The sequence below is a fragment of the Scardinius erythrophthalmus genome, assembly GCF_964197995.2.
Source record: "Scardinius erythrophthalmus genome assembly, chromosome: 25".
NCBI lineage: Eukaryota > Metazoa > Chordata > Actinopteri > Cypriniformes > Leuciscidae > Scardinius > Scardinius erythrophthalmus.
The window spans coordinates 23,675,437-23,746,447 of record NC_138245.1 but is presented as its reverse complement, the minus strand read 5'-3'; the positions used below and the strand labels follow the sequence as shown (position 1 = coordinate 23,746,447).

The 71,011-nt window shown below is 36.3% G+C and overlaps 8 protein-coding genes across 11 annotated transcripts in view; 3 read left to right on the top strand and 5 right to left on the bottom strand.

Moving 5' to 3' along the window:
* grpr (gastrin-releasing peptide receptor) overlaps positions 1-4,668 on the bottom strand; it is a gene marked incomplete at both ends in the record, with an annotated part of 5,684 nt that extends 1,016 nt beyond the window's left edge. Inside the window, 2 exons of the mRNA XM_081357206.1 lie at positions 858-1,209; positions 4,268-4,668. Coding sequence (XP_081213332.1) covers positions 858-1,209; positions 4,268-4,668 — 753 coding nt within the window. The remainder of the gene's footprint in view (positions 1-857; positions 1,210-4,267) is intronic.
* Positions 4,669-18,637: 13,969 nt separating this feature from the next.
* xk (X-linked Kx blood group (McLeod syndrome)) lies at positions 18,638-27,905 on the top strand. Of its 3 annotated transcripts, none has more exons than XM_081358095.1 (4): positions 18,641-19,030; positions 21,858-22,120; positions 25,532-26,027; positions 26,137-27,900. In XM_081358095.1, exons 1-4 carry the CDS (start codon positions 18,786-18,788, stop codon positions 26,246-26,248), a joined length of 1,116 nt encoding a protein of 371 aa, XP_081214221.1. In that variant the 5' UTR covers positions 18,641-18,785; the 3' UTR covers positions 26,249-27,900. The 3 variants fall into 3 exon arrangements, with proteins under 3 accessions (XP_081214219.1, XP_081214221.1, XP_081214220.1); XM_081358094.1 differs by having other exon boundaries at positions 26,154-27,894; XM_081358093.1 differs by having other exon boundaries at positions 18,638-19,030; positions 25,532-27,905.
* On the top strand, positions 27,900-38,644 carry cybb (cytochrome b-245, beta polypeptide (chronic granulomatous disease)). Its single transcript, XM_081358092.1, has 13 exons — positions 27,900-28,304; positions 28,535-28,627; positions 29,000-29,110; positions 29,206-29,290; positions 30,307-30,455; positions 31,093-31,274; positions 34,658-34,790; positions 35,441-35,533; positions 35,607-35,860; positions 36,482-36,644; positions 37,138-37,284; positions 37,391-37,515; positions 37,764-38,644. Exons 1-13 carry the CDS (start codon positions 28,260-28,262, stop codon positions 37,879-37,881), a joined length of 1,698 nt encoding a protein of 565 aa, XP_081214218.1. The 5' UTR covers positions 27,900-28,259; the 3' UTR covers positions 37,882-38,644.
* A 384-nt stretch (positions 38,645-39,028) lies between these two features.
* Positions 39,029-41,634, bottom strand: dynlt3 (dynein light chain Tctex-type 3). The gene is made up of 5 exons (XM_081358096.1): positions 41,457-41,634; positions 40,946-40,987; positions 40,565-40,688; positions 40,329-40,406; positions 39,029-39,415 (listed from the first exon to the last, which is right to left on the bottom strand). Exons 1-5 carry the CDS (start codon positions 41,481-41,483, stop codon positions 39,339-39,341), a joined length of 348 nt encoding a protein of 115 aa, XP_081214222.1. The 5' UTR covers positions 41,484-41,634; the 3' UTR covers positions 39,029-39,338.
* A 640-nt stretch (positions 41,635-42,274) lies between these two features.
* Positions 42,275-55,647, bottom strand: rpgrb (retinitis pigmentosa GTPase regulator b). 2 transcript variants are annotated; one of them, XM_081357602.1, is made up of 17 exons: positions 55,541-55,647; positions 54,875-55,000; positions 54,681-54,773; positions 54,047-54,109; positions 53,164-53,322; positions 52,881-53,030; positions 51,827-51,985; positions 51,578-51,733; positions 51,349-51,473; positions 50,382-50,558; positions 50,065-50,212; positions 49,295-49,392; positions 48,987-49,046; positions 44,551-44,760; positions 44,387-44,435; positions 43,162-43,259; positions 42,275-43,002 (listed from the first exon to the last, which is right to left on the bottom strand). In XM_081357602.1, the coding sequence occupies exons 1-17, from the start codon at positions 55,569-55,571 to the stop codon at positions 42,811-42,813; spliced, it is 2,094 nt and encodes a 697-aa protein (XP_081213728.1). In that variant the 5' UTR covers positions 55,572-55,647; the 3' UTR covers positions 42,275-42,810. The 2 variants fall into 2 exon arrangements, with proteins under 2 accessions (XP_081213728.1, XP_081213729.1); XM_081357603.1 differs by lacking the exon at positions 52,881-53,030 and having other exon boundaries at positions 55,541-55,620.
* Positions 45,835-48,942, bottom strand: LOC308685323 (uncharacterized protein; the record flags this gene model as incomplete). Its single annotated transcript, XM_081357023.1, has 3 exons — positions 45,835-48,720; positions 48,776-48,815; positions 48,929-48,942. The coding sequence occupies 3 exons, from the start codon at positions 48,940-48,942 to the stop codon at positions 45,871-45,873; spliced, it is 2,904 nt and encodes a 967-aa protein (XP_081213149.1). The 3' UTR covers positions 45,835-45,870.
* A 393-nt stretch (positions 55,648-56,040) lies between the features above and the next one.
* On the top strand, positions 56,041-61,994 carry plekha3 (pleckstrin homology domain containing, family A (phosphoinositide binding specific) member 3). Its single transcript, XM_081358649.1, has 8 exons — positions 56,041-56,417; positions 56,812-56,928; positions 57,035-57,190; positions 57,940-58,076; positions 58,196-58,366; positions 59,778-59,821; positions 59,926-60,035; positions 60,202-61,994. The coding sequence occupies exons 1-8, from the start codon at positions 56,378-56,380 to the stop codon at positions 60,321-60,323; spliced, it is 897 nt and encodes a 298-aa protein (XP_081214775.1). The 5' UTR covers positions 56,041-56,377; the 3' UTR covers positions 60,324-61,994.
* On the bottom strand, positions 61,346-70,505 carry gucy1b2 (guanylate cyclase 1, soluble, beta 2). Its single transcript, XM_081358648.1, is given in 13 exon segments — positions 61,346-62,073; positions 62,976-63,166; positions 64,714-64,868; positions 64,959-65,099; positions 65,641-65,792; positions 65,878-66,198; positions 66,388-66,604; positions 66,938-67,041; positions 67,717-67,828; positions 68,175-68,362; positions 69,176-69,275; positions 69,712-69,872; positions 70,411-70,505. Coding segments are annotated over 13 exon segments (2,166 nt in total). The 5' UTR covers positions 70,502-70,505; the 3' UTR covers positions 61,346-61,840.
* Between the last annotated feature and the right edge of the window lie 506 nt (positions 70,506-71,011).

Below are 71,011 nucleotides of genomic sequence, written 5' to 3'. Positions count from 1 at the left end.
ATGGAGGTTCAGTGTAACATTACCTCATATCTGCATTTTCAAACTCAGCAATGGAAAAATATTACAACTACTCAATAGAAGTAAAAAATTCTAAATATATAATATAATATAATATAATATAATATAATATAATATAATATAATATAATATAATATAATATAATATAATATAATATAATATAATATAATATAATATAATGTTTTGTGTTGAGCAAAAACATTCTAACACCTAGAAAAAATAATAAGAGCCTACTTATCATGGAAAAGCCTTACATTAAATTACATGGTGCTTGTTATGAATACATCTTTTGAAACTGGAATATCAAAAATGATAACTAGGCTGTGAGTGATATGTATGTGATATGTGACATATCACTAAAATGATATGATTTATCTGACCTTGGTGACGAGAGGCCGCTGGCAGACAGTCGGTTTAGCCAGTCTGTCTGCTTCCTGACCTGAGCCCCAGATTGTCATGTTTGAGCGCTATATAAAGCGCTATATAAATGAAGATGACTTGACTTGACTTGACTAAAATGATACAGTATGTACTGTATGTTGTGTGTCATTATGCATGATTTGGGTATATTAGATTAAATTAAGTTAAAACTATAGGATATTTTGTATAAATCAGAAAAAGTGACAAAATTAGTTGCTGTTAAAACTACATCGCTTTTAAAAAAGGGAAAAAAATATATTAAAAACAGGTTTGAAGCATAACCCGTGGACACAGCGTTATGTCATTTTAATGTCAACTAGGAAAGTTTAGAAAAATGTATTATATAAGTTACTCAGCTATTCATTGCTAAACAATTAAAACTAACTTCAACAACTGAAGCACTTGATCTTTGTACTCACCTGCCTCCGAATGTGCGCATTTCCTTCCACAGGCATGTTAATCGCACTCTCAATCAGACTCCTGGCAATGAAGATGTAGTACACAGAAATAATGAAGAGAGGAATGATATAGAATAAGAGAAAGGAGGCCATGGAATGGATTTTAGGTTGCAGGTCTCCAGCATGAGGGTACGGGGCGCATGCTTTAAAGGTCTCATTGCTTTCTGGGATGTGGAAGGTGTGGAGATCGGAGAACACCGCCTCAGGAATGGCCAGGGCCATGGAAAGCAGCCAGATCGATGCAGCCCTCAGGCAGACCTTTAGCGAAGCTTTAGATGCCTTGATATCCATTGGCTTGACAATAGCCTTGTATCTAAGAGACAGAAAAAGACCCCAGGAGCAGAAGGAGATATTTTAATTAACCTTAAGGACAACGTTTTAATTAAGAACGAACACACATAAAAAATGTGACTAATTAACTCAGTGTTTGAGTTGCTGAGTTCAGTCAAAGACAAAGTCCCTTTCAAGGAAAGTCTGTTCACTAGCAGTTGGTGGCCATTTGCAACGCCTCTGGGCAACTATTTCGCCCATCCAAGACCAAAGTCCAAAGTACTTGAATTGGGGAATCCTGAAATCTCAAAAAATGCTTGCCGAACTCCTAATTAAATAACATTCTGAGACAGTCCTAAGTGCGAGTCTCAGATTTCTATGGGAACCGGAGCTTCTAACAGCTGCAGTGACGCGATGACTTTACCAATCAGCGATTGGCTCTTTTATTTAGAAGGCGGGATGTATTCCTCCATATCGTGCGTAGCTGTTTTTTTGCCAACTGAAATCTCTTGGATAGATATTTTTGCAGTGTTTTGTCAGCAGAACAATCCAAAAACACATTAAATAACAGTACAACCCACTGAAGAGATGTGCCTATCCCTCACAGCCTCGCTTTCATTCGTGTTCAAAAATCAAAGATGGCGCTTCTGTTAATAAGGTCAATTCACAAGTAATTTACATTTACATTTATTCATTTAGCAGACGCTTTTATCCAAAGTGACTTACAAATGAGAACAATAGAAGCAGTTAAACTAACAGTAGGAGAACAATATGCAAGTGCTATGACCCTTCCCAGTTTAATCTAACGCAGTACATTTACTTTTTTTTTTATAAAGATAATAGATATAGAATAGAAGAGTGATATGAGTAATAGGAGTGAACCAACCTTGAATATCAATATTCTTTGGTTCAGTTCAGTTATATGTAACCTAATGTGACAATTTTTTTAATAGATCAGCTAAGAACAGAATAATTGTCCATTAGGCCTTTAACAAAACATCTGCCCAGCAACAAGTTAATCGATTGTATATGCTTTTGTTGAAGTACATTAGCCCACATTATTTCAACTTGTTTTTTAAATAATAATGTTTAATTGCAGGCATGTTGAGAATCTACATTACCCATGATTCTGCAAAAAAAACTCCACCAATCAGAGAATTGCAACAAGCAAATCGTGACAAACAAACACTTTACTGTCTGCCTACTCCCAAGAAGCACTTCAAATGATATAGAGTTTCCCTACACTCTCAAAATACGCTGTATGCATAATATACATATTTTGCAATGAATGGAAAATATATTGTATTAATATATAATATTATAATAATATGTATCTTTTAGAACATTACAAACTTCAAATCAGTATTTATAATGTTGTGATTCACTTCGTAGCTGATGGATTTTTCCTGATGGAAAAAAAATACTTGCAGAACCAAGGTAAAATCTGAAAAAGTGGTCGGGCACTGTTGCACTCTATTTGAAATTATAAGATCACTGGATGCTGGATTGGCCAATCAGAACAGAATTGTAGAATTATTCCAGAAAACCCATCTTTTTTTTTTTTTTTTTTTACCAGAAGTGAGAAGAGCCTATCCTATGACTGATTTAAAGCCCATCAGATCCAGACCACAGGAAAAGATCCTCCCACCTACGAGTTCCATTTACCATCTGTTGTTTATTGCCATTCATCTAAACAGATTAGCCTCCAGTGCTAATCAGACTCCCACCACATAGATCATGTCACAGTCTTCCTGCTTATTCCTTTTTCCTTTCTTTATCAGAGGGAGATAACAAGTGTAAGTGGAATTTAATTTCAGTCACATGAATTTGGATAGTGCATATCACAATATCCGTGTTGTTCCGAAGCAGCTTTACAAAGAACATTGCCTCACAATCCCCTCAGTGAACAAGTCAAAAATGGCAAGGAAAAACTCATCAATAAATCTCTGACTCTTCATGAATTTCTAAGCACCTTCAAGTTCTGGCATTGTTGTTCTGGCAACACTATCAACTGTTTCTCATTTAACACGAGGGCAACTCAACCCTCAGTTGATCCATTGCTCTGGAGGTGAGTTCGCTAGAATCAACACTAACAGGCAGAGGAAGCCGTTTTCTCCATCATTAAGCATGTTCTTTTTCATTTCCGGTCACCTACTATCAGACACCAAGTCACACACTTCCTCAAGAGAACTGACAGACCAAGAAGGCATCAAATTGGAGCCTTGAGTATATGGGATATAAATACAGACGTTTTATAAATAAAATAGAATAGAATAGAATCAGTCCCTGGATTGCTAAAGTCTGGGTATATTATACACCTTTTCTCTTTTACATTGTGAATTACACAAAAACTTTTTTTTTTTTTTTTTTTTTTTTTTTTGTGAGGCTAAAGTGGCACTTTGAGTGGGATTTTGAGTTACCTGCATGTGGCATTACAGTTTTCTTCTATTGAAACGGACAGAATAATTAGTCTGTGCCCCTACTCGAAAAAGCATGTCATCTTTAGATTGTCGTGATGGATTTTCAGGTGGTTAGTTACTGGTCTATCAACCCTACCAACTTGTTCAAGGTCTGCCAGTCTCACTCACACTTACTAGTCACCTTGGACCGGACCATAAAGCCTACAAACCATCACAAATAAATAAACACATCTCTTGTAACAGTACAAATACATTTTATGTAATTGACCATTCAATAGCCATTTAAAAACCACAATAATGTTTTATAGCTGTCTTTTTATAGAGGTTATGTTTAAAAAGAACATCCCCATTCCCAAGCTTGATTAATTGACAAAGACTTTAGAGGTAATTATCAATGACTTTCACATTTTAATCACTTCCTGATATCTAAAAGGCAATCAAATCATGAAACTTAATGCATTTTCCACTTTAGCTGAACTCAGCATAATAATAATATTTAGTGACATTTTACATTAGTGTTTGTTTACGTTAATGATGACTATGAGTAATTTCGTTATCATTTCGAGGAGCTTGCTTCATTAATACATTGTGATGATTATAATTAATGACATTCAAAATATATTTCAACTTTAATGGTATTGTTTTGCTTTCTGAACTGATGCTATGGATATATCTCGTTACCTGTCCGCTGCCAGCGCTGTGAGCGTGAACACCGACACTCCGACTGAAGTCAGTTGAAAGAACGGAATGAGTTTACAACCCATCCGCCCAAACAGCCACTCATCCGCCAGAAACTTGCTGGCATCCACGGGCGCACAGGTGATCAGCAGCAGCACGTCTCCGAGGGCGAGACTCGACATGAACAGATTGGGGACACTGCGCATGGATTTCACGATGCAAAACGTCCTAATAAGAGTCACATTACCAATGAGTCCAGCAGTAATGAGGAGCGCGTAAACGGTTGCGATGATGATGCCTGAATGCAAGTGGGGATGCTCCGGAGCGGTGCTGGTGTTGTTGCGCTCCAGAGAGTCACTCAGAAACTTTACATCTAGTGTCGGGGTTAATGTTGCGTCAGACATGTTTTCAAATCAGTTCTTGCGCATTTCGAAACTCAAGTGTCCAATATAGACGCATATTTCCATGAATACGGTTTGTACTGTTAGTCCGGTGATATTCCTTTCCAGCTCATCCTGTGCGCAAATGGCGAGTCCATGCGAGGATTGGCTCCTATATGTCAAATCGATGCGCCTGCGCTCTCATGTGTTGGAAACCTACATTTTATTTAGCCATAAAGCCTGTCTAAATCTAGTGAGCTGCATGCCTACAGACAGTACACACACATAATTTATGATATATAATTTATATATATATTTTTAAATGGTTACAATATCATTCATATTATTGTGAAATGTAATGTGAACATTTCATTCACTTTATGTTTTATTATTTGAGGGACTATTTTTACAAGTAGTGAATATAGTCAAAACATTTTTGATGACTTGGTGGTTTTGAAATAAGAGTTTTGAAAAGTTACTTGTGAACTTTTCAATCTTGACCTTATTATTACTAATTAATTATTACTGATTACTTGCAGTATAGCTATATCTCCTATCAATTCTGCTAATTACAAATAATATTATTTAGATTTATTTTTTCCCCCACAATCTCAGAAAAAAAGGTACAAAAGCTGTCACTGAAACAGTACCCTTTAAAAGGGTTCTAATGCACTATTTAGGTACTAATATGTAGGCTACACTTTGCAGTCTTTAGGTACAAAGGTGTACCTTTTGAAAAGGTACCACCACAGTGACAGCTTTTGTACCTTTTTTTCTGAGAGTGGCATGCTTGTACAGCTGGCCATAAAAGGTCAACTAGATCCTCATGGCAACGGTGAATCATTCTTATAAATACATTTTAAAATTCAGCGGCCAAGAGATAATTGTCTTGATAACGCTTTCATAATCCTTTTATAAAAGTATAATCCCGAATAACAAACCCGCACTCTGAAATCTGATGTAAACATGAATAGCTCTCGGTTTGTGCAGTTCTTTGTAGCCATCTACCCTTATAGGGTGAAGGTATGGTCTGAATGTATGATCTGAATAAATGGTCTGAAAGAACAGAACACATAATACCACAGAGTGACGGTCTCCAACAGACTTTAAAATGAGTGCAAATGAATGGAGTGCAGATATAAGTGTTTCACCCAGAACAGGTTGATGACTAAAAAGAAAAGTTGACACTCAGTTGTTGTGCATAAATGATCCATGTTAACGTTTTCCAATGATCCAATTTGCACTGCGTTGATTATCCGAACCAAAACTACATCAGAATTGATTTGCTGAACTGATTAACAATTAAGCTGAATAAGTATCATGAATGCCGGCGTGCATTTATTAACCAACCACTCCATAATACACAAGAGACACCAGCTATCAACACAAGACATAGCTGTTCACGTACTGTACAGCTGTATAATGAAAGATCTGGCTGTACAGTGGAGAAAAACATGTACATCTCCTTCCCATAAACTAATGCCATAGTCAAAGCCTTAAGCAGAACTTAATATGTACCTATAGCATATGTGTAGGTCATGCAGCTGGGAGAATGTATGAAGTATGTTTAGTGAATGAATAGGGTTCAGACTGAGGCCTCATTGTGTTGGTGAGATAATCTTGTATTACACAAAGAGAGGGAATGACACACAAAAGGCATTTTTAAAATCCATCTCCCAGGTTCCCCACTTCCCAGACCTCCCACACCTTGCCATTATTTTGCAGGTGAAATGGTCCACCTCATTTTCAGTCACAATATGCTTTAAAATCAAAATGCCACATGCGGTTCCCCACTACGCTTGCCCTCCTCTTCTGAGCACTTCACTAAAAAAAAAGAAGAAAAAAAAGAGAAGAGGTTCTTGTGTCTTTTTAAGACTTTTTTGTGTGTGGCTTTGCTGGTTCAAGGTCACTGGTAACATGCAGAAATCTGTGTTATTGATGGCGATACTTACACAGCAACAGCTTTATGAGTGCCAATGAATTCAGAAGTGCCTATTTGTCAGCGTTTATCACAATCCTGCAGACTGCTTTCAGTGTCCCAGAGCCTATTATTAAAACAATTATGAAAAGTGTGATATCAATGTGAAGCTGTAAGCAAAGCAAAAATCATGTCTGAACAATGTCAGCAATAGGTCAATTGATTTGGCTAGTCAGGTTTTTACAACCATGACCAGTATATGTTGTGTTGACACCCACAAAAAAATTCATTTTGAGACATGCAAGATATGTTTCTTAATGTTTAATACGCCACTAAGTGACCACTAAGAGCAAAAAATGGGTTGCAGATTTGTTCTGGTATAGCAGGCAGCAAGAAAAGATGCAAATGATACAACACCACTGACCATATCTTCATGTGTAGTTAGGATCAAATAAACAGGCTTATATCTTTTGGTGCTTATGTCAAAAGCAGTGCACCGAAATCAAACTCCGTATATATTTTCATGCAAACTCATCAGTCACTTTTTAGTAGAAACTAGCCAAATTTGTCAGAAGCCAACATGGACAGACTGTGTGACATGACCTCATCCTCAAAAAGCATAAACAAAATTATTTAAATTAAATTAAATTAAATTAGTTGCCAATATCATGTCATACTTTTGACACATCATGTCAAACAGATATATGTCCCCGTTTAGAGAGCAATTAACACTTCATAGGGACCATGTGAATATGAGCACATCCTTATTGATTACACTGATTAATACTGACAAAACTTAACTTTCCAAATGATCTGTAATGAATGAGATATAGGTTTGAATTAGAAATCCATAATTAAAATGAATGAAGAAAAATAAAGACATGAAGGGAGAAAATACGCCATGGCAGAAAAATGAATTATAATATTTAATTTGACCCACCGTGTGCAGGGACACATTTTTTATTTCTAATTATAAAAGTAAATCTTAAGCAACTTTTAGAGGAATCAAAATGAAAGTTTGTAAGTTAAAGTTAGACTTATAAAGTTATAAAGTGCTGGTATTGTGTGTAAAATACAACTCTTACCATGATGAAAAGAAAAGCTATGATAAGACTTTTTATATAATATTGATTTTTTTCCCAGTCTGCTCTGAACTGCTTCTCAATTGCCTGTTATTCAAAATAATGTCTTTGTTTCTCTTTGAAATGCAATTCCACTTCAGTGAGGCAATTTTCCTAAATGTCACAGCAGCTGAATGACATCTATAGGACATTATCTTTGCGACACCACTCCTTCCAGAAAGGATTTGGGAAAAAATGCTGCAATTATTGAGTCGTATAGCCAAAACCCGGATATGTTGATTAAATGTCATTCTTTATTATGTTCCATAAGCAAATAGACAAAGAGCCCAGCTCTGATTACCTGTCTATGAATCCAATCCATAATAGCATTTCTCAAAGAATGACAAGAAAATGGTTTCACGAACAATGGATAAATAAGAGGACAGATATTTTCAAGTACATATTTATATCATGCAATACAGGACACCTTCCTCATGTGTTACGAATTAAACAACAACTTGATACCGAGTAGTAATAAATTCTGGAAGGAAGAAAAGACTAATCATGAAAAACAAGCAAAGAAAATTCATGTCAAAGGTTATCAGGCTGGCAGAAAATTGCTGTAACCTTTTCAGTAAAACTGACGATGAAAAGGTTCAGTTGAGACCTTTGTTTCTTATCAACTATAGAGATAACCACAGAATTATAGTGCTGTGTTATTATCTCAGCAATAAACAGAGCACATTCTTGATGATGGCTGCATGATCGAAAGGGTTCTGCTTCAGAAAATTTCAGTGTGCAGAATTTATCATCTCCCTTTACAATATTTCTGATATTTCCCAAACGTTCAGTAGCATGCAAGGTTGTTGTTGTTTTTTTTACAGTATTATTCTGTACTGAATTATCAAACTCTATTCATCAAAGAATCCAATAAATGTATTACAGTTTCCAGCATCAGTGTTATCAGCATCAACAATAATAATAAATGTTTGAGCACTATTTCTGAAGAATCATGTGACAATGAAGACTGGAGTAATGATGCTTTGCCATCAATAAATTACATTTTAAAATGTTTTTAGTTTTATACAATTAGAAATAGGTCTAGATAATTTGATGATAATTCTTTGTTTGTTGCTACAAAATAATAAAAATCAGGGTTTAAAACTGTAGACATGCCCCAAAGATTGATGGGGTTGCAAGATTTGAAGAAAAAAAAGGTCATAACAATTTCAGATAATCAATCTTTCTGAAGGTTAAGCACCTTTGACATACCTCCTAAACACCTCCTCTGTTTAAAATCATGCAAGATTATTATTTATTTTTTTTTAAACAACAAGGAGATGGATTTTATTTCCTTAATTAAACAGCCTGATCAATAGTGGACTGCATGTAAACCTATAACATGTACTCTTAGTCATGTGTCGAATGGCAGAAGATACGTCTGCTTGATCGCTGGAAATCATTAGTGGATCTGAGGGGGTTCTGCTATTGCTGCTCGTGTAACTCTATGAGATTTTCACGATGCACGTAAATGCCATCTTTGCACTGATGGTTGAGCACGGATCACATATGTCCTTATAAATTGATCTCACTTATTCACACATATGAACACTTACATAGGAAGGAAACCATAGCAACCTCACAACCATTTGCCCATGGCAGTTGCCTTGTCTAGTTCGCACGAAAACAGGACTTTTTTTTTTTTTTTCTACTCAGAGTACCTCGTTTTGGTCTGACTCACGTTCAAAGATTAAGGAGAAACTAAATTTGTGAATTATATGAGGGCAAGATAAAAAATGGCACTAATATTAGGGAAATTAACATTCTCTCCTATGATTGATGGCTCAGTGAGGTGGGTGATGGATGATGGCAGAGCAGAACAGTGAACAAAACCTTATGAGCAAAAATGGTGAGTAAATTTCAAAGAATTTTTTTTTTTGAAAAGCTGTCTTTTAATTTTTCAAATTCAAATGATAACCATATTTTTTCCATAGATCAATCCTGTTCATTATGTTAGCTCATTGCAGCCTTCTAAATGAACTATGCATATACTTTATATTAGACTTTAAAGGAACACTCCGACTTTTTGGGACTTTAGCTTATTCACAGTATCCCCCAGAGTTAGATAAGTCCATACATACCTTTTTCATTTCTGTGCGTTCTGTAAGTGTTATTTGACGCACCCACCGCTAGCCTAGCTTAGCACAAAGACTGGATGTAAATGGATAGTGTTAGCATAGTAATCCCAATAAGTGACAAAATAATGCAAACATTTTCCTATTTACATGTTGTGATCTGTATAGTCACAGCGTGTACAAATAACAAGGCTATATGAGACAGAGACCATTTTTAATCGTATAAATACTGGGAACTATATTCTCACTAGGCGTAGGAGCACAGCTACTTGGGCGGAGTGATTAGCGCAGCACACGAGACGCCCTGACTGTTGATGGTTCCGTAAACAAAACAAACGTGACAGACTAGCTAGTAGCGAACACGACTCGTGATCATGGCTGACTTTGAGGAATTGTCAGAGGAATTTTACTGTGTATCAGACCAAGATCCAGAACCACATAGTTTTGAGCCAGAATACACAGACGAGGAGTTACAAACTTTGGAAGCTGCAAGACAAGATGCCGAACAGATTGATGTCGAAGGGAGAATCAGAACGAACACGGACTGGTGGTGTAAATGTGGAACATGCCAACCTATGCCGACAGAAACCGAGTGCCTTTGTTGTAATGAATGGGACCGGGTATTGCCATCAATGTCAAGGCTTGATGAGTGATGATCAAGCACACAATCAAAATATTTGCGTCACTACCACGGAAGATCAACTGGAAGAAACGCCCCATGCCGAGTGAACCTAATGGTCAGCTGTCCACCAAGTAAGTGATTTTGTTATAATGATCATTCATAGTACAGTGATAATAACAATAAAGGGGATACACGGAGCCTCTATTCACGTAATAGTGTCACTACTAAGGTTACATTACATTAGCATGGCACTGTTACAGTATGGCTAATGTTAGTCTCAAAACATAACGGAACACTTACCGCAGCAACAGGTGATCCAATTTGTCCTGTCTTTATTATCGATGGGATGGCTGTATCCTTTAGCACACGTTTCATGGTCCGTGTGGCAACTTGCATTTTTTCAAAATAGTCGTCTATAGTAAAATGTTCAGAGCAAACGAAATACTTATTGATGCTGTTTACAGGTGTGTTTGGATAAGTAGCCATCGATTCATCAGGTCAGCGTTTTTGGTTGGAATTCTATGAAACATCATAGTATTACCTGGTCTCCCTTGTTTATTGTCGCAGCTCTTTACAATACAGCGAACACCCATGATTGTAAACTATAAATTTACTATCTAGTAATTGCTGACTCTATTACTCCAACTCTGAGCGAACTCTCTGCTCCTCACCACAGGGTGTCTCGTGTGCTGCGCTAATCACTCCGCCCAAGTAGCTGTGCTCCTACGCCTAGTGAGAATATAGTTCCCAGTATTTATACGATTAAAAATGGTCTCTGTCTCATATAGCCTTGTTATTTGTACACGCTGTGACTATACAGATCACAACATGTAAATAGGAAAATGTTTGCATTATTTTGTCACTTATTGGGATTACTATGCTAACACTATCCATTTACATCCAGTCTTTGTGCTAAGCTAGGCTAGCGGTGGGTGCGTCAAATAACACTTACAGAACGCACAGAAATGAAAAAGGTATGTATGGACTTATCTAACTCTGGGGGATACTGTGAATAAGCTAAAGTCCCAAAAAGTCGGAGTGTTCCTTTAAGATGGATTAATGGATAGATAGATCCAAACAGACAGATTATTTATTATTTTTATTATTTTCCTCTTTATCAGGGCCAACTGAGAGTGATTCATGGCAGATTTTGCCTGGAAACCATGATAAATGTGTTTGCAGTTCTAAAAAGCCTCCATTTCTGTCCCAAATATTCTCACAAAATCCCTGCAAGCAACAAATAAGGCATTTCATGACTGTGCACTAGTACCTGCCTGATTATTTTCTGGAAGGCTCTTGAAAGCTTTCTCCAGGTATTATAGAAATCCATGAAACACATTCACACAGTGTCATTTCCTCTTTGCTTTGATGAACCTATATAAATGAAATGAAAATGTAACTCAGAGAAAATGACTTCAGTGAAAACAGTTGAAAATGACATATTTTTTATCCCCTAACACTCCCTTTGCAGAACATACAGGCCTTTTGCTGACTACAAAGAAGTAAATAAGGAAATGAAAAGGAATTGAGACACAATTGACAATTACATGAACCCATACAAGGCACAGCTGATCTCTATGGGGTTTCCACTCACATAAATGTAATGGCGCAGAGCACTCACAGTCATAACAGCTACAGAAGAGTACCTTCTTTCCACCCTCTTCCGTTGACAGGGCCCGATCTCAGTGGAAAATCACACAATGATTAAGCCTTTCGTTCTCTTTAGTGTTTCTGTAGACAATTCAACTTTAGAATTCGAGTTGGATTACCGCTGGGTTTTATTACACGTTGCTCAAGATAATGCATCGCCTGAGCCCACCAGAAGGATTTTCAAGTCGAGATTTTTATTAGGGTATTCAAACTTGATAGTTACATTTGTAAATTCACTTGTTTAATTGGAAACCCTATCAATGAGGCATCAGTTGTCAGGAGAAAATTCTGGATTTCTGTGGTCTGTTAAAAACACAGAAAGTGGAAACTGGGCTATTATTATATTATCTTGATTTTAAAATGACATTTCTGATTGTTTTATATTGTATGTGTCTGGCTTTTGAATGAAAATCGAGCTATCTGTCATTCTTCCACCTCTCTAACCTTTCGCTTGCTTCCTCTCCCGCTTATGAAGCTGTGTGTTTATGTTTGAGGGTCTATGAGATCATATCCAATTTATCTTACATTCTCTTGAGTCAGCGCCAATACTAATCCCGTTTGGAGTGCCTGGAGGAATAACAGAGCAGAGTGGAATGGGGGTCCGTAATCATTGCAGAAATCAGTTCCTGAAAAGCTGTCAAATTACACAGAAATGGGATCCTATTACGTTGCATTTTAAAGATTGCCTCACAAAACACACCCAAACAGAGCTTGCTAAATCGATAAGACTATGGGAATCTATCTCGAGCATTAAATGGGCACACACTGTGAACTGTAAACATCGCTCTTATTCTTACCACTCACTGGTTTTAGGATTTTCCGAATTGAATTTCCCCAGCCTAGTGGATCGGGCAGAAAAGGCACTTACTGCATATAATAATGAATGAGACATGTAGGGTCTACTGTATAGCAATAAACACTTTCACCTGCATGTAATCAGTGCCTTTTTAAAAAAGTCAGCGCACATCACGTAAGAAGGTATGAAAGTCTGTTTCAGCCTCAGAGGATTTTTTTTAACCCTTAATCAGTGTTTGGGGTCATTATGACCCCACTGGACTTTTCTTTCATTTTTTAAAAATGTTACCTTCATCTCAGGGGCATGAAACTCTGGGACTTTTCCTAAATAACCTATCTAAACATGCACAAAAAAACTGGGCTTGATTTGGTTGTTCTAAAGGTGTGTAAAAAAAAATTTACCTTTTAAGGTGTTTGGGGTCAAAATGACCCCACATTGAAAATGAATGGGAAAATGAAAAAAATGACTTTTTTTTATTTTGTTTGTCAAAAAAATCAAATTAAATCCATTATAAATCTGAAAATTTCTACATATAAACCAAGGTCTGGTCATAGAGCATAAATAAAAAGTAGAACGAACTTTCTATCTCATACACACACACACACAGACACACACAAACACATAAACAAACAAACAAATGTATGTTTTTGCAACAGAGAGCATTTTTACAGAATTTGGCAAATAAAATAAACAAAACTGGCATAAATCTAAAAAAAATTTACATTTAAATCAAGGTCTGGTCCTAGAGCATAAACCCAAAGTGGAACGAACTTTCTATCTCATACACACATACACACAAACGCACACAAACACACACAAACACACACAAACACACACATGTATGTCACTGCAACAGAAAGCATTTTTATAGAAATTGGCAAATAAAATAAATAAAACTGGCATAAATCTAAAAAAAATTTACATTTAAATCAAGGTCTGGTCCTAGAGCATAAACCCAAAGTGGAACAAACTTTCTATCTCATACACACACACACACAAACACACACAAACACACACATGTATGTCACTGCAACAGAGAGCATTTTTATAGAAATTGGCAAATAAAATAAATAAAACTGGCATAAATCTAAAAAAAATTTACATTTAAATCAAGGTCTGGTCCTAGAGCATAAACCCAAAGTGGAACAAACTTTCTATCTCATACACAAACACACACAAACACACACAAACACACACATGTATGTCACTGCAACAGAGCATTTTTATAGAAATTGGCAAATAAAATAAACAAAACTGGCATAAATCTAAAAAAAAATTACATTTAAATCAAGGTCTGGTCCTAGAGCATAAACCCAAAGTGGAACGAACTTTCTATCTCATACACAAACACACACAAACACACACAAACACACACATGTATGTCACTGTAACAGAGAGCATTTTTATAGAAATTGGCAAATAAAATAAACAAAACTGGCATAAATCTAAAAAAAATTAAATTTAAATCAAGGTCTGGTCCTAGAGCATAAACCCAAAGTGGAACGAACTTTCTATCTCATACACACACACACACACAAACACACACATGTATGTCACTGCAACAGAGAGCATTTGTATAGAAATTGGCAAATAAAATCAACTAAACTGGCATAAATCTGAAAAATGTCACATAAGCAACATGGAACAAGCTTGTTCCCACACACACACACACACACACACACACACACACACACACACACACACACACACACACACACACACACACACACACACACACACACACACACACACACACACCAACACACACACACACAATCATGTCATAGTGGTGACTTGTAATGGTTCTGCAAATGTATATAATAATTTGATAATAATTATATAATTAATATTATATAATTATAATAATTAATTTGATAATAATAATAATTAGATTTTTTATGCATTTCAAAATGTTTAAATAAATATTCACATATATATATGTATATATATATCAAATTTGTGAGGAGAAGTGAAAATGAGTGAATGAATGGTTCTCTATGGCCCTCTATTGGATACATTTGGCCATTGCACTTTAATTCCTTTCCCATAAGAAATAAGTTTTTTCGACTAACCTTTAGATGGCAGTATTCCATCCCTAACACATAGAGCAATGCCCAAAAACCATTTATATTGAATTAATATCATTATTTAAGTGATTTTTTCTTTAAAAAATCATTTTTCATGAGCCAATTTATGGCCTAGTTATGTAATTGTGCAGTAAATAGGTAAAAAAGTTCAAAATTTCCACAAAAACACAGCATAAATGTATAGTTGAGAAGTAAATAAAAAAAATGATATATAGTTTTCCATATAAAAATGTATATTTCCTTATGCAATCGCTCTTTAAAAGTTTGGGGTCAAAATGACCCCAAACACCTTAAGTGTTGTCCTTTTCAAACACTGATTAAGGTTAAAATGTCATGTAAAGTGCAATCACACTTTGAGATGTAAAGTCGCAATTGCAGGAAATGAAGCAATTTTTGAGATTGAGTATGTGAGTAACAGTTTTAGTAACAGTATGTGAGAGAGGATTTGTGAATGGTGATGCAACACAACTTACGCTAGTAGGTCACATGATTAAGACAACATGGCAGATGTGGTACGTCCAGATTACATTCATACTACACACTATATATAATGTATATATATATATTCATACTATATACTGTATATAGAACATACGTTCTTAGCAGTCGTGAAGTAATCAAGAGAGTATGCGATTTCGAACGCAGCCATAGTCACAATGTGAAATATTAAGTCGTAATTATGAGAAATAGCTTTCTTTTTTTTACTTAAAGATTTCCACACTGAAAAAAATGATTAGTTGAATTTAATAAAAAAAAATTGTAAGTGGTTGCACACAATTGATTGCATTAAGTTGAACTTAATCAATTTTAGTTCAACTTAATGCATTTGTTTAAATGTAGCTAAAATCAATTGTGCGCAACTACTTACGATAATTTTTTTTATTAAATTCAACGAATAATCTTTTTCAGTGCATTAACTCGTGTTAAAGTTTATATATATAAAAAAGAAAACTCTGGAAAAAAGAAAAAAATGGAATGGATTGACTTGTTATACATTTTCATTACTTTGCCATATACGTCATTTGGCTTTAATTTAATTTCAATTAATTAATTTGGTCTAATGAGCTCTTATTCACGGTGACTTGCAAAAAGTGCTTTTTAGTTGTACTTAAGACTTCAACAGAAGTCAAGCATATAATTCAGAAAGGTTATTTTCAGGAAAATAAGTGCTTCCTGTATACAAAGAAGTGCTCTCTACAAAACCTGATAGGAACAATTTGTTTTTTTAACAATCAAATTGGTACAAATACGCAAACAAATAATGAAAATATTGTAGGAAGAGGTGAGTCATCATGAGTCTGCACCTGAAGATTGGGAGGAGGTTGATTAGATTATGACCCTGGGGTCTTAGAACATAAAGCACTGGGCCCTGCTGGAGGGGACAGCTCTAATTGGCCAAGTCATGGTCCAAGGGATAAGCATGTATAGTTTGTACTTTAGGAGGTTGTCCGTTGACTGCCATGTATGCTACTTATTTTTTTAATCTGAGAGCACTCTGTTGTATCCTGCAGTGCTTTAATCAGTGTCTAAAGCGCCCTCTATTGGTGTTTGCTATTCATTACAGCTCATGCATGACTAATGGTGATATGCACAGCAGTGCTATTAATAATCCAAATCTGTTCAAAATTCAAATGAAAAATTAATAATTATAAAGTCCAATAAACTATTAGCTGTACCATATCTGGACTAGATAGGCCACAATCCGTTAATATGAATATATTATTTCATTATTATCCTATGGTTTTCTTTAAATTAACGTTCAACCCGACCACCTTGATAACTTGCAGTTATAGGCCTTCTGTAGCCCCGCCCTTTTTCAGCACTGACCTCGTTGTGCTCTGTATTTTTGTGCTTTGTGTTGTTTGTATTTCCACAGCATGAAGGTAAGATTCAAATCTCCCCGGTCCACTGACATTTGTTATGACATCCGCTTCTAACAGTGCTCATGATAACTTTTGTTAACTCTACAATAAGCAAATCCACTTCACCAGCTAATTACTCTTCGGCAGCGATTCCATAGAAATTTACCGAGCTACTGCAAAAATGGAAGTTCAAAGACGATATTCTTAAGATGGCTGCACACTTGTTTCTCTGTCCCAGATGGTACACTTCGGCCCTGTCCTAAATGGCACCTGTGGTCTTCCTCTGAGTCGGTACTTTTGTGACGTAATGCCGCTTTGGACACCTCCTCAGACTGGGGGTGGGGCTGTGAGGTTGGGGGCGGAGCTACGTGGTGGCCAGGGGGGGCCACGGCCACCACTGTTCAAGGCTCGGCCACCCAGCTGCCCCCCCCCCCCCCAACCTCACAGCCCCACCCCCAGTCTGAGGAGGGGGAAAATAAATTTAATTTAAAGAAAAAAACCCTCCTGAGTTTAAATAAATACTCGACCCCCATAGGCGGATTCGCTTTCTGTACGTAAGAAAGCTCATCTGCCGCCAGAGCCGGGATTTGAACACGGGTCTCTGGCGCGAAAAAGCACGGATTAATTGTTCACCACAAGACTAGTAATATGCGCTAACAAAGTAAATAGGGTCAATTTTGATTTCATGGGGACTTTAATATTTCACCACTGAGCCAGAGCCATAGAGAAAAAGAGTTGCGACACTCCCATAGACCTCCGTTGTAAAAAATGGCGGCGCTTTTAACCGCCTACTTCCGGGATTTGAAGATCGGATTAGTTCCAAACACTGTCATTTGGTCGTTGGACACCATTCACTAACATTGCTGCGCGTCGAGTTGTTCCAGAGGTAAACTGCTGAAATATCGACCTCTTTTGAATTGTCAACTGTCTATATATTGTATCAGAGGCCCTTTGCGATGCTTATACTGGTCTTCATTTGTATATGCACGGCGTAATTATTTATATTTTATGTTGGTTGTTTCAACCAATTTTCAAGCACTGCCTGCAGCTAGTTAGTTAGCGCGACTTCGCCATGCTGTGACAAGAGCTCGGTAATGAATCGCTGCCACCTTTATAGCGATTTAATTCTAATCTTAATTAATTTTTTTTTCTCTCTATGGCTCTGGTAGTGGATTGTCACTTACCGGAAAAACTGGAGCGAAGTCCTCCTACAGTGTCGGTTAGTGCAGTTTATCGCAGAGCAACCCATTTTATGTACGATATTTCAATATAAATGTTCAGAAAGGATACAGAGGTGGTATGATGTGTTGTGTCAGATCATGGCCGAGACGTCAAATTTCAGGAATTCCACTCGGCGCAGCCTATGCTCAGCTGTCAATCAAGCTGTCAATCAAAGTTAACCACGCCCTTATTTGTCATATATTTTATATCTAAATACGATCTAAACTAACGAGTTAGAAAAAAATTCACCCCCATCACAGTTGTCAGGCACTGCTCTTACTATTTTTGCAATAGAAAAAAAGATGGTAAAAGTAGTAGGCTACGAGCACTGATCTATCAGTGGCTACGAGTAGTAGGTATAGTATGCGGATCTGAATTCAGCACGAGACTTTTTTTCTTATGTGGCATAAATTGGCATTAATCCAGCAATAATCCATCCTATGGAAACCTAACTCTGAATTGAAATATTTACTTGTAGGTATTTTAGCATTATAATATGGCACTACATGGGCTCAACCCTGGATGTCAGAATGTCGCTGGTGATGATATCACTGTAGTAGAGCGAAGCATGTTCGTGTAGCATGAACACGCCGCTGACACTGACAGCAGTAAATATTATTGAGCTCACTGCGCCCTCTACCGGTTAGACGTGTAATTGTACTAGATCTATTCGCCGCCGTGATCACTGATCAGCTGTGAATCTGCAGCTGGTGGTTGATGCGTCCACTGGAACTTCAAAATGCTGGCTCGTGAGATCAGAGAGCAGAAAAGAAACATGGCTGAGTGAGGATGAGACTACCCAGCTCTGTCCTTGTGTCGGTCTCTTTGTTTACGGCCGAGACCACGGCGGCTCTGTATCTGAGCAGCACTTACCGCTCCGCTGGTGATCAGATTTGGCAGTGTTTCACGCTCCTCTTCACGCTTGTGCCATCCGTGCTGGTGCAGCTCACACTTATCTTTATTCACAGAGACCTGAGCAGAGACAGACCTCTAGTGCTGCTGCTTCATATATTACAACTAGGACCAATAATAAGGTAAGTGGCGACTCTCATTTTGCGTTTCTACTTAACGCCACAAGCCTTGCAGGCTCTGTGAGGGAATTATACCCATCCGCATAATGGATAAAGATATCAAACGATGTCCATTGTGAGCGACTACACATAACAAAGGTGTTTCCCCTCACCCCCCTTTTTTTCTCACGCGCAAGATGAACCTGTGCTTTACCTATTCATACATATGAATATCTGTCGTTTAATTTATCGTCCACGGTGCGCATTCATGTCAAAGGTTTCATGGTTCAAGGATTCATGTCCCCGGGACTTTCCATAAAATCTGTAGGCTACTCGAAAAGGTGATTTTGAATAAATGTTTAAGGTGTTAACATTCTATTAGACACATACATTTAATGTATATTTGGATAGCTTAGACATATATAAAGTATAAAGACTGCAGGGTTATTAGTTTACAATTCGTTATCAATTTTTTTTCTCAAGGCCATGGAATTGCAGGTGTTTATTGCAAATAGAATTTAATGCTGATAATTCTACAAAAATGCAGTTGCATTCATTATTATACTATACAAAGTAATGGTAATAGCACTAAAATAAGAGGCACATTACATCATAAATATATGACGATGTCATGATGATTCTTTTATTTTATTTATGGAATTTAGCAAGTGAATTCATGACAATAAGCGGCACATAACACCCTAGCAACAACAAAACGCTCTTGTAATGTTATCATAAGATTCCTGTTATTTTATTTTAGGTTAGGTTATTTTCTTGTGAACCAATTACTAATATTACTATAATTAATTATAATTTCTATTTTTAATAAATTGGTCAGTGAAACCTGAAAAAAGTATCACAGGCTCCAAAAAAATATTAAGCAGCACAACTGTCTGATAATAAATCAACATATAAGAATGATTTCTGAAGGATCATGTGACACTGAAGACTGGAGTAATGACACTGAAAATTCAGACTTGCATCACAGAAATAAATTATATTTTTAAGTATATTATGGAAAATTTAATTCTGTATTTTTGATCAAATAAATGCAGACTTGATGAGCATAAGAGACTTCTTTCAAAAACATAAAAAAATAGTAATGTTTCCAAACTGTACCATGCCTCTTATGGAGAATTTGTGTCCTTAGATTATCTATTAGTATAGTTATTGGTGTTATTGGCAGCTTCCATTCCAGTCCACGCCTCAGTAAAACTGTTCCATCTCTATCAGTCCGCGTGTTGTTGCATTGACCATGTGCATAATTGAATCATTGATATATTGCCTCGATTTCTCTAATAGTACAGTTTAGCAACACAACCTGGGCCAGCTCATTCTGATTAAGCTCAGCCCTGTGTCATTAATGTTTCATTCAGTTGTTTATTTCCTTGAGTTTGTGTGAATGGCCTGTGAAATCTATTCATGGGCTTCTCTTAGCAATCTCTCATCCATCACATTATCACCAAGGTTGCTGACAACCTATTACTGTAAGATGGCAAGGTTGTTGTCAAGGTTTGGGATAGGAAATGCTCACTCAAAGATTGGCACCTACTACCTGTCCTGTGAGACATAGTCTCTGCATTTTAAATGAAAGAAATGGACAGATTGTCCACTGAGGCCTTAGAATAGCTGTCCTCGGGTAAGCTACAACTAAAGTGTGAGCTTTCATTGGATTGAGTGCAATTCTCTGAGCACTGACATGGTCTACTGTGACACGGCGGATGGATCCAACAATTATAGGACATTCCAGCAAACCCAGTGACCCCTTAATATAAAAATGGACGCTTTTCTGGGTTGCTATGTTTAATTAAATAACACTACTTAACATTATGGTAAACCAGTGCTGATCAGGTTTCTGGTCAATTTTTCTTTTGTTTTTTTTAATTGAATTTGAATAATAAAGATAACCAAAGGCAATATATGCTGTTTCTTTCAGCTATAATTTAAAAGGTATAGAACAATGTTATTTTATATATTTATTTTATTTTAAAAATAAAAATAACTAGGATTGTAACGATACCCTCATGTCACGATTCGATACATATCACGATACTGAACTCACGATACGATATTATTGCGATACTCCAAGACATAATAAAATGTACTGTTGATTAAAATGCTAAATTTGATATTTCATTGTGTGTGTAAATTAATAGTCTTGGACTTGATGCTGGAAACCCAAAGCACAGGACAATAGAGACACCAGAATAACAATATTCATGATTCTGAAGATGAAAACACAGAATATGCTTGATCTCTGTCACTGACTAGATATATTTAATATAATGTAGGACACTTTTTACTGGTAACAGACATTATCAGGACACACAAATATGCATTATTATACATTATATTCAACATTATATATAGTAGTTTAATGTAGTACTGACACTAAAACTCTGAAAACTTGAATTTTTTTCACGAACAGTAATTTTAATTTTGGGTGAACTATACACAATACATATTGTCACTATAAACAATACATATTGATGCATTTTTGTATTGCGATATATTGTGACATGATATATTGTTACACCCCTAAAAATAACCAAAGGCAATATATGTTTTTTTTCAACTGTAATTTAAAAAGTTGAATAACTATTTTATTTTATTTTATTTTATTTTATTTTATTTTATTTTATTTTATTTTATTTTATTTTATTTTATTTTATTTTATTTTATTTTATTTTATTTTATTTTATTTTATTTTATTAAACAAAGGCATTACATGTTGTTTATTTCAACTGTAATTTAAAAAGGTATATAACTATTTTGATTTGATAAAAAAATGATTATTTTCTATACCTTATCATTTGAACGGCTATAGAACTGTTTAATTTGATTCCATTAGGTGCCTGGATGCCTTTTGTATCTATGGCAGTGCTGGAAAGGTGGAGGAGCCGTATGTCACCATCACCCGTAAGAAGCAGATTCCCCGGGACGGGCAGACCGAAGAGGTGGAGCAAGAAGTGGGCCAGGCGGAGGGGAAGTTAGTCACGCACAGAGCCGCTTTCGCCAGGACCTCGGTCATACAGGCCTTCCTGGGCTCTGCACCCCAGCTCACGCTGCAGCTCTACATCTGTGTGCTGCAGAAAGGGGTGTCTGTCGGCAGAGGTGAGAAGTGAGAACACACACATTCGCGATCACGAGCACTCTTGTGTATAGGGAGCAGCAGTACTGACTGCACATTTTACAAGATGAGATTTTTGTCACTAAATTCTACTGCACTGTGCTGCGACTCAACCTTCCAGGCGCTTTCAGGTTATAATTGTAGCGTCCATTGTCCAACTGAACTAAATGGTTTTATTTCTATAAAAAAGCAAATAACAGGGCTGTAATGTAATCTGTGTATGGCCAAAAACCGTTTAACACCAGTAACACACAGACTACGGCAGCAAGTCTATTTGCCATAAATAATTTATCCGTGCCCTCGTATTCTTTAATCAAAATAACTTCCATCAACGTCTCTTCTCTTCTCTGATGATGTGTTTACTGGCAAGAGGGCATGACATCAATCACATGAGATCACAGCAATAGCAAACCACACCCAATCAGTTCCTGATGGATAAAATCAAGTCCCGCCCTACATTTTTTTTCTAGTTTGAGAAGCCGCTTCACTCCGAAAGGCTATATGTCACAATAGAAAAAAAGAAGACGATCGCAACTACCATTTCATGCCGATTTAAAAAACAAAATGTTGGACAAATACATTTCCAGAATGAGATTTCATCTTAAGGGTTTCTAGAGCATGACTTAGAGGAACACTCCACCGTTTTTTTAAATAGGGCTTATTCACCTTCTTTCCTACATTTAGATAGGTGGGCAAATGCATTTTTGTCTCCGTGCATGCATTGTTTTAGTTTGACTGGGTCGGCGCTAGCTTAGCTTAGCATAATGAATGGAATCCTTTGTTGCCAGCTAGCATGTCCTGAGTAAAAGTGATATAAAAAAAAAAAAAAAACCCACCTAATTACTTCTTGTGGCCTGCGTATTCACAACAAGTACAAATAGCGATGCAGATTAACACTAGGCGATTTCCTAGGCAGATATTGACTTGGGACTATATTAGGGGGAAGCACAGGCGAAGCACTGCTACTTGGGCGCAGAGATATCACGCCCAAGTAGCAGTGCTTCGCCTGTGCTTCCACCTAATATAGTCCTTAATATATAAGTCAATATCTGCCTAGGAAATCGCCTAGTGTTAATCTGCATCACTATTTGTACTTGTTGTGAATACGCAGGCCACAAGAAGTAATTAGGTGGGTTTTTTAATTTTTTATATCACTTTTACTCAGGACATGCTAGCTGGCAACAAAGGATTCCATTCATTATGCTAAGCTAAGCTAGTGCCGACCCTGTCAAACTAAAACAATGCATGCACTGAGACAAAAATGCATTTGCCCACCTATCTAAATGTAGGAAAGAAAGTGAATAAGCCCTATTTCAAAAAACGGTGGAGTGTTCCTTTAGACTTTTCTTATTCCTGCTTTGTTTTCGTTCTGTTATCTGGCCTTGTGAAGTACAGCAAAGTGGAGCATTGCAAGCTTATGAGTTTCACTGTTGATGAGTTTTGTCATTCTCCACCACATCTGTAAAGTGTTAAATGTCAGGGAGAACAATTGTTTTTTTATATCATTGAGGCATGTCATGTTTCCGCCCAACAAGTATGATCTGTACACAGTCTTTGTTGCATATTCTGCAATTTGTTTTGGAAAGTTTCCTCCATAGAATATCTTTGTAAGTCCTCTCTATTGGAGGTGGAACTGTTCCCCACGTCACCCGTCTAAATTTAACAAGCTCCTCTCAGTGATACATTCTGCACACATGCTTGAGTTTCAACTAATGCCTCTGAAATGACTTTGACTGGTGTACTTATCTATTTCCTCCTGCTATCACAAGGACGCACACTTTGTTTCTGAGAATATCAGCTAAAATAGATATCGTGTTTTTAGACAGGGCCTCAACAGACAGAAATAATTTCTAAACTGGACAACAGATACATTAATTTAATTAAATCCCTGAAGCAATTCACAACAAAGGAAATGGGAAATCCCTGAAAATAACCAATAAACAACTCATACGCTGCCAGTGTATAGTGTGTCTGAGTACATTAAAAATCTTTTATATATTTATTCACTATAAACATAAATATTCAGAAAGTTTAATTTGATTAATTTATTACTTATATTATTTGATAATAAAAAGCTGAATAAATAGAAAAACATAAAAACTAATAATAAACGAAGTATACTGCCAATACTACAGTATGCTACAGAACACTACAGCCAATATTTTTTTTATTGTTTATGTTTATTGTTATTTTTTGTAAATTTGCATAACCCAACCACCCTTTCCCTGGAAGTTAACTGAAAGTTATGCTGGTAATGTAATTACTGAAAATGTAAAATGTGTGTTTTATTACTGAAGCATGCAAAAGTCTATTTGGACTGGGTCCAACAGTCCAAATAGACTTTTGCATGCTTAAGTAATAAAACACACATTTTACATTTTCAGTAATTACATTACCAGCATAACTTTCAGTTATTTGACTGTAAATTGTTGGCAGCTGTGTCACTGTACACTGAATATTAAGATGTATAGACCCGACTCTGCCTTGCAGGTATTTTGTCATCCGCACTGCATGAGGAATGTGTTGGCAGCCTTGCAGTCTGTCCTTGAAAGCAGTATTGCAGATGGAAGACCATAGTGGACAGTGAATCAGTCTGACCCCATTACCCATGAGGCATAGAGTAATGAAACGGTGACTGACTTTAGATCAGATGGAAGGCTGAAAGAGGCCATATGTTTGCACTGCTGGTGGATTTAGGCCTTCGGGGTTTCTGCTTTTGTTATTCTTTTATTACTTAACAGCATAGTAAATTATGTAAACAAATGGCAACATATTGTGCACCGCAGTTATGGAGGCAGTGATTAAAGATAAATTAATAAATATAATAATTAAAGAATAAATGACTTGATAAAACAAACACAATTCATTTTAAATTAAATTTAGTCCTGAATTTATTATTTTTAACTTTTATTTTTTATTTATTTTTATATTTATTTATGCATTCATTTATTTTTTATTTATTTATTACCAAATGTGTTTAGTTTAATATTTATTTAGATATTTATAGAGTTATGAATTTTATTTTATTATTTTATATGTTTTTATATTTATTTATTCCTATGTGTTTAGTTTAATATTTATTTAAATTTTATTTTATTATTTTATTTGTTTTTATATTTATTTATTCCTATGTGTTTAGTTTAATATTTATTTAAATTTTATTTTATTATTTTGTTTTATCTATTTGTTTATGCTTCATTTATTATTATGTTAATTTATTCCAATATTTAATTTAATTTAATTTTAATTTAATTTAATTTAACTTTACCTCCCTACATAGTAGAGTGGTTTATTCCATATACACATATCTTTGTCACATATCTTGAACCACAAATTCTGTTTTTACTGAATTTTGTGATTTCGTTTGTTGTTTTGTTCTTTTCTCTCCCTACCAGGTACATTGATGGTCATTTCCCTTCTCTCAATTGTATATGGAGCCCTACGCTGCAATATTCTCGCCATAAAGATACGCTACGATGATTACGAAGTGTCCGTGCGTCCGTTGGCGTACCTGTGCGTGTTCCTGTGGCGAGGGTTCGAGATCGCCACGCGCGTGACCGTGCTGGTCCTCTTCAGCTCAGTGTTGAAGGTGTGGGTGCTTCCGGTGGTGTCGGTCAACTTCGTCCTGTTCTTTCTTCGCCCGTGGGTTATCTTCTGGAGCAGCCGCTCTCCGTTCCCGGAGAACATCGAGAAGACGTTGACGCGTGTGGGGACCACTATCGTCCTCTGCATGCTGACCTTCCTGTACGCTGGCATCAACGTGTTCTGCTGGTCCGCCGTTCAGCTCAGATTGGACGACCCCGATTTGATCGATAAGGGTCAGGCGTGGAGGCGGGTGGCAGTGTATTATTCCCTCCGTTTTGTGGAGAACACGGGGCTGACTTTGATGTGGTACGTCCACCGGACTGAGTTCTACCGATGGGTGGATGCTCCCGTGTTAGAAATACTGCTGTTGTTGGGTTATGCCACAGCTGTGTTTTTTATGTTACTCTTTTACCAGTTCTGCCACCCTTGCAGGCAACTGTTCTCATCCAGTCCAGCACAGGGCTTTTGGGAGTGCTGTGGATCTCTCTGCCTGCTACGTGGGAATCTTCCCCAGCCGGGCTCCATAAGGACCAAACCACCAGGGAAAGACAATGGAGACGATCCACCCTGCGTTACCAAAGGGGACATCGGGCAGAGTTTGTGCGGCGCCGTGTGAGCAAAGCACAACTTAAAGGAATAGTTCACCCAAAAATTAAAATTCTGTCATCATTTACTCACCTTTATGGTGTTCCAAACACATAAGATATTGGTTAATCTTCGAAACAAAATGATATTTTGAATGAAACCTGAGACTGTCCCTCTGCTGAAAGTCCATGTAACCAAACCATAGAAGATCCAAAATGGTCACAAAGGCATCGTAAAACGAATCTACTTGGTCTTGTGAAGAGATATAATAACTTTAAGTGATTTAGACGTTTATTCACATTTAAACACATGAGAGCGCATCACATATGGTTAGAAGAAATCTCATTGGTTCTCGTGAGTGTGTGAAGCATGTGATGCATGTACATCATATAAAGCGGTCGTATCTCTCCACAAGACTTTGATTAAATGTTTTGATTTATATGGATTTGTTTGACAATGCCTTTTTGGATCTTTTAAGTTTTAGTTTTTTGGACAGAAACCTTTTGATGATTAAATCAGTGATGAAGTCTCATTGGTTTGGAACGACATGAGGGTGAGTACATAATGACAGAATTTTCATTTGTGGGTGAACTATTCCTTTAAAAACATTGTCATGAAGTGTCCTTTAAGGATCAAAAGGGAAAAATGAAATTAAAATGTTGGATTTCTGCCTTTTACACTTTATGGTGAATGTAAGAGGCAACGTTTGTTGAACTTTCAGATGAATATACTTTTTTTTCTTGTCTTGTTTACAAAGCATATGAGCCAGCATGGTCCACTGAAGTGCATGTGAATTTCCCTATCAAGATGAAACCGCTGCTTTTGTCTTGTGATGTGGGAGCGCTCTGTCCCTTGTTCGGTGTCGGTTTGATTAATGTTATGGCTTCTAATCTCTCTCAGTGTCTGCATTATTTACAGCAGATTTATTTAAAAGATAGTATTTGCTAAGTTGTAAGCTTTCGTTGATTTCTCCATCACTTTAAGGGCACTGCTTTCTTGACAACCTCTCAGGTTCATTATTAGTACTTCTTAATACTAATTTAATGCTTAAAATATTATCATTTTATTACTTAAACAAAAATAGTAAGACTGTTAAATTAGTTCTGATTGGTCATATGATCATATGAGAACATATGGCCTAAATTCAAGTAACTGCCTAAAAATGCTTTCAGATTGTAATGATTAATGAATAGTAAAGATTACAGTTGGGTTACCAGGCCAGGACCTTCATAATCCTGCAAAGAATAATTGAATTGATTGTTTTTCCTTTGTTTACACTCCTTTATTGAACTCGTCTCATCTGGTCATTCATCTCGTCTCATAGGGCCTACTCAAAAAGTATAAAATGTCATTCTTTTCATAGAGGGCAGTATATGATTGTATCTTAACTTTACTGCCCCCCCGTGGGGTGTTGAATGAACGAGTTAACTCATTTAGCAAGACTGTGGTCAGGGTTGCATCTGGAAACTCCCTTAAAAACATGTCCATAAGCACTGTATAGCACATCACATCACTGCTTTTGATATGTGCAACTGTCAGCTAAACCCATAATAAAATAAATAAATAAATAAAAGAGAATGATATTTTGTCCATGAAAGGACATCAGTTTATTGATCTTTTCTGTCTGTCTATATGTGGGGGGGCCAGGTTCACTTAAGTTAAAACCAATTTAACGAAAGACTGTAACAATCGCAGAAACATTATTTAAATCATAACAGTTTTGACACTATAACAACTAACATTATATTAAAGACTAACATGCAGGCTGAGCTATAAACCAGAAAGAGAAGTGAGAGTTCACCTGATCCATCCCCTAGGGTTGAGGAACTTCGCTTGGTGGTTTCTGATTTGTGATGACATTTCCTGACTTGCTTCAATGCTTTATATCCCCATTTATATTGTGTCTTTCTTCAAATTCTCTCTTGATCCTCTCTTACTACACAGCTCAACACCATGGGAAACTTTGCAGCAAATGAAGGACTATCCATTTTTGTTATTGTAAGCTATTGGAATTAGGATTTTAGGATCGGTTTCTTATTTAAATTAACTTTTTAAAATCTTTGGATTCTAACGTTCTTCCTTTTTTCAGATTACTTGCTTTTTGTGTTCTTTTTTAGCACAGTTATTTGTTAAACATACTGAAAAATAGAGATACTATTAATGTTTTATACTTTAATTACTTTTAATCAGTACCAAATTTCTTAAACGTCCCCCGTTCTGTTTTTCAGCTTGTGTGGCTCGGCATCAATGCGTTTCTCTTTGTACATTTTTACATGGCATTTTTGTTTGACAGATACTACTATACTAGAGTCATACTTGGGGTAAGTGTCAAATCATTTATACATTTTAAATATTTATAATTTATATATATATATATATATATATATATGTATATGTATGTTGTGTAATTTGTAATTGTAATAATCTGTGTAGTTGAATATAACGTTAAGACACTCCCGTGTTAATTATAGTTATATTGTAAATCTAATTTCTTGTTTGTATATTGTACTTTAATTTCTATGCTAATGTATTGTTAGATTCTACTAACAGTAAAGTTTATATGTAAAATGTTACATTTACATTTGATCTGGAAGCACTATATTTTTAATGCGTATTTAAATATAAATATGTTGTTCAGAGCTTAAAATGGGAAATGAAACTTCCCCTGTCTCTCTCTATCTCTGTGCCCACAGCATGCTCTCTCCTGGGCCAGAGCTCCAGCTGCATGTCTGAATTTCAACTGCATGTTGATCCTGCTTCCCGTCTGCAGAAACCTGCTCTCGTTCCTACGCGGATCCATACAGGTCAGGAGAGGAGCATCAGAGCGAAAGTGAAAGGCTTATCCACTTCAGATAGTGAAAAGTGATGTGTATGTCTGTGTTTCTGTGTGTGTTCACAGTGCTGTAGCCGCACTGCAGCCCGTCAGCTAGACAGAAACCTCACTTTTCACAAACTGGTGGCCTACATGATTGCCTTCCACACAGGTACTGTAAGAAAGACACTTTCACTCAGTTTTCACATTTAAATCCTTTTCCTAATCTTTTTTCGATTTTCAAATCTTTCTAAAATGCCACTAAACCTAAAATCTAAATTTGGTGTAGAAACAATTTTCACTCAGTAAATTGCTAATAAATTTAACAATTAACTGTGGGTCAGAATGACTTTTTTTAATGTTTTTGAAAGAATTCTCTTATACACACAAATGCTGCATTTATTTGATCAAAATACAGCAAAACATTAATGTTGTGAAATATTATTGCAATTTAAAATAACTGTTTTCAGCATCATTTCTCCCGTCTTCAGTGTCACATGATCCTTCAGAAATAATTCTAATATGCTGATTTGCTGGTCAAGAAACATTTCTTATTATTATCAAATTTGAAAACAGTTGTGCTGCTTATTATATATATTTTTTTAAACTAGAAATTAGTACTTTTATTCTTCAAGGATGCAACAGTAAATACATTTATAATATTACAAACTTTCTGTTCATAAAAAAAATTCTAGCAAAATATTACACAAAAATATTAAGCAGCGAAAGCTGTTTTCAACATTGATAAAAATAAAACACAATTAATAATTGAGCACCAATTATAATTGATAATAACTGAGAAAGCAAATGAGCATATTAGAATGATTTCTGAAGGATCATGTGACACTAAAGACTGGAGTAATGACGCTGAAAATTCAGCTTTACCATCACATGAATACATTAGATTTTTAAAATATATTCAAGTTGAAAACAGTTATTTAAAATTGTAATACTATTTCACAATATAACTGTTTGTACTGTATTTTTTATTGAATAAATGCAGTCTTGGTGAACAGAAGAGACTTTCAAAAATCGTAATTATTCCAAACTTTTGACTGTCAGTGTAAAACATGATCTTTGTTTTACTTACAACTTAAAAAAAGTCATATTTACAGTGTAGCCTATACGTCTTGCGTGTATGATATTTTTTAGATAATTAACTTGCTGTTTTCTTGTATATTCCCCCAGCCATCCACATCATAGCTCACCTGTTTAACTTTGAGAGATTCATGGATTCCCAGCTCATGATCAACAGCAGTTACCTGCCCTACGTGCTCTCTCAAATCGGCAACAATGACAACAGATCCTACCTGAACCCCATCAGAACCAATGACACGGTGAGTCTTTACAGTGAGTTTTGCAAGGTTTTTACTCATTTCAGTCACACATTTTTGTGTCAGAGTTACACATTCTGTGTCAGCAGAAGTTCCCTCTAAAACACTGATTCTGAAGCAGCTTCCTGCTCATTACATAAGGAATCTCCAGCTGATCTGACTTTAGGCCCGTAGGATACCTCCCACTTCCACCCACGGTTACATCACAGAACCATCATGCTGCTGCCGATGTTGTGGTCACATGCTTTTTAAAATTCTGTTGCCATAGTGTTGCAATGATGACCCAGTGGACAATAGCCAGAAATAGAAAATGGAGAGGATTAAAAGCTTATGATCATAACAAAAACATTTATAGTGCCATGTTGAAACACAATCGACACTGCTAAAAAAAGTAGCAGTGTATTTATAGCAACCAATTAGAATTTTTTTATAGCATTTATTAGAAATTTTGTAACATTTTAAATCTCTTTACTGCCACTCTCCTTGCTGATTAAAAATATGATTTTCTTTTACAAAAAAACAATCTTTTGAACAGTAGTGTACATCAGTCTGAAATCTGCACAATGTTCATTTTTGCAGTCTACTTTAACTTTTCTTTTTGATAGTAATGTGGTCATTTTTTGTGTTTTGGATTTCCCAGAACCCGACTATAGTGATGTTCACAACTATAGCGGGACTGACGGGGGTGGTCATCACCCTCGCCCTCATCCTCATCATCACTTCCTCCATGGAGGTCATCAGAAGGTCGTATTTCGAGGTGTTCTGGTACACCCATCACCTGTTCATCGTCTTTTTCATTGGTCTGGTACTTCATGGAGTTGGGTGAGGGTTATATTTTTATTTTTTGTTCATCGAAATCTAAACCAAATATGAATCTCACAATATGATACATTAGATAATCCTGTTTTGAACGAACAAATGCAATAATACATCTAGAGAGAAGTTTTTAGTTCTTGAGCAGCAAATCAGCATATTAGAATGATTTCTGATGGATCATGTGACACTGAAGACTGCTGAAAATTCAGTTTGATTAATCACAGGAATAAATTACATTTTAAAGGTAAGGACACACCAAACCGACACAATAAAACCCTAAGGGACCGTTCGATATTTATGGAAGGGGCCACCGGAGGAAAATAGGGGAGGGTCATGTCTTTTTATTCTTTGTTGAGGGGAGGGTCATCCAACTTTTTTTAGTCTAGGGGGAGGGTCACACAACTTTTATATTCATGAAAACAGCAACATTTCAAAGTGGCTTGTTTGGTGCTATTTTTTTCCATTTAGCTCCATGTTGATCTCGCGTTTACCAGCCCCTCTTCGATATCAGATGGGTCTGACCCAACAAAAATCCAGTTTGGCGCTGTTTGAAGTGCGCGCGCACTTCAGTTCGCGCTTAGAAAAAGTGCATCACGTTAGAACAAAATGCCAAAGAAATGTTTACCCGGCAAAGCTTTAAAGCACGAGCAAATTGCGAAAAAGTGCACAGTGTCCTGTGAGTGTAACTTTACCGCTGCATTAACATGTGATGTGAATGTACGTCGAGTTTTACAGTATTGGGACTGAGGCGCCAGAACTGCTGATAGAATGTGCGCTGTATAGCGATACTGCCATATTTTAGTTTCCATTCTTATTTTGTTTCCACGATGTGTAAGATGTAGGGCTACCACATCTTTAAATTACTATTAGTATTATTTAAGTTAACATAATAAAATACATAGACCTACACCACAAAAACTAGTTGAGGATAAATCCGTTAAAATTGGGCGATTCCAGTGTTACGGACGTGACATTTGCAGTCAAAACTTGAAATATAAATTCTCAGAAAATGCATTTAATACCAATATTTTGAAACGTCTGAAAGGAGTCAAGACATTAGAAAAATATCAGTCTACACATGCGTTTTATATTTAATTTGAGGGAAATACACATGTGACGTGACACAAAAAATCTTTAACTTTTAGGTGGCAAAATATTTTTTAGTAATTCTATAAATTACACTGTGCAAACCAAAAGATATATACCCACCGGATGAATAATGATTGGCCTCCACAGAACATAAAATATTATTTTTATTTTATTTTTCGTGTTCGCATTTATGTGAAAATGAAAAAAAATAACAATGTTACGGGCGTGACAGTTCTCCATTACGGACCTGACTGCTCTGAAAGCGACTTTAAAAATTTCACAGAGACCTCAAATAGAAAGCAGGGGAGACCGGGGACAGTTGCAACACTTTTTGCATTTCTCTCAATTACTCAGAGACTATTTGGACTAGACCAACCAAATTTGTATATATTAAACTTGCATCTGTCTGCTAATTACCCATACCATTTAAAGATGATTATATATGGCATATCGTTCACAGTATTTATTTGAATGGAAGAAGTCAGATGTTGCAACTGACCCCGACCCAGGGACGGTTGCAACACAACCCAGGGACGGTTGCAACATGTTAAAAATACCTTAAATTTCATTAATTAACTTAAGTTTTTTGTCTCAATGAGCAAAGAATTCTGAAAATATTAACTGTTTTAGGCCTACTATAATATTATAGTATTATTATTTCAGTAATATTATTGTAGCCTATTATTTATTTATTTAGTCATATTTATCAAATAACAGTTATTGAGTTTTGTTTGTTCACATAGGCCTACATAGATTCAGTGTGCAGGAATTACAGATGCTATTCAATTCCTCCACATTTCAGTGTCAGACAGGAATAATTTAACAATTTACAATGCAACAAACTTTTATTAAACATGCAATTTATAACTTGTTGCAACCGTCCACGACCCTATCAGACATGGCAGAACATCATATTCCTGCTAGACACACTGACTTTGACACATGCTAACCATGTCACTTAGAAGTCAACAAAACAATAATTCAAACTAAGTAAGTTTTGATTAATTCATACAAAATTTCAGGACAGTATGACAAAAATACATCTCATGAAAAAATTTACTTTCATACCTCCAAAACAAGTTTTGTTCAATAAATGCAGCAGCATTTGTTGAATATGTCTACTGTCTTCTTGGTGGGGGGAGGGTCTAACTGTGCATGTGCAGTATGAGTGTCATCACTCTAGCTTGTTTCTGATTGGAGAAAAATGACATGTTGCAACCATCCCCTGTTGCAACTGTCCCCGATCTCCCCACTAAGCCTTTCTTTAAAGTGAATTTCGTTTTTTTTATTAATTGTATCTTAATTTCAATCAATGTTTCATCTGGATTTAATAAATAAGAAGTGAATATAGTAGAAAATAGATAATCATGACACGGAGGCACGGGCGAGTGAACTGGACTCTTGTCTCATACATGAACCGAAACTCAGCGTAAGGTATACTACTTGCCTCACAGACCTGAGAAATGTATAGAAAGCTTGAAATGTCTACTTTTTTTAAAACAGACTGCTTTTTTAAGATCGCGACGCATCGTCAACTTCATATTTGAAGTCGACACAGAAAACACTTGTTTATTAATAAACAATTAAAATGTCTCCTTTCTATATTTGACATGTTAATAATCATTACTTTTGCCGGTTCTTTGTGACAGCTTTTAGATGCTTTGTTGGCAGCGCCACCCACATGTTGAACGAGTCATACCGCATCAGCACCGAAAACATGATTTTTTTCAAATCTAAAATAAAAAATCGTGATACGAACCGAATCGTAGGTTTGGTCTATCGTTACAGCCCTAGTAAGATGAGAAAGCAAGAGTTTATGGTTTAAAAAACAAACAAACAATGGCTATCTGAACATCTTTGCCAGGCGCAAACCAGTACAGAAGTAGGCTAATCAATAAATGATCGCTTTTTTCACAATCATTTTGGAGGGTCATAGAAAAATTTATTGCTGGCAAAGGGAGGGTCATGCCTTTTTTGACAACAGATCTCAAAACTCCTCCGGTGGCCCCTTAAATAAAAAACGAACAGTCCCTAAAAATCTAAGTCGGCTTGGTGTGTCCCTGGCTTAATAGTTGTTGATTTGAAAACACCAACTCATTTCTGATCATTCACGCTAGTGAACACACAGTTGTGGTTGCAGTTGCAAGCTAATAAAAGGCAGGTTTTCCAGCAGCCTTTATAGAAGCATCATGTAAACTGATGGCACATCTCAGTCATAATACAGTACTTGTTGACAGGTACATAATGCTAGCAGGAGAAATACCATGCATTATTTATGCAATAACAGTTTGTCTGTGTAGGCGTATTGTGCGAGGCCAGACTCTTGAAAGTGAAAAAGTGCACAACCCTATTAAATGTCACAGCCAGTTTGAGACCTGGGGTCAAAATGGCACCAACTGCCCTGAACCTGTCTTTGCTGGGAACGCACCGATGGTATATCAAAAATCTCAAATACAATCTATAATCTATGAAAGCTTGTTTCTGCCATGAAAAAACAAAAAACAAAAATGGTAATTTTGACTGTAATATCTAACAATTCTTTTTTCTCGCAATTGGTAGTTTATATCTCCCAATTCAGATTTTATAACTCACAATTGCTAACTTATATATCACAATCATGAGAAAAAAAGTCAGATATAAACTCAAAAATTTCAAATTGTGAGATATAAATTTGCAATTAAAAATGTAATTGCAACTTTTCATCTAACGATTCTGGCTTTTTTTCTTTCAACCCGCACATGACATGCAGGAGAAAATATCTGTATCGTGGCCACGAATTAATTGAATTAAACCCTCACCCAACTCCATGAATTAGTACAACATGGCCACGAATTACTAAATCAAGGGAATAAATTAATAAATTGTGAGAATGAATTTTAAGTTTGTGGGCATAATTTAAAGTAAAATAAGGGAACGAATTAGTAAATTGTGTCTTAATTAAAAAAATTTTTTGCAGCAAATTAAAATTTTTTTTTCTTTTTTATTTCATGGTAGAAACAAGCTTCCATAATAACCATATTTTACCACATAAATACATACAAATGTATTGTCAGCATTTAAAACACATGTACTTCCTCTTACAGACGTGGAAGTGGGTGGTTGGCCCCATGTTTCTATACGTCTGCGAGAGACTGGTGCGCTTCTATCGCTCACAGCAGAAAGTGGTGATCACCAAGGTTAGGAAATCAAGTTATTTAATTAGCAACCAATCAATTTCTTCCCCTCTCACCATATTACGCCACTTTGCAGGTAGTGATGCACCCTTCCAAAACCCTCGAGCTGCAGATGAAGAAGAAGGGCTTTAAGATGGAGGTCGGACAGTATGTTTTCATCCAGTGCCCGTCGATCTCTCAGTTGGAGTGGCATCCCTTCACCCTGACCTCTGCCCCGGAGGAAGACCACCTTAGCGTGCATATCCGAATTGTAGGGGATTGGACAGAAGCCCTTTATAAGGCCTGTGGAGGTGACAAGACTGTGGTGCTGGATGCTTGGACTCTACCGAAGTAAGATTAAAGTGACAGATGAGTTATGGTGAACATTCTGTCATCATTTAACCCACCCTCATGTTATTCAAAACCTGTATGAATTGTTTTGGACAGCACTAACTTTCATTGTATGGATAAGAACATTTTTCAAAATTTCTTCATCTGCAGAAGAAAGAAAGTCATACAGGGTTGGAACAACATGAAGGTGAATATTAATGTGCAAATGATCATTTTTGGGTGAACTATCTTCTTAATGTCAAATTTTTCTTATGGAACTCAAAAATTTGAATTACACAGATGCAGTGTTTTAAATAGTACTAGAGAGTTTCACTTGTAAAATGGGAAAATACATGTGTAAAAAGGGGATGTGGGCGTACAATCACAGTTGCAAATTAGAGAAGTATGGGAAGACCAGGTTTCTGTTTGAGAAGATGGTAGGCAATACAGCGATTTCAACATGAGTGAATTTTTGTTGCCGTTTCTTCTGCGTTTCCTAATTTCTTCCTCCTTCAGTACAGAACTGGAAGAATGCAAATTCTACAACATGATAAGCGAACAATGCAATGCTCAGTTATATCTGTGAAACGTCTTGCAAAGAATGTTCCCATGCATAATGGCTCTCTGGTGTTCTCTGTGTAGGATGGCTGTGGATGGGCCGTTTGGGACGGCCAGTGAAGACGTCTTTCGTTATGAAGTTGTGATGCTGGTTGGCGCCGGTATTGGTGTGACACCTTTCGCTTCTGTTCTGAAGTCTGTGTGGTACAAGCACGTCCAGGAGAACAAAAACGTCTTCACCAAAAAGGTGATGAACAGCACTAAGTTTAGCAATTGAAACTTTGAATGATAGAACAACATCTTTGTTTTCATTTGTTTGCAGATGCCACGTTTATTTTACACATATATATATATATATATATATATATATATATATATATATATATATATATATATATATATATATATATATATATATATATATATATATATATATATATATATATATATATATATATATATATATATATATATATATACTGTAGGACAATATATATATACATATGATATATGATGATATATATATATATATATATACAGTATATGAATAAAAGTGTAAAATGTATGTGTTCTACTTTAAAGATGTTTTGCAATTTAAGTCTATAGACAAAAATAGAATGCAATAAAATAAATACAAATAAATCCATACTTTCCACTAGTCTGAAAAAAAAATCGAGGAATGTAAGTAATGCGGATTGCAAGGGTTACTAAAGTAATGTTCTGACATTTGACTTGTGCAGATCTATTTCTATTGGCTGTGTCCGGAGACACAGGCTTTTGAATGGTTCGCAGACCTTCTGCAGAGTTTGGAAAGACAGATGACCGATAAAAACATGAGTGATTTCCTCAGTTACAACATCTATCTCACACGCTGGAAAGACGCTGAGGTGGGTGAAAAGATGTGCTTGTTGAATGGCAGATAATGTAAACCATTTTGAACTTCACTAAAAATCCAAACTGTCTTCTGATAGTCATTTTGATTTCTGTTTAAAGGCGGCTCACCTTAGGGTTCAATACGAGGCGGAGGATGATCCTATCACTGGGCTTAAGCAGAAGACTCGGTATGGTAAACCCAACTGGGACAATGAGTTCAGTGCCATCGCTACCCAACACCCAGGGTATGTTTAGTGTGCTAAGTAAACCATTATTGTTCAGATTGTTCCAGTCCTTGATTATAATTGGTTGAGCCACGTTCAAAGCTGCTGTAAATTATTCTAAAAACAGTCGTGCCTAACAACGCACCTTAGCTGTTCTAAATTCACCGTAAACCACGGCCTCTTGGGGCTTCTTGCTTTAGTGAAAAAATGCTTTTTTAAAGGCTTTCTACATTTGCTGAGTATTATTTGGTTTCTCTTCCTTCTCTCAGTTCAAAAGTTGGCGTTTTCCTGTGTGGTCCCACGGCACTGGCCACAGCTCTGGGGAAGCAGTGTCATTCACACACAGAATCTGGAGCTGAATTTATATTCAACAAAGAAAACTTCTGATGTGCTTCACCACCATTTGGACAACTCATGTGTATCAGAACCTATGGATACTGATGAACACATTTTAAATCAATGTATACACCTCAATGAATTCTTAAGAGTATTTTTGGACTTGTTTTCCAATAGGCCTATATATATATATATATGAAGAGTTCAGGTGCAAAAGCCTCTAAGTGCCATCTGAAATTTTCATTTTTATAAACCTTGTATATTTAAGTAATTTCACCTAAATGACAATTAATAGGTAATATGCATTGCAATTTAAGTGAAATTATTGAACTTAAATTAACAAACTTGATCAAAATGATCATACTAGAAGAAAATTTCAGAAGGCACTTAGAGGCTTTTGCATCTGAACTATATATATATATATATATACAGTAGTCAACATTTGAAGTGGATCAAAACCTTTAATCAAAGTTATACATTTTGAACAATACCTGTTCTCCTCTTCAAAATAAAATTACTGTGTAGAATATCAATTTTTAAAGATTGTATCTTGAACACGCGTTTTGTCTTACTGAATTGGTAGAAATGTATTTCACTTTTAGTTGTTTAAAACGGTTTAGGTTTTAAAATAATGAAATTCTTGTTAATAGACTTTTTGCATTGCAAGTTTTTGTCATCATAATGCAGAAGTAATTGATTTTTATATACTATAAAGATCAGTGTTATTTTACTGTTGGTGTGTGAAACTACCTTGCTTTCCAAACATGCTTCCCCTTTCTGAAGTGGAAGTTGAATAAACCCTATGAAATCTTGAGTTGTGAATTTTGGTGGTAATCACTTTCAGTCCTTTTCATTCATACTAACATGTTAGATAGTGGGTTCCCGTTTGAAAGTTTTTAACATGGTGCAACAATTCTGTATGGGATTTATAGATGGACATGTGTGTAAAAACTGAATCTACTTAATTTATAACTCTTTCAGCAAAATTAGTGTGTGCTTGCTGATTTCAAACTTAAGAGAAGTGGAAAAACTCATCAAACATTATGACATGACGTGACATCCTAGCATTGTTGTAAATGTCCCCTAATATATTGTGTGTGGTTCTATCAGAGTTTAAATAGCCTATATTTTCAGATATGAAAAACATTTCTTTGGGTGCAAATCCTCCTCAAAAAAATAATGAAGACAAACATCCTGATATATAAATTTTCCTCAACTGGATTATTAAACCCAAAGCAGACAACTTTAATAATTAAACATCAACATATTCTATACAGAGCAAAGGTGCATGTAACCTTTGCAAGTCCAAAAAACAAAACAAAAAATACATGTAAAATGTGGTAGACAAGCACTTGCAGATTAGGTAAAGCAGACAAGTTGAACATGGTTTAAGTCTTAGCCGTGTGTTGAAGGCTTCATAACAGACATGATGGTATGATCGTCAGAAGAACGAAGGTATTTTTCCTGATCTGTGTCTGTGTGTGTCACATCTCAGCCCTGGTTTCTGCTCATAGTGCAATAGCCACTGCAAACACACTGACGACGCAATACATGGTGCGGTTCTCCCACCTCACAGTGCAACTTCCTGCGAAAACACACACATATACTAGAATGAAATCAGATGCACAAAATGCTTCATCTTATTTAGTTTATCTGAATCATATCTGGCAAAATCATGTGATAGTGCCACATAATTGCCATACTTTTTACAAAATACAGGTTTTAAAACAAAAAAGTAATAAGAATAATGAGTATTAGTGATCATCATGCTTTAATTTATTATAAATGCAATGAATATAATGCACAAGGACACATTTTTGGGTAGCTGACATGAAATTTAGAAATTCAATGGTGTCCTTCTGCGTACAGTAGTTAATCTTAAATTATTTGACTTTTCATGAGCGACTACGGAATATTTGAACTGTAAAAACACTGCAGAACTTAAAAATAAAATAATATAAAATGATAAAGATATTTGCATAAACTGTGTCCAAAAATGTACATTTCCTATTATACACGTTTTATACGAATAGAAGTCTTTATATAAAATACAATAACATTCAATTAAAAAATGACATGTATTAAATATAAAAACATGGACATATTAACTGAATCTTCATAGAAGCAACATAAACATACTGTACCAAATTAATGATATGCACTCAATGCATCTACTTCAATTTTATTTGTCAGAGAAATATCAAAAGTGAAGGCCAATGTGGACCATATAATGGACATATTTATATCAAATATATGGACCCTTTTCAAATTTCTGGGGTTCTCAGATGCAGAAATGGTCATAGTTGGGAAAATTATCTGTTATTATTATTTTTTTTATATGAAAATATGCAAAACTGTACAAGATTTGCAATGTTGATAACTGTGAAAAGCATCATAACAGTCTGTGAAAAGGGTTCATTGTATTGCTATATCCTTTTGGTCCGGATGAGCTAACGCTATTGAAGCACTAAGCAGCTCTAAAGAACTAAAAGCTTTACCGTCAGTGGTAGTGTCCCAGTAACAAGAGTTGGCTGTGTGAAGACCTGCGCCGCTTTTCTGCATCACAGCACAGTTGACTGAAATATATACATAATATATGCAATCAACAACTGCACTTTGTATAATGTCTTTCAGCTTTGTGCAAAGATGATGTATAGCCTTATAAATATATTATCAGATCTTTAACCTATTAAAAATGTGTATACAAGATGAACTCAAATGGAAAGGCTCGTACCAATATACTTGAACGGTTTCCCCTGTTTCACTAACTGAGTGAGAGTGTGTTCGACTATGCTGGCTGTCCACTGGTTCACTTTGTTCTGGCTGTAGTCCACGCCTCCAATTATACCCTCAATGCACTGACCGATAAACACACACACACACACACACACACACACACACACACACACACACACACACAGAGAGAGAGAGAGAGAGAGAGAGAGTTAATGGAGCAGACTTGCACTCAAATAAATAGGCTAGCATTAATCCTGCAGGCATGAGTTAGACATGAGACTAACAACAATGCAATTCATTCAGTGAGATAGGCTACACCATAGGGTGCTTAATGATGTTATAAATATATATATATACATTTATTGACTGTGAATATTACCTCTTTAACAACATTACTTGCTTCATCTGGGCTGAAAGACATCTGAAATGAGAGGTTTTGAAAGGTGAAAAGAGATGAACAAACTGTCAAACTGGTTTAAAGATGCATCCACAACATTATATTTAGTGACTAAAATGTACATTTCAGACATGTATGTTAGGGGAAAAAACTCAAAATGTTCAAAAATAATAGTTTATGATATTTCAACGATTTTCTTTATGATTCAAGCTGACGTTATGATTTGGCCACACCCTGAAGCATTTTCCATAAAAACGTACAACAAAAAGACGTAAATTCTAAATCGAAATGAACTTTTAGTGATCTGTGTATAAGTAAAAGATGTAATTATGTCAAAATATGAGCGTTTGAGGATGATGAAGTGATATTATGTTTCTATCCGGATGAAGCGGTTAGCAGGCTAGCGGTAAAAGCAAGTCTACTGTTTACCAGCTTTGAAAGCTTATACAGATAATAACCAGTCGCACCATGTAATGCCTTATATAATACCTACTTCATCTCCAGAATGATACTCCTCCATCTTATCAGTTTTAAAACCCAAAAATCTGGAGTCTGGACAACAAACTCTGTTCAGATGACTGTAGCTATTCTCTCACTGACAACTAAGGCTGATGTTAGCAACAAAATGGCGATTGATGGCTGCCACCTACTGGCGCTCTCCGACTCAACATATCTATCTATCTATCTATCTATCTATCTATCTATCTATCTATCTATCTATCTATCTATCTATCTATCTATCTATCTATCTATCTATCTATCTATCTATCTATCTATCTATCTATCTATACAGTGTTTATACTGTATTCGATCAAAAATACAATAAAAACAGTAATACTGTGAAATATTACAATTTAAACTGGTTTCTGTTGTAATATATTTTAAAATGTAATTTATTACTGTGTGATGGCAAAGCTGAATTTTCAGTGTCACATGATCCTTCAGAAATTCTAAGGTAATTTCTTATTATCAATGTTGAAAACAATTTAAAAAAAGGCACTGCCATTCAAAAGTTTTGGATAAGATTATTATTAAAAAAGAAGACTAAGAAAAAAATAAAAAAGTATGTATTGTTATAAAAGTATTTATAATAAATGCTGTTCTTTTGAACTTTCTATAAAAATATTAAGCAGCACAACCTTTTTAGCATTAATACAAGCACCAAATCAGCATATTAGAAAAATGTCTGAAAGATCATGTGTTTTTACTGTATATTTGATAAAAAATAAATAAATGAATGCAGCCATGGTGAGATTGAGACTACTTTCAAAAACATTTGACCGGTACTGTATATATCAAAAAGGAAGGGAGACCATTTTAAGTTGTTTACTTGTATCACATCAAATACAAAGGTTGTTAGATGATTCTCACAAAAATGGACAAAAAATTGTCACATTGCCCTGAAATTTTAAATATATAAAGTGCACAGGTGCTTTGAAAGTCTTTCATCAAATGTAAATAAATAGGTATAAAAACACATAAATATATCATTATTTTTCTTGATATACGGCACATATTGGTAAATTTACTCCCCAGTAATGACTTCAAGAATGCCTTTGATAAAAAAGTTGTATAAATCAGACACTGCAAACATATAAAGGAAAAATATTATACACTGTAGTACCAAAACAAAACCATTATAGCTCACAACTATACTTAAATTAAAATTAGACTCCCTAGTTTTCAGTTAAAGCTAGTCATTTTCTGTGGTCTGCTTTGCAGCACAAGGCACAGTAACATTAACACCACCAACACCAACAGGATGTTGCTTTGTTCAATTTCGATTCTACTTCCAGTTTTTGTTGCAGTCTCGGCATAAACAGCATGGCAAACCCAGCTGAAAGGTGTCAAAGCAGATTGCAAGTGGCTGAACGTGATCGATTGGATGCAGTGGTTGGGCCTCCGGTCTGTGTTTGACCGCTAGAACTCTCTGGTCCTCGAGTCTCTGAGATCTGAGGTGGACCATCGGCTGCTGGTTTGCCTAAAGCGCTGCTCTCTGCTTGATTCCCTTTGGTGGGAGATCTCTTGAAAAGAGAAAGCTGAAAATAGGAAAGAAGAAACTGATCAAACAAAGGTTAAACTCTGATGTGCAAAGATTATTATTATTATGTGCATGATTATGAGGTGGTTGCATGATTATGAGGTGGCTGCTTACAAGTGTTTATTTTAAAGATAAAAAGGTTTGAGTGGTTAAATACCCTGTTTCTAGAGCCGAAACGAGTTTTAGGTTTGTCTTCTGTAACTCCATTCCTCTCTGACTCTGTCTCCTCTTTTATAAGGGTAGCAGGATCAGAATCTTCAGAAACAAAAGAGAAAGACAGAAAAAAGCTGCTTAAAACCAATACATTTGATTTTGGTGAACATACATTCCATTTATGTTCACCAAGTTACATGTTACGTTGCAATCAGTTTCTACCTAATCATGGACATACTGCACCATAAAAAGGTGTAAATAAAGATGGCCGGGATATCAAAGGGCTTGTCTCTCTCATTTAAATAGTTTATAGGTGCTTCTCAATACTCTAATTCAGGGTTCCTCAAACTCAGTCCTGGAGGGCCGCTGTCCTGCAGAGTTTTGCTCCAACCCTGATCAAACACACCTGAGCAAGCTAATCAATGTCTTCAGGATCACTAGAAACTTGATCAGGGTTGGAGCTAAACTGTGCAGGACAGCGGCCCTCCAGGACCGAGTTTGAGGAACCCTGCTCTAATTGATGCTTCCTCTTTTCCTCGCTCCTCCAGCCCATGACCTGGAAACCGACCGAACTCATCCATCTTGACGGGCTTCTCAATTCTCTTGTTGAACTGTGAGAAGGCGAGGAACGAGGAGCGAGGAAGCTTCCTGAGGAGTCATGAGCGAGGATACACAGGTGAGACATGAGGAAAGGAATAATAATATAAATAATAATATAAAAAAGGCAATTGTACATTAGGATTTTTTCCCCTAGTTTATATCTTTTATGTTGTTTATTGTCAGAATAGTGAGTTTACATCTCACAATTCTGACTTTTTTTGTTCAGATTCCAGATTCTCTCAATTCCATTTTTCGCAGAATTCTGCAGGTGCATGTGGTCAGGTTAGGTGTCAAAAAAAAAAAAAAAAAAAAGAATTCCGAAAAACAAAAACAAAAAACAGAATTCCGAAAAAAAAAGAAAAAGAAAAAAAGGCGGAATTCAGAGAAAAAAACCTCTGAACGTCAAGATGTAAAAAAGGTCAGAATTGTGAGATATAAACTTGCAGTTGTGAAAAAACAGTTGCAACCTTTTTTATATTTTTATATACCGTGGTGGAAATAAACTTCCACATATAGATGACCTTAAAGCTAACAGACATGGCCTAAAAGCCACAAAACTCAATTTTTTTTGGTTTTCTTGGGGTCTGTATGGGAATATGAAAGGGTGCTGAAAAGAAAAAAAAACTCACCTTTTATCGGTCCATCAGGGACGGATGCCTCTTGTATAATCTGCTTTTTCTGTAGGAGTAAGAAAATTACATCACACAAACAAATCAAAGCAACAGAGCCACACTAAAGCAACATGTTCGTACTAAATCAGTCTAAATTACATGAATGAAAGGCTTCAGGGCACCTGTATGTCTGGCTCTGTAGTGCTTTGCTCCTCTGTCTCTTTTCTCTTCTCGTCTAGAATATCTTCCTTCTCCTCACACTTTTCCCCTTCTTTTTCCTCTGGATGCTCTTCCTCATCTTCCTCCTCCTCATCATCATCTTCTTCATCATCTAAATATTCCTCCTCCTCATTTTCTCCCTCCATCTTTCCATTGATCTCACCTGTCCGGAGCTGGAGAGATCGGTGGTGGTTGTGCAAAAAGTGAGAAAAGACAATCAGTGACTGGAAAGAGTGACTGTGAAACACAAAAAGAGGGTTGAAGAAACTAGCAGGAGAGGGTTCAATGTGAGTCAGGAAATCTTTTTCATTTTAAAATGAACGAACTAACAAACTACATGTATAAAGAAACACAAGTAGGTGAGTACATGACTAGGGATCTATTTAGGAGGACTAGAAAAGGACCAGCTCTACGGAGAGAGTGCCTCACCTGTCCAATGAAGGATTTTCGGTTTTCTGCCTGATTGCAACTGCTTTGAATTTGGAGATATCTCATATGGCTTTCTTTATTTGCATGATTTCAATTCAAATTCAAATTTGCTTATTATGCTGCTGAAACTCTCTAGTACAGCATGATAGATTCATATCATGTTGTTTCTTTATGTAAAGCATACAAAAGCTTTCAAAGTCAGTTTGGAAAATCTGTGCTTTTTATATTTAAATGCAATGCAATGTTACTAAATTGGAAAACAAATATAAAACAACACAGGTATTAATTTAAAAACACATGCAAATAGTTATAAATAAATGAAAAGTTTATTGGCTATTAAATGTAACAAAAAACTCACAGAACAAGCACAAGTGCAAAATTTAAACTAAATGCTACTTAATGACGACCAAATATTTGCTTTCAGTCATAAAGATCACGAGCTGCCATTTTATTTTACATTTTAATTTTTGTAAGAGTAGGCATCTTTAAATGTGCCCTGTTTGTATTTGAAAGAATTTGAAGTCATTGATAGTGCTGATTCATGGTCATTGGCAAATCAAGCACATTTCATTTGTTAATAAACAAACATGGCTGTCCATCAGATGCATATGTCCTAAGGCACATCATGAGGTCTTCATTACTGCATGAGCGTATCATTACTTATGAAAACATACATAAATAAATAGAAAATAAAAAAATGTGAAGCAATACATTTAATAAAAATGTCATGGGCGAAATTGCAAGAATAATAATGGCGAAATAAAAATATTTCAAATATATATCACAAAAGCAAGAAGCAAGAAAAAACAAGGCATTTACATAATACTCAGTGAAAGCAGATAGAGGTTGTTGAATTATTTTAAATTGAGGTATTGAGGAAGAACATCATCCCAAAACTGCTGAGACTCCTGGGACTCGTCGTCTGACTGCTGGCGTTGCGCTCCGGCCCGTTTGGCTTTTGTCGGCTGTTTTGTTGTTTTCGCACTTGACTTTTGTTTGGTGGCTTTTGGTTCAGAGGCTTTTTCACGTTTTCTTTTGGCTTTGGCTTTTTCTTCTTCTTCCTCCTCCTCCTCTTGTTCTTCTTCCTCCTCCTCCTCTTGCTCTTCTTGTTTGTCCTCCTCTTCTCCCTCCTCATCCTCTGCTTCTGCCTCCTCTTTTTCTTCAGACTCTTCCTCCTCTGCTTCCTCTTCTGCTTCTTCATTGCCTTCCTCCTCACCATTACTTTCTTCTTCTTCCTCTTCATCTTTGTTCTCCTGCTCTTCTTCCTCTTCCTCTTTGCTCTCCTGCTCTTCTTCCTCTTCGTCTTTGCTCTCCTGCTCTTCATCCTCTTCGGCTTTGCTCTCCTCCTCTTCTTCGTCTTTGCTCTCCTGCTCTTCTTCCTCTTCGTCTTTACTCTCCTGCTCTTCTTCCTCTTCCTCTTTGCTCTCCTGCTCTTCTTCCTCTTCGTCTTTGCTCTCCTGCTCTTCATCCTCTTCGTCTTTGCTCTCCTCCTCTTCTTCGTCTTTGCTCTCCTGCTCTTCTTCCTCTTCGTCTTTGCTCTGCTGCTCTTCTTCCTCTTCATCATTGCTCTCCTGCTCTTCTTCCTCTTCATTTTCACTCTCTTCTTCTTCCTCATCATTCTGACTCATTGCTTCCTCTTTCTTGCTTTCACCCTCTTCCTCATCCTCTTCAACTTCCTCACTCTCCTCCTCTGCTTCACTCTCACTCTCCCCTTCATCATCATCTTCAGTCTCACTTTCCTGCTTTTCTGAATCGTCCTCCTCTTCTTCACTAGTCTTTTCACCATCTTCATCCCCTTCATCTTCAGACTCGCTCTCTAGCTTTTCTGAATCATCCTCCTCTTCTTCACTAGTCTTTTCACCATCTTCATCCCCTTCATCTTCAGACTCGCTCTCTAGCTTTTCAGAATCTTCCTTTTCTTCACTAGTCTTTTTACTGTCTTCATCTTCCTCTGCACTATCCTCCTCTGCAATGTCACTTTCTACATCATTTTCTTCCTCATCCTCACTGTCTTTCTCCTCTGACTCCTCATTCTCTTCATCTGATTCTTCCTTTGAGCTCTCATTTTTGCTCTCTGTCTCTTCCTCTTTGCTTGTTTTGCTTTCGGCCTTTTCATCTCCACTCTGCTCTTCAGTTTTTCTACTTATCTCACTTGTTTCTTCTTCCTCGTCTTCTACTCTATCACTCTCCCCTTCCTCAGCCTCACTCTCTACATCCTCAGCTGCCTCGCTTTTACTTTTATCCTCCTCTTCCTCGCTTTCCTCATCCTCACTAGAACCTTTGATCGTTGTATCACCGTCAACCTCAGAATCACCATCGTTTGCTACCTTGTCAAGGGTCTTGCTCTCACTTTCCTCCTCACTGTCATCCACTTCCTCACTCTCATCCCTTCTGTTCACCAACCCCTTGCTTTCCTCCTCTTCCTCCTCATCTGATTCCTCGTTTCTTCTATATGTTTCCTCAGAATGAGCCTCGGTTTTGGACTCAATGCTGCTTCTTTCCATGTCCCCATCTGAAGTTCCTGATTCTGTCTTCATGTTGATGGTGACAGCCGTCTTCTTGGCTTCTCTAGTCTCCTCCTGTCTTGAAGCCTCATCGGACTCACTCAGGGACGAAACATCAGATAGAGTTCTTTGTTTTGAAGGAGGTTTTGGCATCTTTTGGGGTGTGGACTGGGAAAGGAACTGACTGACTGCTGATGCTCCAAGTAAACAAGCAGAACTTCCCATTCCCACATCTTGGAGAAAAGATGTCACCTTGATGAGAGGATTCTCCTTAATTTGCTCTGGTTCTGATGCCGATTCAGATTTGGAGGCAACTTCGGAGACAATGGTAGGCCCCTTTTTTGTGTTTTTCAAGTTGTCTTCTACTAGCAATTGGCTTTGTTCTGCTCTTGATTTCTTTGTCTTCTTTGTAGAAACATCTTGTTGTGATTGTTGAGAAGTAGTGGAGATCTCTTGTATTGTCTTGCTACTTTTTGAGTCTTTTTTTGAATCTGACTTTTTACTCTGTGGGACAAAATTTTTGTTTTCTGTCTTAGCAGCATTCGTTTCACCTTTCACCCTGTGAGCTTTTGGTAAATCATCTTTTGAGATCTTCTTACCTGTTGAGTCCTGCTCCTTATGTGTGGTCTGTTCAAGATGATGTTCAACAACAATTATGGGTTTCATTTTTACTTCCTTTTCTTTCCCCACATCTTTTTGAGGCTGGCTTCTGACTTCCAATGGACGATCTTTGGGTTTTGCTTTACCTTTTCCCTCTTGGTTTGGTTTTGTACTTCCTTTTGATTTTTGAGCAACCTTCTCGCTTTCAGCCTCTTGATTTGGGTGGGCTTTTCCAGTTGATTCTTTTTTAACTTTATCCCTTAACTTCATCAATTCTGTGTGCTTGGGCAGGTAGGATTTGGATCCAGCTCTGCTTATGTCCGACCCCAATCTGGTGTTACTTCCACCAGCTTGGTGATATGCAGGCTTTTTGTTCTCCAAAGCGATAAGTACATTTTCCTTATCATGACCATGTCTCTTAGGGGACTTGTGGGGCGTCCCTGACCCAAGACTGTCCCCGACTACTGAGCTACCACTTGAGCTTCTAAGTAACTCAGTAGGAAGAGCTTTGCGAGCTGACAGCTCCGCCCTCTTACTATAAGGGGCGTGGCCATCACTATGCTTCTCCTTACCGTGCTCTTTCACAACCTTAACCTTCTTCTATTCCAGGAAGCAGAGGATAAAAAGAAGGAAAGTGTTAGAGAAATGAATGAACATGCAGAGCAGGCTGAACGAGAGCAGAATGAGCTTTAAGGCTGCAAAGCAAATGAGAATGAGTCAATGAAGAGAAGACAGAAAACACAAGCATAAGGAGGAGGTCTAAATGAGTGCAGCCCTTTGAAAAAATTTACAAATATTTCTCCTCAACCTTTGTTTGGCCATATAAATAGCTAATTTCTTGGACAACAACCCAGATGAGCACTTACCTTCTCCACAGGAGACAATGTGAGGGTCTTATCGCTAGGGTCCATCTTAATTATGTGAGTCTGAAAACAAAGAAACTTTTGCATTAGTCTTAGAAGATTTTATACCAGCGGTTCTCAACTGGTTTTTCTACATGACCCAGATTTTACATCAAATGGCAAACCAAGACAGTATTTACAGTAGTCTGTGTCATTTTTGCTTTTAAAAGTGGATTTCAACAAAATCATTAAATGTCTACTTCTACGTATTTTCTATAGATATTATAAAAGCATGCATGCCTCTTTCATAAGTGATGGTATGCTTCTCCTACCAGGTTTAATAAGTCAGTGGTTTCTCCAAGGTCTTTTACGCTCTCACTATCCTCCACACTGCTTCTGTCATCAAGAGATTTCTCTCTCTTTCCAGGAACTTATCGAGAGAGAGAGAGAGAGAGAGAGAGAGAGAGAGAGAGAATCCATAAAAACATGAGTATAATATACACTACAGTTCAAAAGTTTGGTATTGGTTAGATTTTTTAAATGCTTCCGAAAGATGCCTCACCAAGGCCGCATTTATTTGATAAAAAATACAGTAAAACAGTCAAATTGTGAAATATTATTACAATTTAAAAGAAGTGACATTTTCTATTTCTTTTAAAATGTCATTCATTCCTGTTATGGCAAAGCTGAAATTTCAGCATCATTACTCCAGTCTTCAGTGTCACATGATCCTTCAGAAATCATTCTAATATGCTGATTTGCTGCTCAAGAAACATTTCTTATTATTATCAATGCTGAAATCAGTTGTACTGCTTAAGGATTCTGAATAGAAAGTTCAAAAGAACAACATTTTTTTAAATAGAAATCTTTTGTAATAATGTAAAAGTCTTTACTGACACTTTAGATCAATTTAATGTGTCCTTGCTGAATAAAAGTATTAATATATTTAATCATACTGATTCTAAACTTTTTAACAGTAGTGTAAATGAAAATAAATGTGTGCTTTTTGATTGAATGATGTCTGTTTATAAGTGGCAATAGCATTTGTGAACGAGGAACTTGTTTTCCTGTGATTTGAAACAACAGATATGATTTTTAATACTTTTGAGGCTGTTGTGAGGGATCTTTCCAGGTTGGTTACTGTGGGAGTGACGGATCTGGCTGGGAACAGATAGAGATGCACTCAGATGATTTCCACCCAGAGCTGGGAGTGTTCGAAACATTTGTCCAAACTGATCTGGTGAACGCTCCTGCAGAAGAAAAGCAACACACATTGCATCCATATTTAATTAGTTTATATAATTGTTTAGGTAATATATTGCCGTAAAATTGTATTACTCATCTTGAAATACACTTCCACTTGTCCAATTGATAATCAGTTGCAATCTGATTTATTGCAATCCATTAGGGTTGACCTACCCGTTCTCTGCGTCTGACCCGAGCCGAGAGACTCCTGTTTAGGGTGTCCCCCAGTAGTTCAGTACAGGACTTTTCAAAGTAGTCTTCTGTGATGTCATCCTCCTCCAGGATCAAATCCTCCGACCTTTCAGCCCTGGGCTTTGCCAACACAAGCATGTGACACCCACCACAAGTAACCTGTAAGCACACACACTGTTTACAGATGCCATGAAATCAAAATAGAATTTTGTGGCTTTTAGTCCTTATTGTTCCATAAGAAATGACGATACACACGTTTAGCAGATTAATACATTTAGACTACCATTAAAAAATGTGCAATCGGTAAGTTTTTTAAATATATTATGCTCACCAAGGCTATTTTTATTTTATCAAAAATACATAAAAAATGTGTGAAATATTATTACAATTTAAAATAAACTGTTTTCTATTATAATGAATTCCAAAATCGAATTTATTCTTGTAATGGCAAAGCTGAATTTTTCAGTGTCACATTATAATATGCTGATTTAGAGCTTAATAGATATTTCTTATTATTATCTGCATTATTTGAACAATTTTTTATAAGTCTTTACTGACACTTTTGATCAAGTGAATGTATTCTTCTTGCTGAATAAATGCCTTCATATATATATATATTACTGACCCCAATGTTTTTCTCTGCTGTAAAAAATGGCCCAAAAATATGTATGCTCAGGACGAAAAACAAATGTTTTTTTTGCAATAAAAATAAAACAAATAAATAAAATGTTCTCTCTATTATTAGAAATAAAATTAGCAATAGAAAGCAATAAAAAAGGGCAAGTACTTTGATATGTCCAGACCTTCCTGTTTCAAAAGAAAATGGGGCCAACAGGGTAATGAAATTTATATTGGTCAAACCATTTCAAAGCAGAAAATGTATATACCTGATAGAAATCAAATGTATTATATATTGTGTCATAAACAGTAGATGGCCAGTAATACGTACAGAATGTACATGGCAGTTGAGGAATCTCGTACACAGGGTCGGTCTGAACTGGTTGGTGAAGTTTTCTTCTCCAAGCCCCAGTTTTCCATGCCGACCATCACCAAAGGTGTACAAAAGGCCCCTGTCTGAAACCAGCACATATACAAACAGAATCGTATATATTTTAGAGGAAAGACACAAAGAGGAAATTATATCACAACACATAAAAGCATGTTGTCAGGTGTTTTACCAGTAATCAACGCTGTATGGTTCTCTCCACACTCCACATGTTTAACTCTGCCCCTCTTGAAATGCTCAACCACTCTGGGTAAACGAGACTCAAATATGAATGTGCCGTGGCCAAGCTGTCCAAACTGACCCAGGCCAAACGAATACACCTTGTGCTCTGCATTACCAGACATGTGTAACATTTAGACTTCACAAAGAAGAAACACAGACAAAAAAAACAACCACCACAAAGCAAAAGATGTTCCCCTACCAGTAAGCGCCACCGTGTGCCCTCCTCCACAGGACACCTTTACCACCCTATCAGAGATGCCGGTCACCTGTTGAGGCACTTTATGATTGGCCAGCTTCTCTGTGGACAAGCCCAGCTTTCCACTGTCTTTTTCTCCGAATGTGAACAAGGCCCCATCCACTGCAACAAATGAAACAAGCATCACCTAGCAACAATCCAGCCTTCACAGAAGGTCAAATGATGAACATTTTATGAATTCAATGCCACCATCCTGTGCTCTATAGATCATGGAGAGGAAGTAGGAAAGTCATCATGAATTGTCAAAAAGTGGGGATATTCCAATGTAACACAGTTGAACACAATTCTTAAATCATTTTGATTAATTTATTAAACATATCAAGTATTATTTATAAAATAATAGTAATATTATGCCATTATTTTAAATGGTTTTAAAATGATTAATTTATTGTAATTTATTGTAAATGTATTTATTGTAATACCATTATTATATGGAACTAACTAGCATAATTCACTATAATAAAAATGATAAATTATTTCATAATCACTTATTTGATGTATTTGATGAGTTTTCTTTTTTAATATATTTTCAAATGTAATTTATTCCTGTGATGGCAAAGCTGAATTTTCAGCATCATTACTCCAGTCTTCAGTCAGTGTCACATGATCCTTCAGAAATCAATCTAACATGCTGATTTGCAGCTCAAGAAACATTTATGTTGTGCATTTATTTTCAGGATTCTTTGATTGATAGAAAGTTTAAAAGACCAGCAGTTTAATGCATCCTTGCTGAATAAAAGTATTTTTCTTTTTTCTTAAAAAATTGCACTGACCTTGAACTTTTGAGTGCAAACTTTAGAAAAAAACAACAACCTTTTTTACTATTTATGAGTAAAATAGTATAATATTATAAATATATATATAAACAAAAGATATATTCCAGATTAAATAATACGTGAATGTTAAGCATAGAGTTAAACATGTATTTAACCCTGAATATTTTGGTATAATTGGCCATGGTGACAAGAGGTAATACTTCCTACAGTGGCATACATACCGGTAACAAAGGCAGAATGATAATATCCACAGGACACCCAGGACACTCGTTTCCCCACAGAAACCTCCTGAGGAGTGAGTGCATTACTCTCCTTTCCTAACCCAATCTGACCCTCGGAGTTATCGCCCCACATATAGAGCCTGCCATCCTCTGAGATGACACAGACATTTTGTTACATTACTGTTAATATTTGCCGTTACATGTTATGTATGTCACATTTTCGGTTACATGTTTTGTCAACAGACACTGCTGCACTGTAAGGCAGATAGAACAGAACTCTTACGCGTCAGGACAGCAGATGTATTGGAACCAGCAGCAAGCATTTTGATTGGCCCATGTTTGCTGAAGAAGTCCACCAGGTGGAAGGAGGTTCTGTCATCGCAGTCACCAAGACCAAGCTGTCCTTCATTATTCCCTCCAGAGGCATACAGGTTACCACGGGCTGCTCAGCAAAGAAAACAAGTATTTTAGTTGAGGATAAATCTATAATGTTGCAAATAGTTATCTATAGTGCTATCAAAACAGTTGGGGTCAGTGACACTGAAGACTGAAGTAATGATGCTAAAAATACAGCTTTGTCACCACAGGAACAAATATACATTTCAAAAATATTACAATAGAAAAAAATAATTTTGAATTAAAATAATATATCACAATATTAAGGTTCAAAAACATAAAAAAAAATATCTTATTGTCCCCCAAATTTGTACATTTAATTTTCTTTTTCATGTTTTGGCCTTTGCAAATATTGAGATATCATCAAAAAACAAACCAAAAACAAGCAGAATGCTCAGATATTTAAAAAATCTATTTTTAATGTTATATTCGTTTGTCTTTAAGGTTATGAGTGTAATTTTTTTTCAATGTTAAACATTCTCTTATCCCTGTTTAATTCGCAGAGACAATTATAAATTCCCAGAGAGTTCCCACTGTGTTGCCCTGTAGCCCTTTCAAAACATTGCTGTTTGTTTCAGTGGTCTGGCATGGCAATTTCTGGCTTGACTAATGGAATAAGTAAATAAATAAGAATATGTAAATAATTAAGGTAGGGTAACAGAAAATGAAGGAAAACAAATTTCACCTTTAAAAAGAACAAAAACGGAAAAAAAAATTACTTGATTTACTAGACTCAAAAAACATAAAGCAAATATGATGAATAAACTTACATGTATAAACAAGTGAGTGAGTTCTTCCACAGGCTGCGAGCTTCACGCTTTCAGATTTTAGGGCTTTAAGAAAACAAATACGGTCATTGCATGTCAGAAACATGTTGACTATACGATTTATTCTTACTAAACACAATTATACATCCTGAATATATATGTATATGTATATATATATACAGTATATCAAGCTAATTTGTTAAAATGTTGATCTCCTGCACACACTTCCCCTCTGCTTTCCAGATTAATGCAGATTACGGACCACTCCAGATTGGTATTAAGGCAATCTATGGCTTTATCCTGAAAAGATCTCCTTTTTCTTAAAGCTACTTACAAACATGTAATTGTGCGTGTCAGATTATATATTACTGCTGAATAATTCAAAGTCACTAATCATTATTATTTGATAAACTAATGATAACTTTTCCAAACAGCTAATTGTGACTGACAGCATTGGAGAATGTGTTGAAGTGATTTATCAGCTGTGGATGGCAGAAAACACTCAGTACTGCTCTCTCTTGACTATGACAGGTTTCCGGGGGGGTATAAATCGAGTTGCCAGGGGTCGCTTCAACCCGGGGCAACAGTGTAAAAGTAGCCCAATTCCACGGGAAAACACTGACACTGAAAGTCGTACCTTTCACACAAGTGGGTTTATTCACAGTGGTCTTTGTTCCGAGGCCCAGCTGTCCCCAGTTATTGCTGCCAAACATAAACAGCTTCCCATTTTCTAAACACAATAGGAATAGTGACAGGATGAATGCAAAAAATGACGGAACAAGACTTTATTTACCAAGATATCCACTAATAAACTCATAAATCATAGCCTACCTGTTACTAGTGCTGTGTGCTCATCTCCACAGGAAACTCTCAAAGGTACATCATTTTTTAACCAGAATTTACTGGGGGCATTATCTGCGAATTTACTCTTTCCAAAAGTGAAGACAGCTCCGGATTCTAAAACAAAAATAAAAAAATAGAACAATAGCAAATGCAGACAATTTTCATGTTATGCCTTAAATTATTCAAATGACTGCTGTTTCAAGCTGTATTACACTATATTATGTCGTAAACAAATAATAGTTTGTATGATTTTAATTCGCAGTTTCTGTTTCTCTGTATATACACAGATGGTTAGTTGTTTACTTTATAGAAATATTATAGAATTGAGAGCGAGAGGCGTGACCACATGGCGTGGTTGCCTTGGCGACAGGAAGCCACAGGAGTCAATGAAAGAGCGGGACAGAGTGTTCAATGGAATAAAAAACAAAACACAACGAACAATTATATGTATAAACACAGAGAAATATAAAATTTGCAGTGCATTAAAACAGTTAAAACATATTTACACCAGTATAACATATGATTCGCTTCTACTATGTAGCACCGTTATATTATAGCCTATAGGCTAATCATAAACAGACAATACGGCTAAAGAGTAACTGCAAATAACACAACTGTTTACATCGACAACTAATGTACTACAAAATATTTTACCAGGGATCTCATCTTCTGTCTCTCCGGCCATCTCCCCCGACTAATCAGCTTATTTACGCTGGACTCTAAGAAGTGTGACCAAGAAGTTTCTAAAACGACAGAAACTCTCCGCTCTAGATTTGCTTCCGCGTTGAGGTGTCACGTGTTACTCATTAGCTCCGCCAACTACAGTAACTTGATGCGACATTTATATTATACATATTTATATGTACATTTATTATTTTATATACTTTTATAGTAACTTAAATAATTGCAAATATTAAATTATGACTGTATACATAAGATAAACACACATTTGCGTTATATTAGACAATCGTGAGGAAAAGGAAATGAGAATATATCTGCACAACTGTGTTTTTCTTTATCTGTATATTTTGTCTAATAAAGTCACAAATATCCATCAATAATAATTCGCAGGAAATTTCACTCTCTGTAGTGAAATTAGAATGGAGTGGTTTCCCTGTTTTTTCCATTTTACAGTGGAGTGGCTAACGTTACACGGCGAAGAATCTCTAAGTAAAACGCCTCTTCCGGTTCAGCCTGTAAACAGTGATCTCATCCTTAATCTTGCTCCGTCTGCCTTTAGTAGAATCTCACAGCATGTGCGGCGCGCAGTCTTCAGAGAAATGACCGTGAAAAAATATATATTGTTCTCGTTACCTTACGATCCGCCCGCTCTTTTGACATAATGACGATTAGATGGGGGTCATTGAGTTAGCTTGGAGCATGCTAGCATGCTAATTATCCTGTGAAGGGGGCAAACAAGCAGCTGCCTGGTGCAAGCTCTGTTAAAGCTGCTTTAAAGTGTTTTTCACCGGGGTTTCTGCTTGGAGAATAATGGAAGGAGTGCTTTACAAATGGACAAACTATATGACAGGTAAAAGTGAATGGCACCGTGGACACTTGAGCTGCAGTCAGACAGGACACTGCAAGTATGCACAAGATGTACTCAGTTTGTATGATGATGTCTCTATACGACAGAGAGCTGCGGATATATGCAACATTATTATATTGCGTTTTTTAAAATTGCTTCTTTTCTTATACGCTGTGTGTCTTTAAGGAGTTTTTGAATGTCAAAGCTCCATGTTAAGTTAGAGTATACCAAATATGTCATTAGTCAAACTTCCTTTCCTGTCATGTGATGGTATGCTACCTGATTGAATGGAGTAACAAGACTAGTCATAAATCTCAAGTTTAGAATATTCAGAAATTGCATGTTTTGTTTGATTTAAATGTGTTGTTTTTAACCTAATAATTATGTTTTATGAAAGGATGGCAGCCAAGGTGGTTTGTGCTGGACAATGGCATTATTTCATACTATGATTCAGAAGATGACGTGTGTAAAGGCAGCAAAGGCAGTATTAAGATGTCAGTATGTGAAATTAAAGGTGAGGTGATCGTGTATCTTATCAGCAAAATCTTCCTTCTATTCTTTACGAGAAAATAAACTGGTTATTTTTATGTAATTTTTTTACTTCCTCATGTTTGCTCCAGTTCACCCAACGGACAACACCCGTCTGGAGCTGATCATACCAGGGGAGCAGCATTTTTACGTGAAGGCTGTGAATGCAGCGGAGAGGCAGAAGTGGCTGGTGGCTCTGGGGAGCTCCAAAGCTGGACTCATTGACACTAGAACCAAAAAAGAAAGGGGTAGGGCTTCTCTGAAACTTTTCTCATCTTTTCATATCATTGGTCTTTTATTATTCCCTTATGCCTTCTCATAGCAAAAGACTCAACTCACAGTAAATGATTGGTAACACTTTATAATAACTAAAATAAACTAACGTACATGTATGTATATATGTGTGTGTGTTTATATATGTATATGTGTATGTATGTGTGTGTGTGTGTGTGTGTGTGTGTGTGTGTGTGTGTGTGTGTGTGTGTATATATATACTGTTATGTTTGGCAGCACTAATATACACAGACACACACACACACATTCTTGTACATCTATCTTTATGAGGACATTCATTGACACATTGCAATCTCTAGCCGCTTACCCTAACCTTACCCATCACAACTAAGTGCCTAACCCGAACCCTTACCCTAAACCTACCCTTAACCTAATTATAACCTTGTCCCTAAAACCAAGTCTTGACCCTCAAACAGGCCCTTAAAGGGGTCTCAGAAAGTGAGGACTGGCCAAAATGTCCTCACTTTACTCTCTTTGTCCTCACTCCAATGGTCTAAAACTCAAACTGGTCCTCACAAAGATAGTTGTACAAGTACACACACACACACACACACACACACACACACACACACACACACACACACACACACAGGCTCTCATATACTGAATTAATGTTTCCTAGTTGAACATTAGTAATCCTGACTGCTAAGCAATAAGAAGGGCCATTAACAGTTGCATTTCCTCTCCTAATGGGTTTTTGTAGATTTAACAGAAACCACAGAATCACTGAAAACCAAGATGTCAGAGCTGCGTCTGTACTGTGACTTACTTATGCAGCAGGTGCACACTATTCAGGAGTCTGTGGAACAGGAAGGAGAATCTACTGTGGCCAGCACTGAGGTGAGCATCACAGTAATCACATCATTTATTGCAGATAGGTGGATCTGATATAAAAAAAAAGGTTATCATAGAAATTTAGTCTTTTAAACCAAATGGTTGTATTTTCTTATATTTCCCAGACAAGGAATGAGGCGTCCTCATTACTGAGTGCCACCTGTGAAACCTTCATCAAAACACTGGAAGAATGTATGAAAATCGCCAGTTCCAAGTTCCAGACTGATATGTTGCAATCCAGTCCATCTGATTCCATAATGTCCCCTGTGTACCCCTCTCCCGTCCAGATGTCTCGGGTACAAATCACATACAGTTTACCTTCATTTTTAAATTTTTACCTGGATAAAGTTCCTTTTGCTATTTGTGTGTAATATGGTTATTTTATTTGAGATACAAGTTATTTGGTTGAATCTTACAATATCATGTCCAAGTCATATTTGACCCCAAAATCAATAGGAGAAAACATAAAAAGAGTTTGATTTTTTTACTTTACATTTGCATTATTTTTATGACAATTAAATTCATTTATCAATTAAAGTGCAGTAAGCTATTTCTGAGAATCATTGTTGAACACTGTTGATATTTGAAATCAACCTAAACAAACACACACCTCCCTTCATATCTCCGCCCCCAAAATGCACAAACACGCAATGCAAGAGTTGATGTCTCTTTATCATAGCTGAAGTGAAGCACAATAAAGCTTTGCGAAAAATAAAACAAAGATGACGAACAAAAAATAAACACACAGTACACGAGTATATACAAGCAATAGTTCGTTGTTAGTCGACAGCAGGCACAAAACTCAAAACCAATGTTCCTCACGTATGGAGCAGAAATAACACAACCTTGGCGTCTGCTTTCCACTTAGGTCTCTCCAGTGCTGGAAAGCTTTTCTAATATTAACATAGGTCCTAAAACTCTTGCCTGATCATAACCATTATTTTCCCAGTGATATTCTTATGAGCTTTTCTCTTTTGTAATGTCTCTCAGCCATCTCTCCTTCTACAGTCTCCCTTCAAATCTCCCTCTTGCTCACTCTCTCTCCTCCCCCATAACAAGTGGACACGCCCCCTACTGCTGATTGGCTACATGTCTTGTTGTGGTGCTCGGTCCTATCCACTTTCCACAACATTTTTAGAAATTGCTTACTGCACCTTTAAAGCACATTTTTCTCATTTAATTAAATCTTTGCCTATGTAATGAGAACTGGAAGGAAATATGCCTTAACTGAAAAATGCTTCATTTTGTTTATGGAAAATAAATTACTAAATTTTTCATTTTGGGGTGAAATATGACTTGGGCATGTTCTTTACTCACCCATTTATTGGGAAGATGTATGACAGTGCTATTTTAGTATTATTGATATATTATAGTATTTATCGATCATTTGAATTTATCATTTATTGTTATATTTTTAGTTTTCATTTTAAATTTATATATATTTATATATAGCCTATATATAATTTTATTTTTCATTTATAAAATAAAATATTTAAAAAAACTATATAATCTTTAATTTATTTAATTTTTTGTAATTTTTGTACTTCAGAATAATGTTTCTAGTTTTCGTTTTTCATGTAATATTTGATCTTTATTTCAGTTCATGAAATAGTTTTGGTTAGTCAGTTTTAGTTAACCATAACACCACTGGTCTGGCATGTGATTGTTCATAAATTAAGTCAAACATTTTTTATTCTTATTGCATAGATGAAGCGGTCGATCAGCCATCCCGGCACCTACAATTATGAAAGGTACACAATGTTTACAAAATATACAGACTTCTTGTTTTCAGTCCAGACAGCTTACGCTGTTATTTTCTGAGTGGCTATAAATGCAGGTGCTGTTTTCCTTCAAGGTCGAGCTTGCCAAAAGAGTGCATGGCATTGCAGAAGTCCACCCAGAGGCGGACGCGGACATGTTCCGATACAGAGGCTCACAGCGACAGAGGGGCCGAGGACATGGAGCGTGAGTCTCTCACACACACACACACACACCATTGAACATACACACAGATCAGATTCAAGGCTTGAGCAGTCACTGAAGCTTGAATAAATTATTATTGTTGTGGCCCTAAAAATGATCGGCAGTAACTTAACAAAAGTGATCACTTCACCTCTTGTGTTTTTCACAGGCTTGATGTTTCACAGAGCCAACATCAACGGTGACTCCACTCCGAGTATCCCAGAAGAGGTTGGAACGAGCACAAAGTTCCTGTCGGAAACTGACACTCCGGAATCTGACCTTTCCCTCTGAACCATGCGAGACGGATTATGAGACGGGGAATAAAAGGAAAACACGTACTGCTATGCAGTCAAAGATTGCAGCATTGTATAGATGGATTTGACTTCTAGTGTTGTATTTCTTGATGATGAAGAATTCGGCGGCACTTTATAAAAACAGATGATGAAGAAAACAGTCTGATTTGAATGTTTATACTCTTCCAGGTATTTTAAGAAATTCGTTTGCCTTGATGCTAAGATGTTTTTCCTTTTTTTGTGATACATAATTATTACTGTATCCCTTCAGTGAAGAGTTGAAGATGTTTGTACTGGATTTTTAATGTGTTGTGCAGTTGCCTTTGTTAAATGGGAACCTTGCTGAAAAGGTTTTTGCTACTGTGCCAAGGGGTTGTGCGTACGTGCTGACATTAACTTCAAAGATTTGGTTTTTTATTCACTCGGCATGCAGTGTTGTTCATTAGTTTATGATGCAGAATACATTTATTTATTTTTGTATGTCACTAGAGTCTCCCCCTCCCCCCCAAAAAAAACATTTTTTGGCCTTAATTCTTCGCATGGAGGAATTTGATCTATTAATTATTGTAATGTTTGGTAAGTTTTAAAAAGATTTAGCAAGATTATTAATTATTTTATCTCCAAAAATATAAGTGGGTCTGGTTACACTTTACAATAAGGTCCCATTAGTTAACATTAGTTAAAGCATTAACTAACAATGAGCAATATATATGTTACAGTATTTATTATTATTTGTTGATGTTAGTTAATAAAAAATACAGCTGTCCATTGTTAGTTCATGTTAGCTCAGGTCCATTGAATAATATTAACAGATACAATTTTTTTTATTTTAATATTGTAAATGTTGTAATGTCTTTTTTCACCTTTCATGTTAATTAATGCAGTTGATTAATGTTAACAAATGGTACCTAATTGTAAAGTGGATTTCAAAATTGAGTTGTTTTTTTAAATATTATCTGTAATCATGTTTTCCTCAAACACAGAGGCAAAGAGAATTAATAATACATAAGAAACATTTTCATGCAGTCATGTTTTTATTTGAGAGAAAAAGAGAGATCGCATGGTGTTGAATGACATTGAATAATTAGTTCCCATGTTACCTAACAGACGGCAGATCCCTGTACAGCAACAGTATGTTTATCTTCCTCTGGTCATCTGTGTTTGCCATCTGATTTCCACTTGAAAACAGTCTATAATAAATGATTAATTTCTCCAGAGGGAGATTAGCTTTCTCAGCGGGGAGGTGCTACTGCCGGCCATCACCAGCGGACAACCAAGCAGGTGCAAATGAGCACTGGGAATCAGCGTGAAGACTTGCTTTTCCCAAATGATAAATCTGTATCAACAAAGCAGAAATCCCCTGCTGTTTCTAGAAGAGTTGTGAAAAACAGTCATTATCCACTACACAGAGCATGTGGTACCGCCTATTTTTGGTTACGGCTGTTAATTTGTGGTACTGGCCCTCTGAACGGCAGGCTTGAAATTCAATCTTATTAAAACTTAGTGATGTTGGGACTAAAGTATCGAGCAGAACTTAGTATTAATGCTGTCTGAATGAAGACCATTGTTTAGATGTCTAAAGTCAGTGGGGTTGTCGTACGCTGGTGTGACATCGAACTGAATTAAATGATCAGGGGAGATTTTGCCTGACTGGAGAGATGACGATGCATGACTTTTTTCGTTCTCAACCTTTTCCTCCATTTTTGTGTCCTCCTTCTGCACATAATTTGCATCTTCATGGCTTTCCTCTGTGCAAATGACAATTTGAAAAAAAGCATACATGTAAATGCACTGCTTAAAAATTAAGCAGCACAACTGATTTCTACAATAATAAGAAATATTTCTTGGGCAGCAAATCATCATATTAGAATGATTTCTGAAGGATCATGTGACACTGAAGACTGGAGTAATGATGCTGAAAATTCAGCTTTGCCATCACAGGAATAAATTGCATTTTAAAATATATTCAAATCGAAAACAGTTATTTGAAATTGTAAAAATATTTCACAATATTACTGTTTTACTATATCTTTAATTAAATAAATGCAGCCTTGGTGAGAATAAAAGTCTTTTGAACAATATTTTGCAACATGTAACGGGTCTCTCCACCAAAAGGCCTTAAAAAGACTCCTGTGATGGGTTTATATACTGTATAATATTACAAATATCAAAAAAAAAAAAAACAGGTCTTAGACTAAGGCCCGTTCACACCAAGCACGATAAATATAAAGATAACGATAAAGATAACTATATATGCATCCACACCAACGACCGATTACGGTCTTTTTATTCTAAGCACGCGCGCGCCCGCGCTGCGGTTTCAAAGTAGCGAAAATTGATGACCTGCTAGAATGGATTCTGATTGGCTGTCAGTGTTTTATCGTTTGACAGCTGGAAAAAAATAGTTCGGAAAGTGATCCCAACGATATCGTTCCTCATATCTTTATCGTTATAGTTGTGGTGTGAACTCTGTTATTCTTTAATATGGAGAACGATTTTTAGAATATCTTTATCGTTATCTTTATAGTTATTGTCCTTGATGTGAACGGGCCTCTAACCCTAAAATCTGGCAGGATAGGAACGTGTAGAAATGAGCAACATGTCCTACTTTAGTGAATGGAAGTCCAATGGGTCAAAAGAGTTTCCTCACCCTTCGAGTCATCTGTCACGACCTCTGTGTCTTCCTGGTACACGCACGTCTCTCCGTCGACCAAACCCATGATCTGTTCATCACTCTTTTGGAGGTTCTTCAGCAGGAAGTATGTTCTCATCAGCCCTTTGCCTTTCACCTCGATCTCACCCCTCTCAGCGATCTCAAAGATTCCTTTGTCCTTTAACACACTGTGGAAAAGAAGTGATGTTCTGTTTAGTGCTATTCTTAGATCTGGATTTCAGTGGCTACACACAGAAGGCCTCAGTGCTTATCAAGACCTCGCTTGTCTCTTATCCTCACCAAGGCTGCATTTATTTGATTACAAAATAAAGTAAAAACTGTAATATTGTGAAATATAATTACAATTTAAAAGAACTGATTTATATTTGAATATAGTTTCAAATGTAATTTATTCCAGTGACGGCAAAGCTGAATTTTCAGCATTATTACTCGAGCCTTCAAGGCAAGGCAAGGCTCAAGAAACATTTCATATTATTATTAAGCCTGTTTTATACTTCTGCGTCGAACTGCCGCCGTAGCTACGTCGTAGGCTTTGTGTAGCGCGCGTACCCTACGGCGTACCCTGACGTGCACCTCTCCAAAAATGTAACAACGCGTCAATTCTACGCGGACACAAGCGCGGTGATTGGTCTGCCAGAACCCCTCCCTCGGGGTTTCACATGCTCCCTAGGTGCGCGTCAACGCGGACAACGACACAGAAGTATAAATTAAAACCAACACGTTGCCTACGGCGTATAGGCTCCGGCGTAGGTCCGACGCAGAAGTATAATGAGGCCTTAAATGTTCAACTTCCTTACTTGAGTGAAAGTACAAATACTTCTGTACTGGTCAAATATTACTCCGCTACAAGTAAAAGTTGTAGTACTAGTTTTTAAAAGTACTTAAGTATCAAAGGTTTTATTACTGTTGCATTGTTGTATGTAATACTTGCCTCTGAATCTATGCCTGCCTACCCTCATATCGATATCAAATTTATTTCTATAACACAGTTCCAGTAGTAGGATTGAATGTGAGATTGAATAAGTGCACTCAATAACGTACACAATGGTTTTGGACACCCAAATGGCTGTTCCCTCAAATAGTGCCCTATTTAAAGTTTTTTTGGCTTTTAGTATGAATATGTTACCCTTACTGTTTTCTAAAAGCTAGTGTGCTCCAAAACAACGACAAAATTCGCATTTAGAAGACCAAATCCAACGTTAAAAATGAAAATCAGGTTGATGTCAGAATATAACATCAGATTGACGTTAATCTCCAACATTGGACAGAGCATTAAAATGGGTTGACATCAGAAACCAACATCAGTTGGGTTCTAACATCAACCCAACTTTCAATTCCAACCAAAACCATTGATAACGTCAAAAATGACGGTTCTGACGTCAGTCCGACGTCGGGTTCTGATGTCAATCTGACTTTCATTTCCAACCAAAATGCAACCCTGCAACTAAAATCATCCCCTGACTGACGTTACTACTTTCCACTCAAGGACCTTGACAGAAATGTAGTGGAGTACAAAGTCTGATATTGGTCTTTCAAATGTATAGTGAAGTTAAAGTAAAAAGTTTCCAGAAAAAATAATACTCAAGTAAAGTACAGATACTCAAAAAATTTACTTAAGCACAGTACTCAAGTAAATGCACTTTATTACTGTCCACCTCTGCATTTAGGCCATGTGACAATAGGAATCTAAACCCATTCAAAAACTAGCATTCACCTGTATGTGAAGGGGCTCACGTGTATGTGATCAGGGACGCCGTGGCTCTCCATTCGAGAGGCTGTATTGACAGTGTCTCCAAACAAGCAGTACCGTGGCATCTTATCACCTACAACACCAGCCAAAACTGGACCGGTGTGCAGGCCAACTCGGATCTAGATTGACAATAAATCAATAAATTAAACAAATTACAAGAGCATACTGAGCTTCTATTTACATAGAGCCGACTGTTTAAACACACATACCTGTATGGGCTGTCCTGTGACAGGGCTAGTCACCTCCCTTGCAGCAATTCTCATACCGAGGGCAAAGTTTGCCACCCGCTCCGCATGTGTTTCTGTAGGAATGGGCACACCGCCAACCACCATGTAAGCATCACCTATCGTCTCTACCTGTTGTGAGACAGTATCATTTTGTTACATTTCTTTATGTCTCTTTGATTAATTGTAAGTGAATTACCCAATACATTCTGAAGGTTTTCCTTATAATTTATGTATAAGTAATAACATGATTTTTATAAATAAAATATATATATAAAATATATTAAATTACAAAAAAAGTAATATCATAATAAAATGCTGCTTACTAATTATTATAATAAAATAATATAGAATTTAATATATATATGATTATATTTTATATATATACTGTATATATATATTTTTTATAGATTTTTTATTTATATAAAGCAAATCACTATATATATATATATATATATATATATATATATATAGTGACTTGCTTTATATAAAAAAATATATATTATATTAAATATAAAATATAGTAATATCATTAAATTATATTAAATATTACAAAAATATATAACTTAACATAAATTTAATATATAATCAAATAAAATTATGTGTGTTTCTGTGTGGATAGATGGATAGATAGATAGTAAACGATTGGAACAACCAATCCCACACAAACCTTATAGACAGTATGAATGTTTGTAAGACGATCAAATCTGGAATACATTGCGTTGAGCATGTTGACTATCTGAATGGGTTCGCAGGCTGCGCAGATGTTAGTGAAGGTGACCACATCACTGAAAAGGATGGTGCACACTTTGAATTCACCTGAAAGATTAACAGAAAGAGTCTGATCCATGTAAAGAATGGAAAATGACAAGTGTTCTGTAGGGTGTTCCTCTGGTTTCTTTACCTGCCTCTACTCTTTTGCCCTCTTTAAGCTGGTTGGCAACGTGTGTCGGCAACATGGCATAAAGGAGCTTTTCAGATTTTTGCTTTTCGATCTCCAAGTTGCGCGAGAGGATTCTCAACTCCTCCTTCTTCCTCTCTAGCTGATTGGAGAGCTCGATCTCCGCCAGCCTCTGCTGGTTGAGCAGGATCAGATCTCGCGTGGTGTCGTGCTGGGCGATGTCTGCCAGGTGAAGACCCCTTTCCTCCAGTTCTTGGAGGCTTCGTAGCTTAGGAGAGCATAGATAGATCATGCAGTTCAGTGACTCCATCCACATCATCTGTCCTAAAACACACACGCATGCAAATTAATCATCAACCAATAGGATATATGCAAAAAAGTTTGCAAAATTACATAAATATAATTTTACACTAATTTCAGAAGTAACAAAGGAAACCACTTTTCTCAATCAGAATCGTTTACGCACACAATAGCACAATTATCAAGTGTAATAAATCTCTGTGGACGAAATACCTCGCAGTTTGAGCGTGGCCTGGTTTCGCTGGATCTCTGGTAACATTTCTCTCCTGGTCTTCAGCACAAACTGGCTGTTGATGAACTTTTTGATGCTCTGGATGTTGCAGGTGACCTCTGGGTGAACAATGGTGAAGTATTCATCCAGACGGATACCTGAGGTCTGCAGTCCGGGAACAAACTTCTGAATGTTGACACCTGTGTGCTTCACCACCAGCTAAAAAGAAAAGGTTAAAACGGTTCAAAATGATTCAATGTGTTTAACATTTGAATTGTTAATAAAAGAAATGCAGAGTTAGGGCCGGTTCACCTAGAACGTGTTTTTGCTGTTAAAAAGTGGAACGAAAAAAGTGTTAAAAGTTGAACTTATTTTAACTTGAGAGTTGCGTGTTTGCATGTCATGCACGAGATGCTGCAAAAGGAAGCTAGACGCAAGTTCAACGGTTTAAGACGTCCGTCTGGCACGTGTTTACTTGGAAAAACAATGGAAAAGTATCGCAGTGGAATGGAAAAATGCATTCTGTGTGAACTGCCCCTTATACTTCCTTACGTTTTGATCAAAAACGATGTGAAAGGGAAAAGCATTACAGAAAGCTTGTTCGTCAATCCACAGTCTTTTTGGGTAGCTGGGTGTGAATGATTGCCGCAGATTGCCTTAAGAGAGATACAAATGTAAAACCATTAATTCATGTAATACTTGAAAAACATGCTAAATCAGGAAAAAAAATTGTTATAGTGGGGTCCAACAAAATGTATTTTTTTTAAATAGTTTTATTAATATTTAATATAGCTTTTATTGTTATATTTTTAGTTTTCATGTTAATTTTAGTTAAATTTTTAGTCATGTCATTATCTCGTCATTTTATTTTAAATATTGCTATGTAGGTTTAATTTATTTCTATTTCGGTTTTTGTTTTATTATTTGTTTTAAACAGAAACGTGTGTGATAATGCTCAATGCTACAAAACAAAATCTGCCGCAGTCGGATAGATCGAATGAACCTTAAGCAGGCCTACTGTAGTTTGTTTAACCAATATTATCACTTAAATATATATTCTATTATATTTTGAAACAAATTTCCATGACTTTTCCAAAACATTCTGGGTTTATTTATTTTTCGAAACTTTTCCAGGCCTGGAAATTGCTATTTTAAAACTTTCCAGGGTTTTCATCACTGTATGAACCTTTGATTTCCCCCCTAAAACCTTTAAAAGGTTTATTAAAACACATTCAAATTAGTTATTTTGAACAGTTTTCTTGTAATTAATTCAAATGTGCTCTATAGTGCCAAAAGCAAGAGTAGTTAGCGTGACTGAATATCTGTCAAACCTTGGCCCAACATGACAATGCTCCTCACAATCTCCCATGGAGATCGTCTCCTTGGACACAGCTGCAGGTTGGCATACCTGGCCATCATCCTTTTCATTGTCTCCTCCTTGTCCTGTTGATATAGCAGTTGTCATGGTTACATACTTTTTCAACCATGCTACTTATGATTTCAAAATTACAAAGACAGCAGACAGTTGAGAGTCTAGACCTACTTAAACATTCATGATGATTCTGAAACTGATTTAAGTGTCTGATCTTTGAGCAGGTAAGACTACTTGAAATGTTCACATTCCTATATTGTGTTATACATGATAATGCCAAAGCAACTGATATGCACTTTGAAAAAGAACACTTTTTTAAAAAAGCATTTAACATCATAGAGAGATGTTCAAATATAATGTACAAGAGAAATACACAACAGTTCCATATTTTCTGCAATGTCTTCCTGGACTACACACCTCTTTCTCTGCTTGTATTTCCTCTACACTGCCTTTCTGAGGCTTTCTTTTGGCCACCTTTTCCTTCTGTACCATGTGGAAAACCACATGTTCCTTTTTTCCAGTGCGCTCATCTTCTTCTGACTGGTTCAGAATGGTCATCGTAACCTCACTGTCAAAGAAATCCTTCGCCACAGCCTCAATAATACCTGGCCAACAATTATAAATACAACATGAAAAAACCCCCCCGAAAAATTAATTGATAATGTGCTTATCATCACAAAGAAAATTCTTTAATGTATAGACCTTATGTAGCCCCGCCCCTTTTCAGTGCCGCGCTCGTTTTTCTTTTGACTTCCGGTCTGTATTTTCACAGCGATTTTGCGTGTTTATTAATGAACGGCTTGTTCTAAAATATTCCCTGTCGACTGACATTTGTTTAGTCATCTGCTTTAAACATTACAGTCCTCATGATAACTTTCGTTAACTTTACATTAAGTAAATCCACGTCAAAAGCTAATTACTCCTGGACAGCAATGCCATAGAAATATACAGAGCGACCGCAAAAACGGAAGTTAAAAGACAATATTCTAAAGATGGCGGCGCCCTCGTTTCTCTGGCGCATAAGGTCTAATAGTCGCATATAAAAAATTATATATTTTTGAATAAATGTTCTAAACAGAGCAGAAATGTATTTTCACATTGAAAATCTAGCTATTTAGTGTACAACCTAAATGCCAAAATATATATATGAAAAAAATGTACACCAAAATTTGCCTCAGGAGGCTTTTTTTCCCCCTTTACTAAACTCAAAGATTTAAAATATGTTTTGGACTATTTAAATATATTTAGATAAATATGGCAAAAAAAGAAGAAACATAAGTAACTAAATTGTATTGAAATATATGAATGCATATATTTTCACATATACATTAACAAAATATTGCCAATTTTATGTAGGCTATCTAAAAATATATATGGGGTTGCTGATAGCTTTATGCCTTTCATGTTAAAACTCTCACCTGGCACAATATGACAAAGTCCTTTCCTGTCTGAGTAATAGTGAAGAAGAATTCTGCCATCATCCATCCGCTCCACACGAAAGGACGGAGCATTCATGGCCTAAGTAAAAAGGTGTGCCAAGTTACAAACCATAATTAGTTAATAAATAATAAAACATAATAAAGTTCATAGTTTTTATTTCATATGTAGCCTACTCAAACATTTGAACAAACAAAACACTGAGCCAACATCAAATGTCATTGTAACAACATTTGCAAAGGAAGTAGGCCTATAATAAGTGGACTGAGATTACATTTGGACTGAGATTCATTTTTAATTAAACACTGTATGATTCAGAACGTGTCTTTGAGTTCTACGGCGCTGCATTTTTATTGTTTTTCTCTGTCTTTTGTCTCGCACATGACACGGCAATCTAAAAACAAAGTTCAACTTTTAAAAAAATGTGTCTCTAGAACTCTTTTTCTGTACACTGACCTGCATCTCATGTTTTTGCTTTTAAAAGTTTTGAGTTTTGAGAAGCATTGAGTATTCTGACCTCATAAGATAATGCCAAATAACTGTGTAGAGCATCAAGATTTTCAATGAATTCCACCAGGTTTCCACCGAGAGTTCGCAGCATAGTGTCATATCCCGACATCTTGCAAAAACTGAAAAAGTACTCTCCAAACAGCTTCAAAACCACCTCGGAGGAGACATCTAGAAGAAGAATGAAACAGAACTTACATTCAGGCAGCAGTTCAATTTCCTTTTCAATTGAGTCTTCGTCATTGCGAGACCAGTTGAGTGGAGTTCAGGTGTGTGACTCACTCAGAGATTCACACCTGTCCTTGTCCACTTACTCTCAGGGACATATTGGAGGACAGGTTAGGACATCAACCATCATGATGCCCAGTGGACTATTCCCTCAGTAGGGACATAGTTAGCACTCTCTCAGACACTTGACCAATGTCTGCAAGTCCCCAAGGACAGTCTACTCACTCTTTTCTCAAAAATGTATACACAGACAGACATTTGAAAAGTGGATCCAAACAAAAACTGGCCTTTTAAAGAAGTGAAACATTCTGGTGAGTCAGACAAAGTCCCTAACCAACTGTTGAAAGAAGGTTCCTTAGCTGACATATATAGACAAACATAAATGCAAATAAACACAAATGCATATAGATCTAAAACTAGCTTACAGTTACAGGGAACAATATCATACTAAGTGATAATCTTAATACAAAATTATGCTCACCCAGCATTTTACAAGCCTCTTCCACTAAACGAAGAGTGATGAGATCGTCGTAGATTTCATAGGTCATAAACGTCTCCTGGACCCCGGCCATTAATCTAGGAAAGATTTTGTTTAGTCGAAACAAACTACAAATCTTTCCATGATTTCTTTACACGTCACATGTGTTGTATACAGACCTCAGTTTCTCCCATGTTTCTTCTCCAAACCTTTCAATGACCAGTGACTTCAGACAAGTATTGATAAAGCCGTACTGTGAGACAAACACACCGTTAATTGAAAGCTGCTGGAATACTGTACTATACAAAAAAATGTCTAAAAGTTTTTTACTCACCATTTCTCCAAACCACGAACAAACCGTTGCAATCCCAAACTTGTAGACTCTATACTCTCTCCACACTGAGCAGAAGGAGATGCTCTTTAAATTATGGTGTGTAGATTATGCAGACTCATGCAGATACACAGACACTCCCACTCTACCATACACTTACATAGATTAATGCATGCCCACATACACACATCTGATGATAAGGAAATCACTGCTCAACTAGGGGAACAGGGATGCATTTTAAAGAGAATGTTTCACTTTGCAATTAATATAATA

Excerpts from the sequence above, each read along its gene's own strand:
- xk (XM_081358093.1), top strand. The coding sequence starts at position 18,786 with ATGAGACTACCCAGCTCTGTCCTTGTGTCGGTCTCTTTGTTTACGGCC. Across the intron at positions 19,031-21,857 it reads CAACTAGGACCAATAATAAG|GTGCCTGGATGCCTTTTGTA; the intron begins GTAAGTGGCGAC and ends TGATTCCATTAG. Across the intron at positions 22,121-25,531 it reads AGGGGTGTCTGTCGGCAGAG|GTACATTGATGGTCATTTCC; the intron begins GTGAGAAGTGAG and ends TCTCCCTACCAG.
- cybb (XM_081358092.1), top strand. The coding sequence starts at position 28,260 with ATGGGAAACTTTGCAGCAAATGAAGGACTATCCATTTTTGTTATT. Across the intron at positions 29,111-29,205 it reads TCCTACGCGGATCCATACAG|TGCTGTAGCCGCACTGCAGC; the intron begins GTCAGGAGAGGA and ends GTGTGTTCACAG. Across the intron at positions 36,645-37,137 it reads AAAACGTCTTCACCAAAAAG|ATCTATTTCTATTGGCTGTG; the intron begins GTGATGAACAGC and ends TGACTTGTGCAG.
- dynlt3 (XM_081358096.1), bottom strand. The coding sequence starts at position 41,483 with ATGGAGGAGTATCATTCTGGAGATGAA. Across the intron at positions 40,988-41,456 it reads AGTATCATTCTGGAGATGAA|ATGTCTTTCAGCCCAGATGA; the intron begins GTAGGTATTATA and ends CTCTCATTTCAG. Across the intron at positions 39,416-40,328 it reads CTGGGACACTACCACTGACG|GAAGTTGCACTGTGAGGTGG; the intron begins GTAAAGCTTTTA and ends GTGTTTTCGCAG.
- rpgrb (XM_081357602.1), bottom strand. The coding sequence starts at position 55,571 with ATGGCCGGAGAGACAGAAGATGAGATCCCTG. Across the intron at positions 49,047-49,294 it reads CCACTGACTTATTAAACCTG|ACTCACATAATTAAGATGGA; the intron begins GTAGGAGAAGCA and ends CTTTGTTTTCAG. Across the intron at positions 44,436-44,550 it reads CTACAGAGCCAGACATACAG|AAAAAGCAGATTATACAAGA; the intron begins GTGCCCTGAAGC and ends TTACTCCTACAG.
- plekha3 (XM_081358649.1), top strand. The coding sequence starts at position 56,378 with ATGGAAGGAGTGCTTTACAAATGGACAAACTATATGACAG. Across the intron at positions 56,929-57,034 it reads GTCAGTATGTGAAATTAAAG|TTCACCCAACGGACAACACC; the intron begins GTGAGGTGATCG and ends TGTTTGCTCCAG. Across the intron at positions 58,077-58,195 it reads CTACTGTGGCCAGCACTGAG|ACAAGGAATGAGGCGTCCTC; the intron begins GTGAGCATCACA and ends TATATTTCCCAG.